Here is a 69,146-nt window from a genome sequence, read left to right as displayed (position 1 = left end):
AATCCCCTCCGCCATTTCCGAAATCAACCCAGTCAACATGAGGTGTACGGCCTCCGCAGCACTCGCTCTGTGGCCGTACATGACTTGTAAGTTACCATCCTGCTGCTACGTCTCTACTTCTATTTACGATGCAGTCCTCCGTCCATCCGAACATACTACCCTTGAACACATGGGCTCTTTTCTTTTGAGACACCTTACGAGCTGTAGCTTATCAAATGCTTTGTTGAAATCTCAATGTACTACATCAACTGGTGGTCCTTCATCAGTAATGTTTGTTTCCTTCTCAAAGCACTGTAGCAAGTTTGTCAAGTATTATTTCCCCGTTATGAAAGGATGTTAACTCTGTAGGATGTTATAGCACACTCAGTACCCTGTTATTTCATCTTTCATTGCCGGCATGAACATCTACCCAGGTTGACCTAAATTGGCAATACTTGCTTACTATTTTGTCCAAGTATCTTTGTAATAATGGTGTTATGTTCACAATCTTTCAATCCTCTGAGAATTTTCCACAATCTAAGGATTCTTGGAAGATTATCATCAGTGCCTCCATTGTATCTGTAGCTGCATTGTTCAACATGAGAGGATACAACTCATCACACCCCCTGGATATTTTCTCTACTGATTGGAGTCATGTTTGGAATTCTGTGCAGTGACATTCACTTTTAATAGTTTGCTAAATACTACCAGGAACAGAAATTGTGATCCAGCTGCAACTAAGCTAAAGCTTTCAGCACAGAAGAAAGTCTTTGAATTCATTATGACCCAAATAACTCCTGAAAAGGGCAATACAATTTGCCTCAGTCAATAAATGTTCTTTCTCCAACATCCTGAGATGCATTATCTGTATTTCTTCAAATTTACCACAGAATCTGTTTCAATCACCCTTTCAGCAAATAGCATGACAACAATTCGGCATTCTTCGTCCCCCTGTAGCCTCTGTTGCACATGTGCATTGTTAGCTGATTATTTGTTTGTGTGCCTGCTTTTTTGCTCAAATGGATAAAGGTAAGTTTGTGTTCTTTTGTCATCAGAACTCTTGCCTCCTCACTCTCATCTTCCTTGTTTTATCCCTCTGCTGGAATATTTAATTTGTCGACATATCTGAAATATGCTGTCGAATGGATTGGGTTTTGTCACATTGCATTCCCCATAGACCATCTACCGATACTGTTGCTTGTTCTAACAGTTATTATCTCGCAGAGAGGAAAATGCAGTTTGAAAGCAATGGAACATTATTGATGAACAAGTTGATGCATAAATTGCTGCGATCTTCCAAACTACAAACTCACCTTCAATTCTTTCTCGGTCAGAGCATTATGCCGGCGCACATGAATCGTGTTCTCAATGGGACTTCCAAAACCATGGAATTGAATTTGCATGTTGATTTCTTCTTCCCTCTTCAGAAATGCAATGTCGTATCATGATGAAGCTTCCAAGGCAATGATTGTGTCCTTCAATGAAGGGAAAAGTGACTTTTAGATTCATGGAAATATTTCAGTACTTCCACATACATGAAATGCAAACATTCTCCCTGCATGCTGACCCAAGTCCGCAAGACTAGGGCATGGCCCAGTCTCATTTTATCATATCTTTCTGATTTTACATGCCACGGGATAATCATTGCAGCGTAATAGAAATGTTGATCATGGAAATTTATCAGTGTTTTAATAAATAATGGCAAATTTTCAACATCTTGCAAGTGTATGAAGGCTCAATCTCATGACAACTTGCCTGCTGCACAAAGACATTCTTACACTGCTTTGAGTGTTAGGGCTCAAACAAAACACAATCATTACACAAATGCATCAACACACTACTTTCAATAGGATCTGGCGCAGGCTTGGGGGGCCGAAGCGACTGTTCCTGTGCTGTAATTTTCTTTGTTCTTTGACCAGATAAAAAGGAAAAGGGAGGTGTATAACAGTCATCAAGGGAACAAGAGTCCCTGGAGACGCACTAACGTCAACCAGGCCTACATCCTCAGCACTGAGGCACTGACCATCCTCGATCAGCTACAATGGGCTGGACACTTCATCTGTATGACTGACACGAGACTCTCCACATGTTCTCATCCCAGCTTCAAAAAAGCAGGCGAGACCCAGATGTGCAGAGGAAGCACTCGGTGATAAACTCAAGTCCTCAATGGTGAAGTGCGACATTCCTGCAGACACCTGGGAATCGCCGGTCTCAGACGGCCTAAAGCCTGAAGAGCACCTGGGAAGGCATCAAACACTTTGCGGCTTGCCTTTGGAAGCAGCGGAAGCCATGCAGCCACACCAACACCTCCCTCACCCCTTCCCACGACTGCCTTCTGCCCCGAGTGCAACAGTTTCGACGGTAGCTGCATCGGTCTGTACAGCCGGCGATCAATTCAGCCTGAGAGTGGGAGAGTGTCATCCATATCTGCGAGAAACCACCATGATGATGATGTATAGTGTGCAGGGGCATCTCGTCATAGCAATTCAGAGAACAAATACAGGGCAACAGAACGCTGGTGACCAAGATTAGGATGAGGGAGAATCTCAAAATCTTCTACAAGTGTCTCAGAGGGAAAGAGAAAACCCAGGGAAAACCAGGTCTCATTAGGGATGAAGAGGCAAATGAATGGTTTGAACTGGAGGGCAATGTCAGGTGTTAAACGAGAATTTCACATCAGCTTTTACATGTGAGAAGGAGCACACAATTCTTGGACAGAATTAACAGAGAGTGGGGAGATGTTAGGTGTTTTCGTGAATTTAAAAATGGACAAATCCCAGGTTTGGATGAGGTGTATGCCACGATGCCCAGGGAGATGAGAGAAAACATTCCACTCGCCCTCATACAGAGATTTCAAAAGTACCAAAGGACTGGAGAACAGGTAACATAGTTCCACTTATCAAAATGCGTGACAAACATAAAGCAGAGTATTTCAGACCGGTGAGTATCACATCAGTAGATAGGAAAATATTGGAGAAAATTCTGAACGGCAGACTTAATTTCCATTTCAAGAAGTGGGGTCTGATCAGCGACCGTCAGCATAGCTTTGTCAGAGGGAGGTCACGCCTCACAAACTTAGATGATTCTTTCAAAGAGGTGACGGAGTGTGCAGATGGGAGTTGATGTAATGAAAATAGATTTCAGCAAAGACTTGGACAAGGTCCCAAATGGGAGCGTGGCAAAGAAGGTAAAGCTTGGGGGGTCCAGGAAAATACAGCAAGTTGAATCCAAAGTTACAGATTGGTCAGAGATAATGGGAACTGCAGATGCTGGAGATTCCAAGATAATAAAATGTGAGGCTGGATGAACACAGCAGGCCAAGCAGCATCTCAGGAGCACAAAAGCTGACGTTTCGGGCCTAGACCCTTCATCAGCTCTGATGAAGGGTCTAGGCCCGAAACGTCAGCTTTTGTGCTCCTGAGATGCTGCTTGGCCTGCTGTGTTCATCCAGCCTCACATTTTATTATTATTACAGATTGGTCAAATGGGCAGGTCAAAGGTAGATGGAATGTTAACCCTGATCAATGAGGCAATTTGGACAAACTAACAAGGCAAGGAATCATTCAAAGAAATGCCAGGACACTAGGAAGATCAGAGGAATGGTGTGATCTTGGGGTGCTTGTCCACAGATTCCTGAACATGGAATGGCAGCTTAAAAGGACAGTTCAGAAAGCACATGGCTCAAGAGCTGTACAGGACTTTGGTTAGGCCCCAGCTGAAGTGCTCAGTGCAGTTCTGGTCACTCCATTATAGAAAGGAGGTGTTTGCATTTGAGCATGTGTGGAGGACATTCATCAGGATGTTCTGAGGGGGTGAAGCATTTTAACTCTTGGGAGAGTCTGGATACGTTTGCGTTAGCAATAACTGCTAATGCTGGAGTCTGAGATCACACAGTGTGGAGCTGGAGGAACACTGCAGGCCAGGCAGCATCACTGTTGCCGATCTCTGATTAAAGGTCGAGGCCTGAAACATCAGCTTTTGTGCTCCCGAGATGCTGCTTGGCCTGTTGTGTTCAGCCAGCTCCACACTTTGTTCTCTTGGATTCTCCAGCATCTGCAGTTCCCATTGTATCTAGCATCACTGTTTTATCTGGATAAGGTTGGATTGTTTTCTTTCGAGTAGAGAAGGTTGAAGGAGGTCCTGAAAAAATTGTTTAGATTAATATGGGTAGGGGCGAGGTAAAAAGAAGGTCCATAATGGGGTCGGTCGGGGGGCGGTGGTGGTAGAGGAAGAGGTACATACATTTAAGCTAAAAGCTCAGAAGGAATTTCAGGAAAGAAAAGACACCCAGAAGGTGCTGGGGGGTTGGAATTCATTGTCTGGGACTTCAGTTGAGGTGGATAATCTTTTCACATTAAAGAAAAAGGGTTGGTACAGCACTTAAAATGAAATAACATTCAAGGCAATTGGCCTATTGCTAGAACATGAGCCAAATGTCAACTTAGTGTGGCTTCAGTGGTTACAGACACAATGGAATGAAGTGCCTGTTCAATTCTGTAGAATTCTCCGATTCTATGATTCTGGAGCAGGGGACAGTGAGTGGACAGCACGGGACAGTTCACCTATATTCTCTTTTATCCATCTTCTGTCTGCCTCCGCACTTCTCCCTATTTTTTACAGATTCCCCTTCTCCACTCCGGGTTTTGAAGAAGGATCTCGATCTGAAACGTCAGCTTTCTTGCTTCTCTGATGCTGCTCGGCCCGCTGTGTTCATCCAGTTCTACACCTTGTTCTCTCAGATTCTCCAGCATTGGCAAGTTCCTACTATCTCTTGAGGAAACTTACTTGTTTTTGCACCCAACCTGTGGTGAGAATGTGGAACGCACCGACTGTGTGGGTGGTAGAGGCAGAAACCATGATAACATTTAACAAGTCTTTGATTGGGCATTTGCGATGCCAAGGCATACAAGGCTCTGGGTCGAGAGCTGGGAAATGTGATGAGAATAGTTCGGGACTTGCATCTTGTGAGGGCACATACAATTTGCTGAAGGGTCTGTTCCATTGCCATAGCACTCTATTATGCTGTCCCTCAATGATCCTGTGACAAGTAAGTGAAGGTTTACAGAAACAGGCACTTTTCAAGGACAATGCCAAAAGGAAAAGTGATGCACAGGCAAAGTGCATGTAAGAATTGAATAAAGGATTAACACCATTGAAGAACTGGAATTTGTGCCAATGCACCAAACCTGCAGATGAAAATGCAGTGTCCAGTTTGATTGCAAACTGCAACAACCACCAGTTAGTAACATGATCAATGGAAATATCTGAATGCCTGTTGTTGTGATCTCAAGCATTTACCTGCGTCGAGTGAAATCCACCACCATAGTTCTGTTGCATCGTTAGCCACCTCGCAATCGGTGTTGCATAGTCAATATCATTCCTTGACAATGCTTGAAGCAAGGCATAAGCAGTGGTTTCCACAGTCATCGCAGAAGCCTGTGCTGCTTCAATTGGATACGGCTTCTCGTCCTCCAACAATGGAGGCTTTCCAGTTACCAACATCACAATCTGTCATTTGACAAAGGCATTAGCTGAGAATAAAGTTTACATCATATAGATTTTTGTTTGCATTTCACCAACACAACAATGGTTTTCTGGTCAAGATCCAGCATTATCTCACCACTGATGTCTATAACATGCTCCATACTTCCCGCTCAGTGATGGGTCCTTTTGTTTCGGAAAAATAGGCACCTTCGAATGCAAATGAATCAAGATGAGCTTTAGTTTCTCATAGGCTACATGGCAGTTATTACAAGATGTTACGAACAAAAGGTGAAGAGGCAGATGAAACCATTCAGAGCATCAGTCTGGATGATCTTCTTGCCCTCATCCTAAGGAGGCATCACAGATCTTAACTTACACGCAATTCAAATTATTTCATGCAATGACAAGACTGAATGTTCTGGATACTGCAAATGCCATGGCACCTGGCAGCATCCAACAAACTGTATTGGAACAATGTGCCCCAAGGTCAGCACACCAACAGTAAATGTTTTCCAGTCCATTTTTAAACACTTGTGACACTCACATTTCAGAGAAAGATGACCTATCATGTAATAGTCAGACAAACTGTGCTGACCAATTATGGCCTCAATGTATTCTCAATCATCAGCAAAGTAATGCAACATCTGGATGACAGTGCTGTCAAACAGCTGCACACTAAGGTTCAGTTTCCTTTTCGTCATGCCACACTTCTCGTAACCTCATTCAGGATTTACCACAAATATGATCAGAGATCCTGAGCTTGAAAAGGAAGGAAAGTGCAATCTGTCATTTCCACCAAGGCAACTTCTGATTGAATGAGGTGTTAAGCAGAGGAATTGAAAATTGAGTCAGTGGCATTCACTGGATACCTGCACTGGTTGAAGTCATGTCTTCATTTGAACCAAAGTGGAGACATGAACGTTCATTGAATATTGTCCAGGTGTCCAGCAGAATTCATGACTTTTCCAACAGTGAAGTCAACGATGAGAAAATACAGTGAGACTTGGACAACGATCAGGCTTGGCCTGATAAATGATAAGTAACATTTGCACCATACAAGTGCTAAGCAGCAATCAGCTCCAACAAGAGAGAATATGACCATATCACAAAATTCCACGTCCTTACCTGAACATCATCCTTACATTTATTTTTAAATGTACAAGTGCTATCCAAGCCATGCAGGGCTATGGGCCAGGTGTTGGAAATGAGGTCAGAAAAATTCACTGCTTCTCTTTGACTGTCACAGAATCCGTGAGCTTAAGAATTTAATTCTCCTGTATTGTAGACTACTGAGGTGCTGGCTATCCACTTCATCAAGGTTAACACTGATCTAAAACTAAACCGGGTCAGTTATCTAATCAGCAGTAGCCAGGTCCGTGGTACAAACCGCCCTGCTGTGGAACAGGGTCAGGCAAATCCAAGTGAGTGATTGTGGTTGGAGGCTCATTCGTTGGGGGCATAGTGTCTGTAGCCACATTTGAGACACCAGGGCTGTGTGTTGCTTCCCTGGTGCAAAGGTCAAGGACATCTCTGAGTGGTTGCAACAAATTCTGAAGGGGGAGGGTGAGCAGCCAGAGGCCATTGTCCACATTGGTACCAATGACGTAGGAAGAAAGAGGGATGTGATCCTGTGGACTGTGTACAAGGAGTTAGCAAAGAGGCTGGAAGGCAGGACCTAGAGGGTAATAGTTACTGGGTTACTACCAGAGCCACATGTTCGTGAGCTAAATTATAGAAAGATAGGTGAGATGAATGCATGGTTAAGGAGCTGGTACAGGGGCCAGGGTTTCAAGTTCATGGATAACTGGGTCCACTTCTTCGGCAAGGGGTGACCTGTGTAAGAGGGATGGGTTGCACCTGAACTGAACGGGAACAAATATCTTCACACGGAGGTGTGTGTGAGACAAAGAGAGAGTGTGTGTGTGTGTGTGTGTGTGTGTGTGTGTGTGTGTGTGTGTGTGTGTGTGTGTGTTTGTGTGTGTGTGTGAGAGAGAAAGAGAGAGTGTGTGTGTGTTTGTGTGTGTGAGAAAGAGCGAGACTGTGTGTGTGTGTGTGTCTGTGTGTGTGCGTGTGTGTGTGTGAGAGAGAGAGAGTGTGTGTGTGTGAGAAAGAGAGAGAGTGTGTGTGTGTGAAAGAGAGAGTGTGTGTGTGTGTGTGTGAGAAAGAGTGTGTGTGTGTGTGAGAAAGAGAGAGAGTGTGTGTATGTGTGTGTGTGTGAGAAAGAGAGAGTGTGTGTGTGTGTGTGCGCGTTTGTGAGAAAGAGAGAGTGTGTGTGTGTGTGTGTGTGTGTGTGTGTGTGTGTGTGTGTGAGAAAGAGAGAGTGTGTGTGTGAGAAAGAGAGAGAGTGTGTGTGTGTGTGTGAAAAAGAGAGAGAGTGTGCGAAAGCGCGTGTGTGCATGTGTGTGAGAAAGAGAGAGAAGGTGAGTGTGTGAGAGAAAGAGGGAGTGTGTATGTGTGTGTGTGAGAAAGAGAGAGAGTGTGTGTGTGAGTGTGTGTGAGAAAGAGAGAGAGTGTGTGTGTATGTGTGTGTGAGAAAGAGAGAGAGAGTGTGTGTGTGTGTGTGTGTGTGTGTGTGTGTGTGTGTGTGTGTGTGTGTGTGTGTGTGTGTGTCTGTGCGTGTCTGGACAGTATGTTTGTGCATGAGGGACAGGATATGCATGTGCAACATAGTGTGACTGTCAACTTCTGTTTGTGCCTGTAAGTGAAGTGATGGGGGAGAACAGGGAGAGGAGAGATAAAGACTGAGAGAGAGAGGGAGCATGAGAGAGAGATGAGATGAGGAATTAGAAATGATGAGTGGTCAATACCTGGAGAAAAAAAGAACAGCGTCTGAGCGTTCAGAGAAGCTGCTGGATGTAATATGGAGGTGATTGTTTTATTGATTGGACTAAATGAAAAGCAAGTGTCACCTCTCAGTGTCAGGGGACAGGAGATGTGCATGAGAGAAGGAGATATAGTCAGCTTTGTTATGGACAGCAGACACGTTGCAAATGCATAGAAACTGACATTAAAGCTTTCTTGTCAATGTGTAAAGAGGTGAGACAAATATGACAAGTTAATATTGTACCTTTGCGCTCAGTAAAATCATAGAATCATGAATCAGAGAACCCTTACTGTGTGGAAACACGTCCGTCAGCCCAACATATCCAGACTGCCCCTCAAAGCATCCCACCCAGACCCATCCACCTATAACTCACCTAACCTACACATCACTGAACACCTTGGGAAATTTAGCATGGCCAATCCACCAACCTTGCACATCTTTTGACTGCGGGAGGAAACTCGAGCACCCGGAGAAAACGCATGCGGGCACATGGAGAATGTGCAAACTCCACACAGAAAGTCACCAAAGGGTGGAATTGAGACAGCGGTGTTAACCAGAGCCACTGTGCTCTATATTATGCTCATTAAGCTGCAAGCATTTTTTTAAAGAAAGGAAACTTACCATCGTCACAGGATGCGAGTGCTTTCAATTTTCTATCAGCTTTGAAAACTTTATCCATATCTGCCTTCACAAGGGCAAGGTGATGGCAATGGTGTGAGACTGGTTCGTATTCAGCAGCTTGCCATGCAAAATATGGCACTTTCAATGCTTTTTTCCCTAGGGGCATAACAGAAAGACAGGAACATGAAAAAATCCTGAAATTTTTCTCCAATTTCAATCTCAGGGGGACCATCCATTCATCAAAATCCATAACCAAAGTGAAAAGTAATTTGATTCACTTTAAATCAACTATCACACTAATTTCCAAAACTTTGAAAATTCAATGTCCTGTTTTTCGAAGATGTCTGCATGTTCCATGTAAAATCATGAATTTTCCACTGCCTACCAGGCTAATCATTGGCTCACTATGATCTCTGACTCACTCTCTCGCCCTCTTTGATTTCTGTAATACCCGCCATCCCTACCCTCAGCTACCTGTGCTCATATGCTCGAGGCTTCTCCAATTTTCTGACGTTCATGCTAATGCTTTAAGATCCTTGCACTGAATGTCAGCAATTTTTTCCAGAAGCCTCAATGACTACTGCCCAGCGGCTCTTCCATCCATATTTATGACTATGAAGTGTTTTGAGAGGTTGGTCATGGGTCACATCAACTCCAGTCTCCCACATTCCCTTGATCCACTGCAATTCACCTGCTGATGCAGCAGATCCATGGTAGATGCCCTCTCCTTGGCTTTACACACATCTCTGGAATGTCCAGATAACAAGGGCATCTACGTCAAGCTCCTACTTATTGACCACATCTCCACCTTCAACACCCTAATTCCAAACAAAAATATCTCCAAGATTGAGAGTAGGATTAATTTCTTATATTTTTATGCCAATTATATGGCTGAATTAATTAATACAAGTTAATTTTCAAACAAGTCTAGGTTCCTTTTTATTTTATCAGAGTCCAAATGTAAATTTATTCACATTAAAATTATTTGTATGTTGAAGCCATTCATCTAAGTTCTTATGACACTTACAAAACATGATGTAGCAAAGACACCCAACGTGCTGTCTCTATGATAACACGGGGTCGAGCTGATTGAGCACAGCAGGCCGAGCAGCATCAGAGGAGTCGGAAAGCTGACGTTTTTGGTCTAGATCTTTCGTCAGAAAATGGACGCTAAAGAATCTGAGATAACAGGTGTCGAGCTGGATGATGCTGCTTGGCTTGTTTTGTTCATCCAGCTCTACATTTCGTTATCTCAGATTCCCCAGCATCGGCAGTTCCCGCTATCTATGTGGGCCTCCTCCTATGTGGGCGCTCCAGTTTCCTCCCACAGACCAAAGATGTGCAGGCTAGGTGGATTGGCCATGCTAAATTGCCCGTAGTGTTCAGGGGTGTGTGGGTTCGAGGGGGATGGGTTTGGCTGGGATGCTTCAATGGGCGGTGTGGACTTACTGGGCTGAAGGGCCTGTTTCCACACTGTAGGTAATCTCATCTCTGATCATGCGCCTCTGTCTCAGTTCTGTCACAATTGCATTGAGACTTACCCTTCGTATTGGCCCTCTAATAATGCGGCACTTCCTCAAGACTGACCATACAGAATTCAGTCGCTGCCTCAGCATTGACCGCTTGACAACGAGCCACTGGTTCTGAATAGAGCTGCAATACCTCAGTCCTGACCCTCCATTCATGGGGCATGCCTTGAATTCTGACACCTGCATAATGAGGCACTGCCTCTGACAGCAATGCACTCCCAAAGTTCTGACCCACTCAGCACTGAAGATCTAACAGTGCTTCAATATATCAGTGTTGATCCTATGAGAATGAAGCAGGCAGTCAGTGCTGAGTCTCTGATAGAGCTGCATAAAGCTCATTCGCAACAAACAACTGCACCTCCCAGTCGCAAACCATTTCCACTCCCCCTCCCATTCTCTAGATGACATGTCCATCATGGGCCTCCTGCACTGCCACAATGATGCCACACGAAGGTTGCAGGAACAGCAACTCATATTCCTCCTGGGAACCCTGCAGCCATATGGTATCAATGTGGACTTCACAAGTTTCAAAATCTCCCCTTCCCCTACTGCATCCCTAAACCAGCCTAGTTCGTCCCCTCCCCCCACTGCACCACACAACCAGCCCAGCTCTTCCCCCCGACCCACTGCATCCCAAAACCAGTCCAACCTGTCTCTGCCTCCCTAACCGGTTCTTCCTCTCACCCATCCCTTCCTCCCACACCAAGCCGCACCCCCAGCTACCTACTAACCTCATCCCACCTCCTTGACCTGTCCGTCTTCCCTGGACTGACCTATCCCCTCCCTACCTCCCCACCTATACTCTCTCCACCGATCTTCTTTACACTCCATCTTCGGTCCGCCTCCCCCTCTCTCCCTATTTATTCCAGCTCCCTCTCCCCATCCCCCTCTCTGATGAAGGGTCTAGGCCCGAAACGTCAGCTTTTGTGCTCCTGAGATGCTGCTTGGCCTGCTGTGTTCATCCAGCCTCACATTTTATTATCTTGGAATTCTGCAGCATCTGCAGTTCCCATTATCTCTGATGAGTTAAACATGTGCATACCCTCAATTCTGACACTGAGGCACTGCCTCAGAATGGACCATCTGACAATGATGCAATACCTCAGTTCTGACCCTCTGACAGTTCTGCAACACCTCAATCCGCACCCTTCAATCAGTAGGCACTCCCTCAATTATGAGCCCTTTGTGGGTTCGTTCTGTAGCAATACCTCATTGCTGCAGTGTCAGTGCTGAGAGCGGGCCTTTTTATTCACTCATCAGTACCTAAGGCACTGGCTAATTGTCAGCAGCTCAGTTCTGAGGCAACGTCTCTTTGACAGAGTGTCAGCACCAAGGCAGACCCTCACTGTAATGGTGTCAGAATTAAAAGATTGTCATTTAGAGGGTCCAAGAAGTGGTGTTTCAGATCAGTCAGAGGGTCTGTACTGAGGCATTTCAGATCAGTCAGAGGGTGCCTCATTTTAATGCACTAAGACTTGACAGAATGCCTCATTGTCAGAGGGTCAGAACCAAGTCAGTGCCTCATTATCAGACACAGTCCAAAGAGAGGGCCTTGATGTCAGTAGCTCTGTTATAAGGTGATACCTCATTGAAGGATCATTCTTGAGTGTGTGCCGCATTGTTCGTGGGTCAGTACGGAAGGAGTGCCTCAAAACTGGGGAGAGCCGCGTAATTAGAGATTTGGTGCTGAGGTCAGTGCCTCATTGTTACAGGGTTAGTTCTGAGGCAGGCTCACATTGCTAGAGGGTTAGTTCTGAGTGAGTATATTAGTTGCACACAGTAAATACTGAGTCAGTACCTCAATGCATTGGGTTCAGAGTTGATGGAGTACAGCATGATCAGAAGTTCAGTCCTGAACGATTGCAGCTCTGTCAGAGGGTCAGAACTGAGGGGGCAGTGCTTTCCTGTCAGCGGATCAGTTCTGACACAGTACCTCATTGCTGCAGGGTCAGATCTGAATGAGTACCACATTGTCAGAAGGTCAGTACTCAGTCAGTGTCTCAAACAGAGAGTACCCATGCAAATAAACAGTAAATTAAATCTTAAAACACAGAGGATCCTGCAAACAAACCCTAAAACAGAGAGCCTCCTGGAAATAAACTCAAAAACACAGAATGCTCTGCAAATAAACTCAAAAACGCAGATGGCACTGTAAATAAGACACAGAGCTCATTGTTTAAAAAAACCCCTGAAACAAAGATCCAACTGAAACAAAACCATGAAAGGAAGATTTTTCTGTCAATAAATGCTAAAACCCAGAGCTCACTGGAAATAAATCCGAAACTACACTGCTCACTGTAAATAAACCCTAAAGCAGACAGCCTTCTGTCAATATAGTTAGAATACAGCCTTTCTACGTAAACCTTAAATCACAGAGCTCTTTGTAAATAACCCTAAAACACAGGCCTCATTGTAAATAAACTCGAAAACAGAGACCCCCCACCCCGCCAGTGTAGAAGCACTGCAACACAGAGCCCCCTGTAAATAAGCCATAAAGCACAGATCTACCCTGTAAATTAAGTCAAAAACATACAGGACACTGAAAAACACAGAGCCCCCTACAATTGTACACTCAAATACTCAGACCCCTTTAAAATGAACTCTAACACACATCCTCCAGGAAGTAGAGAGTCAAAGACAGGGCTGAATAAAGCCGAAAACACAGCGCACCTCTTCATGCACCCGAATACTGAGCCGACCTGTAAACTATCTGTAAGACAGGGCCCTTCACAAATAAACCCTAAAAGACAGAGCTCGCGATAAATAAAGAGCGCCCTGTAAACAAACCCTAAAACACTGAGTAAAAACCCAAAAAAACTGCGGATGTTGCAAATCAGAAAACAAATACAAAGTTGCTGCAAAAGCTCAGCAAGTCTGGCAGCATTTGTCAGCTGTAAAACAGAGCTAACCGGTTCCGGTTCGGTGACCCTTCCACAGAACCTCCCTCAGTTCTGCTGGGCTTTTCCAGAAACTTTGTTTTTGTTCCTGATTTGCAGCATCCGCAGTTATTTCAGTTTTCAATTCACCAGGCAATCAGTAACATCAAATGGTTGTGTATCACATATTTACCAGTCAGACTCAAACACGCCAAACTCGTTCGCTCACGTGGTCTGAGAGAACAAGGTGTCGAGCTGGATGAACACAGCAGGCCAAGCAGCAGGAAGGCTGACGGTTCGGGCCTCGACCCTTCTTCCGAAAACTGGTCACTTGTTAATCTTGTAACCTTTGCCCCTGAATATCCTGTGGTCTGCCCTGTTTACTCATATCGGTTAGCACTTAACAAGGCTTCCGGAGGCTGGCTGGTGTGTCTTTCGTGATACAGGGCCAATCGCCTTCAAATATCCTTTTGTGTGGTTTTTGTGTGACATTATATCATAAGCCTCTTTCCTGTTGCACGAAAGGTCCTCTTTCCCGATGCACCCACAGCGCTCCATGTGACCACTATCGCGCTCTCATTCATTCATAACTTTACTGACCACTCACTAGGGTCCTCTGTTTACTGTTACGCATTTCATTCATTCATTCATAAAATTGCGATCTTGCCATACTTTTCACTAATCAAGGGAGACTATAAATTAAAATGTCCTACCACGCATTACTGCCTTTTCACAGTTTGAACTCGTGTTGCTGACAGTGTCCAAACCTGTGTCTACATCAGAGTCAATCCCTGACTATGTGTTAATTTTCTAATCTATTCAGAACAATATCTTCCCATCCATCGTGTCACCCGAAACTATGAATAATTATAATATTCATCAGCCCTCAACAAACGTCTCCCAGGACTTGAATAGCTGGCGCGACATCAAACAAGTTTCTGTTTTACCTGTTTCTCTGTTAGATACATATTGACTAGGGCCCTCGATCACTTTCAGAAAGTTCCTACTCTCTCTCAAAACAGCTCTTCCGTGAAATTGAGCGAGAAGAATGAGAAGGTCGGCAATAGTGAAATCTCAAGTCCCGGCCGCGGTAATCAGGCCACTGACCTTTCTGCTGTCATCAACTGATTGTCAACCCAATCACATCACATCGGGTTGATAATCTTTCTGGTGTCGTCTAATTTTAAAAAAATAAAAAGGATCCACACCAGTCATTGCCCTATTTCAAATACCTCAGTCCTGTCCCTGTAATAGCCCTCAATCCTGACCCGATTGGCCGTCAGACAACACTGCACGTCTACGGTACTGACCCTCCGACCATGAGGTACTCTCACAATGAGATGTTATTGTATAACATCCCATTGATTTCGATACTTGTACAAATTGAAGTCTTTCATCTGCCTACGCACAGGGATGCAGGCACTGCCCTGAAGCTTCCTGCCCAGCTAGGAATTCAGTGTAAAACTTTTGTAACTCTTTGTCTTCCCACACATCGGTATGCAGACACTGTCTTAAGCTTCCTGACTGAATACAATTAGAATTAAACTGTGCCAAATAGGGTTCGGAGGGGAACATTTGTAAAGGTGTGAAACTTCTAAAGCATGCAATTTCTGTCGCTGACAAAGGGGCCAGGGAACTGAATTTGTGATTTCAAGTTGCCAGTGTGTCTGGCTAGAACAATCTGTCCGGATAACAACTTGAAATCGCCTCATGCCATCAGCAGCCACTTCACGAGCAATCGATACTATATCCTGTGAAAATGGGAACTGCAGATGCTGGAGAATCCAAGAAAATAAAATGCGAGGCTGGACGAACACAGCAAGTCCAGCAGCATCCTGAGATGTGCTGTGTTCATCCAGCCTCACATTTTATTATCTTCGGGACGAAATCCTGGTCTTTTATGTTCTTGATATAATAATTGTTCGGTATCCTGTCTTTGTCTGTTGTAGTAATTGTTTTATGTATCATGTCATTGTAAAATGTGTAATTATTTTATGTATCATGTATTTTGTAAAGTATGAAGAGCGGGGACTGTCCGCTGCTCGGGGAGAATTACCTGCGAGACTCTGCGCTCTGTGCCGGGTTAAGTACTGTGATTCTCCACAGCTTGTACTTGCTTGGTAATAAAAGGATTCGTGTTTTCCTAAACAGGTCAGTGTCTTGATATTGCAACAAATCCGTGAGGGTCTCCGAAAACGAACATGACAACAGTACTGATTCGCTGACAGTGAGGTCCTCCATCAGTACTGACCCTCTGACAATGAAGTGCTCCCTCAGTACTGACCCTCTGACAGTGAGGTTCTCCCTCAGTACTGACCCTCTGACAGTGAGGTTCTCCCTCAGTAGTGACCCTCTGACAGTGAGGTTCTCCCTCAGTAGTGACCCTCTGACAGTGAGGTTCTCCCTCAGTACTGATTCTCTGACAGTTAGGTACTGCCTCGGTACTGACCCTCTGACAGTGAGGTACTCCCACAGTACTGATTCTCTGACAGTGACGTACTCCCTCAGTAGTGACCCTCTGACAGTGAGGTACTCCCTCGGTACTGATTCTCTGACAGTGAGGTTCTCGCTCAGTACTGACCCTCTGACAGTGAGGTACTCCCTCAGTACTGACCCTCTGACAGTGAGGTACTCCCTCGGTACTGATTCTCTGACAGTGAGGTTCTCCCTCAGTACTGACCGTCTGACAGTGACGAACTCCCTCAGTACTGACCCTCTGACAGTGAGGTACTCCCTCAGTAGTGACCCTCTGACAGTGAGGTTCTCCCTCAGTAGTGACCCTCTGACAGTGAGGTTCTCCCTCAGTAGTGACCCTCTGACAGTGAGGTACTGCCTCGGTACTGACCCTCTGACAGTGAGGTACTCCCTCAGTACTGATTGTCTGACAGTGAGGAACTCCCTCAATGCTGACCCTCTGACAGTGAGGTACTCCCACAGTACTGATTCTCTGACAGTGACGTACTCCCTCAGTAGTGACCCTCTGACAGTGAGGTACTCCCTCGGTACTGATTCTCTGACAGTGAGGTTCTCGCTCAGTACTGACCCTCTGACAGTGAGGTACTCCCTCAGTACTGATTCTCTGACAGTGAGGTACTCCCTCAGTACTGACCCTCTGACAGTGACGAACTCCCTCAGTACTGATTCGCTGACAGTGAGGTACCCCCTCAGTACTGACCCTCTGACAGTGAGGTGCTCTCTCACTCCAGTACTCTCACAGTGCTGCAATAACCATCATCCAATGGTACTCCCTCAAATCTGACTCTTTGACAAAGAGGCCCTGCCTCAGAACTGACTTGCTGACTGAGGTACTAACTCAATCCGACTAATTCGCAGTGCTGCAGTGGGAGCTGTGTTTTTTCATGTTGATTTACAATGGGCCTTCTGTTTTAGGCTTTATTAACTGGAGGTCCTGTGTTTTGGGGTTTGTTTGCAGTCGCCTCTGCGAGTTTATTTGCATGAGGCTTAGTTTAAGGGAGGATTTGCAGGGGGCACTGTGTTTCAGGATTTATTTACTTGGAGCTCTATGTTTTACACTTTATTTACAGGGACTCTGGCTTTTATGGTTTCTTTTACATTTTATTTCCTGAATGACCCTTCTTAGGATTTATTTAAAAGGGTGTCTGTGCTTGAGAGCATATTTACAGGGTTAACAAGGTGTAGAGCTGGATAAACACAGCAGGCCAAGCAGCAGCAAAGGAGCAGGAAGGCTGGCGTTTTGGGCGAGACCCTTCTTCAGAAATGGTAGGGGGAGGGGGATCTGAAATAAATAGGGAGGGGGGGTGCAGACAGAAAATGGATAGAGGAGAAGATCGGTGGAGAGGAGACAGACAAGCCAAAGAGGCAGGGATGGAGCCAGTAAAGGTGAATGTAGGTGGGAGTTAGGGAGGAGATAGGTCAGTCCAGGGAGGATGGACAGGCCAAGGGGGCAGGATGAGGTTAGTAGGTAGGAGATGGGGCTGGGTTTTGAGGTGGGAGGAATGACAGGTTAGGGACCCTGTACCCCAATGGTGTCAATGTGGACTTGACAAACTTCAAAATCTCCCCTCCCCTGACCGCATTCCAAAACCAGCCCAGCTGGTCCCTGCCTCCCTAACCTGTCCTTCCTCCCACCTATCCCGTCCTCCCACTTAATTTCTCCTCTATCCGTCTTCTATCGGCCTCTCCTCTCTCCCTATTTATTTCACAACCCCCTTCCCCTCCCCCATTTCTGAAGAAGGGTCTCGGCCCGAAACGTCAGCTTTTCTGCTCCTCTGGTGCTGCTTTTCCTGTTGCGTTCATCCAGCTCTTCACCTTGTGACCACAGTCACAATGATCTTTAATTGTAAACTAATCTGTCATATTATTTGATCTGTTAAGGTTACAATTGTTCCCGTGCCTCCTATGGAATACACAGATGCTCTCCCTCAGCTCTGTCTCTGGGAATGCAAAGCTGCTTTCTTCCACGCTACCCTCAGAGATAACACCAGCTTTAAACCTAAGCCTAGCCTCAGCCCTAATGTTCACACTTGCATAAACATGAAACCTAGCCTCAGCCCTAAATCTTATTTACTGGGGGCTGTGCGTTTATGGTTCTGTACTTTATGTACTTGAGCTCTGTGCTTTAGGTTTTATCTAATGTGGGTTCTGTGTTTAATAAGAACCAAAAGAACTGTGGATGCTGTAATTCAGGAACAAAAACAAAGTTGCTGGAAAAGCTCAGCAGGTCTGCCAGCATCTGTGGAGGAGAAAAACGAGTTAACTTTTCAGGTCCAGCAACCCTTCCTCAGAATGGAAGGGTACCCAGGCTCGAAAAGTTAACTCATTTTTCTCCTCCACAGATGCTGCCAGACCTGCTGAGCTTTTCCAGCAACTTTGTTTCTGTGTTTAATACAGAAGGTTCTGTGTTCTAGGTTTTATTTACAGGAGGTTCTGTGTTTTCGGGCTTTTTACAAGGAACTCTGTGTTTTAGGAAAATTTACGAGCGGCTCTTTGTTCTGAGTTTCTTTTTTGCAGTGATCTCCGTGTTTTAGGGAATATTTACGGTGAGCTCTGATTTAGAGCTTGTTTATAGAGGGCACTGTGTTTTAGGGTTTATTTACAGTGAACTCAGCGTTACAGGGTTTATCTTCAGGGCCCTGTCTTTTTTGGGCTGATTAACACGGTACTCTGTGATTGAGGGCATATTTACTGGAAACTCTTGTGTTTTAGGGTGTACATAGATATTAGAGGGTCAGTATGGAGGGAGTGCCAGGCATCAGCCCTCACCCTAACCTTAGCCCAAACCCTAACCTTCGCCATCGGCCGAACCCGAACCAGAACAGGAAAGAGCCTAAGGGGCCAAATTGTGGGTACGCACCCTTCAATGGAAGGAGAGGGGCACCTTCTTCCCCCTCTCCCCCAACCCGACCTACACCCCCACCCCCACACCCTATCCCATCCCCCATCCCAAAACCCTATTCACACTCCCGCTCTACTTTTTATTCTAAAGAGGATTCCAAAATTAGCGGTGTGCATCCATAATCCCTATTTCTGGGGGCGCGCGGGTGCTAGATAACCCCCAGATAAGGGTTGCGCCTCTGGCATAAATGCTCTGGCACCCTCTCGCCCTGCCCCCCCACCCCGCAACCTGACCTTTATGATAAGGGGGTGGGTGCCTTCCGCCTTTAAAGGGTTGGTTTGTCGGGAGGGCGGAGATTGGGAACCGATGCTGCCTTTCGGGGACCGAGCCGGCAGATCGCAGCAAAGATGAGCACCACCACGGGCGGGCCGCCAGGGGGCTGCAGTCACAAGAAACATCGCATGGGCTGTGCCTGCCTTTTTGTGGGTTGCATGGAACAGTCCCTCTTCCGTAGCGACACTGGCCCGAAACCCACCTCTTCCTCAATAACTTAACGACTGTATCGGCGTCGCCTCGTGCTCCCACCAGGAGCTTGAACAGTTCATCCACTTCACCAACACCTTCCACTCCAACCAGAAGTTCACCTGGACTATTTCTAATACCTGTTCACCTGGACTATTTCTAATACCTGTTCACCTGGACTGTTTCTAATACCTGTCTCACCTTCCTGGACCTCTCTGTTTCCAACTCCGGCAACCACCTCGAAACTGATATCTATTTCACCGACTCCCACAGCTACCTAGAATACATCTCCTCCCACCCACCTTCCTGCAAAAATAACACCCCCTGTTCTCAATTCCTTCACCTCCGCCACACCTGCTCCCAGGATGAGGGCATTCCACTCCAATACATCTCAGGTTTCCTCATATTTCAAGGACCGCAAATCCTCCCCCCGACCCCCACAGTGGTCGAGAACGCCCTTGACCGCGTCTCCCACATTTCCCGTAATTCGTGCCCCCTCTCCGCAATAACAACCAAAACACAATCCCCCTCATCCTCACGTACCACGCCACCAACCTCTGGATCTAACGTATCATCCTCCAACCATCATCTGCAATCCGACTCCACCAAAGACATTTCTCCCTCCCCACCCTTATCTGCTTTCTGGAGGGACCACTGTCTCTGTGACTGCCTTGTCTGCTCCGCACTCCCCTCCAGCCCCAATACACCTGGCACATTTTTCCCTGCAACTGCAAGAAGTGCTACACCTGCTCCTACAGCACTCCCCTCACTCCCCATCCCAGGCCCTAAGAACACTTTGCACCTCAAGCAGATGTTCACCTGCACATCTGCCAATGTGGTATACTGCATCCACCGCTCGCGTTGTGGCATCCTCTACATTGGGGAAACCAAGTGGAGGCTTGGGTACCGCTTTGCAGAATACCTACACTTAGTTTGCACTGAAAACTGCGCCTCCCAGTCGCTAACTGTTTCAACACCCCCTCCCATTCCTCAGATGACATGTCCATCTTGAGCCTCCTGCAGTGCCACAACGATGTCACCCGAAGGTTGCAGGAACAGCATCTCATGTTCCGCTTAGGAACCCTGCGGCCCAATGGTGTCAATGTGAGATTCATAAGCTTCAAAATCTCTCCTCCCCCTATCGCATCCCAAAACCAGCCCAGCTCGCCCTTGCCTCCCTACCCTTGTCCTTCCTCCTACCTCAAGCCCCAACCTCCGCCTCCTACCTACTAACCTCATCCCGCTCCCTTGACCTGTCCATCCTCCCTGGACTGACCCAGCTCCTTCCTACATCCCCATCTACACTCACCTTTACTGGCTCCATCCCCACCTCTTTGACCTGTCTGTCTCCTCTCCACCTACCTTCTCCCCTATGCGTCTTCTATCCGTCTCCCCCTCTCTCCCTCGTTATCTCAGAACCTCCTTCCCCTTCCCAATTTCTGAAGAAGCATCTAGGCCTGAAACATCAATCTTCCTGCTCCTCTGATGCTTGCCCTGCTGTGTTCATCCACCTCTACACCTTGTTATCTCAGATTCTCCAGCATCTGCTGTTCCTACTATCTCTGCTAATGCAGAAAACTTGTTTGATATCCTGCAAGCTATTCAAGCCCTGGGAGACGGTTGCTGAGGGCTGATTAATATTATGCTTCTTCAAACGATGACACGATGGTATTGTTCTGAACAGGTTAGAAAATTAACATGTACTCAGGGATAGACACTGATGTAGAGCCACGTTTTGCAGCTGTCAGCAAAATAAAGCCGTGAGGATTAAAACTGTGAAAGGGCTGTAAATGGGGTGGAAGGAGCATTTTAATTCAGTCTCCCTTTCATAGTGAAAGGTATGACAAGATGGCAATTTTATGAATGAAATGCGGTAATATTAAACAAGGTACGCCAGTCAGAGGTCAGTAAAGTTATAGATGAATGAGAGCGTGAGAGCGCTAATATGTAGTGCTTGTGGGTACATTGGTAAAGAGGACCTTTAGTACAAAAGTATAGTAAAGAGGCTTGCACCAGTAATTATTTACCAAAATTCACTGGAATCTGGGCTGGTTCCCGCAGATTGTAAACTTCCTCTTTAAACAGTGGTGTCACATTAGCTGTTTTCCAAAAAGCATGTAACTATAGGTCAGTTAGCTTAATTTCGGTTGTTGGGAGAATGCGTGAATCCATCATTAAGGAAGATAATAGCAAGACAACTGGATATCAATTGTCTCATTGGGAACAGCCAGCATGGGTTGATGAAGGGGAGGTCATGATTAACTAATTTGGTGGAATTCTTTGCGGACATACTTGCATGGTGGACAATGGAGAACCTGTGGATATCATGTATCTGGATTTCAAGAAGGCATTTGACTAGATGCCAAGGCTGCAACATGAGATAAAGTTGCATGACATTACAGATAATGTATTGGCATGGGCAGAGGATTGATTGACTAGCAGAAAACAAAGAGTAGGGGTAAATGGGTGTTTATCTGGTTGGCGGTCAGTGGCTAGTAGTGTGTCTCAGGGATCAGTGTTGGGACTGCAATTGTTTACAATTGATACAGATGATTTATAGTCGGGGATGAAGTGTGGTGTGTCAACATTTGCAGATGACACTAAGATGAGCGGTAGAGCAAAGTGTGCAGAAGAACTGAAGGCCTGCAGATGGTTATACAGTCTAAGTGAGTGGGCAATGGTCTGGCAGATGGAGTTCAATGTCAATAAATGTGAGGTCATCCATTTTGATAGGAATAACAACAAAGTAGGCTATGGTTCAAATGGTAAAAACATTGCAGCATGTTACTGTGCAAAGTGACTTGGGTGTCGTTGTGCAGGAATCGCTCAAAGTAATATTGTAGCAGGTAATTATAAAGGCAAATAGAATTTTGTCTGTCATTGCGAGAAGGATGGAGTTTAAAAACAGGGAGGCTATGCTGCAGCTGTATGGGGTCCTGATGAAGCTCCACCTGGACTACTGTGTGCAGTTTTGGTCTCCTGACTTGAGAAGGGATATACTCTCACTGGAGGGGGCACAGAGGAGACTGACTTGGTTGATTCTAGACTTGAGAGGGTTGGAATATGAGGAGAGACTGAGTTGGCTGGGATGATACTCATTGGAATTCAGAAGAATGAGGGGAGAGCTTATAGAAACATACAAGATTATGAAGGGAATAGATAAGGTGGAGACAGGGAGGTTGTTTCCACTGGCAGGTGAAACGAGGAGGAGGCGGGTATAGCTCAAAATAAAAGGAAGCAGATGTCAGACTGAGGACAGGAGGAACTTCTTCACCCAAAGGATTGTCAATCTGTGGAATACCCTGCCCAGTGAAGCAGTTGAAACTCCCTCGCCGAATGTGTTTAAGGCAAGACCAGATCACGTTATGAACATGAAAGGAATTTAGGTTTATGGTGAGCGAGTGGGTGAGTGGAGCTGAGTATCAAAAAGATCAGCCAGGATCTTATTGAACAGCGGGGCAGTCTCGAGGGGCCGGATGGCCTACTCCTGCTTAGTTCTGATGTTTTTCTATTATAATGTTATAGAGCCTCACAGAAAAAGGATATTTTAAAGCAACTGACCCTGCATTACTGAAGACGCGCCAGCCAGAGATTCTGAGGAAGGATCACCTGACCCAAAACGTAAACTCTTTCTTTTCCCTCACAGATGCTGTCAGACTTGCTGAGCTTTTCCAGCAACTTTGGATATTTTCCCTGATTTGCAGCATCCGCAGTTCTTCCGGTTTTTACTGTGTGTTTTGGTATTTATTTACAAGGGGCTCTTTACTTACAGCCAGCTCTGTCTTTTAGGGTTTATTTGTAAGGGGCCCTGTTTTACGGATAATATCCAGGTCGGCTCGATGTTGGGGTGTATTGACAGGTGCTCTGTGCCTTCAGCTTTGTTAAGAAGGAGCCCGGTATTTCACCTTTTACTTCCTGGGGGATATGTGTTCGTGTTCTTTTAAAGGGGTCTCTGTATTTGAGCGTATAATTACAGGGGGTGAAGTTGACATTGTAGAAGTTTGTTAAAACAGGACTCTGTGTTTTAGGGGTTATTTACAGTGAAGCCCGCTTTTTACGGATTATAGAAAGGTGTTTGAGGGCCTCTGTGCAGGCGGCTCCGTGTGTGAGGGCGAGGAGTGCGGCTGAAGCTTGGTTTAGTTTGGGCCTGAGGCTCTGGTGAGTGCCGGATTGGGCGAGCGTGAGGTCTGAGCTTTTCCAGCAATTTTGTTTTTGTTCCTGATTTTACTGTATCCACAGTTCCTTTTAGTTTTTACTTTTTTTTAGTGTTTATCTACAGGGGGCTCTGAATGTCAGGGTTTATACACTGGGGTTCCTGTGTTTTAGGCTTTATTTCACGGGTGCTGTTTGTTTTCGGAGGCTCTATTCTTTAGTGTTCATTTACAGGGCCATCTGTGTTTGGGGTTTATTCACAGTGAGCTTAGTGTTTTAGGGGTAATTTAGTGGGTTCTGTGTGTTCGGACTTAAATACGGGGGCTCTGTTTTCGGGTTTAGTTGAAGGGGCCTTTTTTTTCAGGAGTTATTTACAGGGCGCTCTATGTTTTAGGGTTGGACATCAGCGACCATCTCACAATGATCACTCCCACAGATCTGACCCGCCGACAGTCCTGCAATCTGTTAGTCCTGAGCATCTAATCATGTAGCACTCCCATCAATTCTGACCCTCTGATAAAGAGGCACTTTGTCAGACCAACACAGTGACAATGCCACAATTCCTCACTACTGACAAAGTACTAACTTCTGACAGAGGTAATTCCTCAGTATTGAGCCTCCAATAGAAATGCAATACTTCCGTACTGACCTTCTGAATTTGTTGCTCACCATTAATTCTGAACCCGTTCCAATGATGCTCCTCCTCTGTGTTCAGTCTGTCATAATAATGAACTCTGGCTGTTCTGATCCTCTGACAATGCTGCAATTATGTATGAAGTATTATCTTGTATTATCAGTACAGGATTCCCTCAATGCTTCCTCCATGACACTGAGGTCTATCGTTTATATCGGCTCCAACAAACCTGCTCTTATTTAACGGGCCAGGCATTGCTTCACTTGTACAGATTTTGTCAAGTCCTGCTGATGTTTCTGGGAGGACTTTTTCTGACACCTCAGAATTGGCCCCTGACAATGTTGCACTCCCCCCCGACTTATGACTGCACCTGAGCTGCAATACCTCGGGGCTAACCTCCTAATTATGCAGCACCCATGAATTCTAAGTCCCTAAAATGAGATACTGCCTCAGTATTGACCCGCTGTTACTAATGCACTAAGTCAGAACAACCCTCCAGCAATGTGACCCTGCCTCAGAACTGACACTGAGAATGAGGCACTCCTTCAGCACTGCATCTCTAATCATACATTACATTGAGACATTCCTTGTGTACTGACCTTTGAACAATCAGGCATTCCCTCAGTACTGACAGTCTGACGATTGTGCACTCCCTCAGTACTGGACCTCTGATAATGAGGCACTCCCGTAGTACTGACCTCTCATAGACCTGTAACACCTCAGCCCTTATGCTCTGACAGTGTTTCAATCCCTCAGTGCTGATCTCCTGACAATGAGGAGCTCCATCAGATTTGACCACCTGACAGAACTGCAATACCTCAGTCTTGCCCCTGTAATCAAGTGGCACTCCCTCAATTCTGACCCGATCACAATGAGGCTCTGCCTCTACGGAGTGCCTGAAAATGATGAAATCGCTCAGTGCAGGCCCTCTCTCATTCTGACCATCTCACAATGCTGCAATACATCATTGCTGATTGTGTAATGTGTGGGTCTCTCGCAATTCTAACCCATTTTTCATGAGGCACTGCGTCAGTTTTGACGCTGTGACAATAAAACAGCCCCACACTTCTGATACGCTGACAGTGATTCAATACCTCCGTACTGACCCTCTGACAACGAGTCAGTGCCTCAGAACTGCCCCCCTGACAATAAGGGAAACCGTCAAACTGACCCACTGCTTCTGAGGCCCTCCCTCCACACTGACCTCCCAGTGCAAAACTATTTCAGTACTGGCCCTTGAAATGTGAGCAACTTCCTTAATTCTGTCCCCCTTAAATGGCAGCACTCCCTCAGCATTGACCCTTTGACAATAACGCACTCCCACATTTCTGACCCTGTGACAATGAGGCACTCCCTAACCCCTGATGCTCAGACAGCGCTTCAATACCTCAGTACTGATACTCTGGCAATGAGGCACTCTGTCAGGACTGACCCCAGGATAGAACTGTAATATGTCACAACTGACTTGATAATTGTTTAGCAGCCTCTCAGTCTGACCCCACCACAATGAGGCACTGGATCGGTATGGACCGCCTCTGTCAAATGCGCTCCATCAGAACGGATCGGTATGGACCGCCTCTGTCAAATGCGCTCCATCAGAACGAAACCTCTCACAAAGAGGGACTGCCTCAAGACAATGCTGTGATTGAGTCAATCCCTTAGCCCTGAATCTCTGATCATGTGGCTCTGTCTCAGCTCTGTCACCATTACCTTGAGACTTACCCTCCGTAATGTTCCTCTGACAATGAGGCACTTCCTCGACACTGACCATCCAGCATGGAGTCACTGCCTCAGCACTGACCACTTGACAACGAGACACTGGTGAAGAACTGACCTGCTCACAGAGCTGCAATACCTCAGTACTGACCCTCTCATCAAGGGACACTATCTGAATTCTGACACCTGCATAATGAGGCACTGCCTCAGCGTTCACCCTCTGACAAACTCCTGAAGACCCCCTGTAAAGACTGACAGTCTCCCTGGACGTCCTATAAATACTGACAGTCTCTCCTGGAGCCACAATGAACACTGACACACTCCCCAGGGACTCTTTGTAAATACACACACACACACACACACACACACACACACACACACACAGGGACACCCTGTAAATATTGACACACACACACACAACCTGTGACACCCTGTAAATATTGACACACAACCTGGTAATCCCCTGTCAAGACCAACAGAGTCCCCGGGGACACACTGTAAATATTGACACATCTGTGTGACCCCCTGGAAATACTGACAAAGCCCCTGAAACCACCTGTAAAACTGACCCACAGGTCCCATGGAGGGTCAGTATTTACAGGGCATCTCAGGGATTGTGTCAGGATTGACAGGGAGACTTGGGGGACAGTAGTTACAGGGGGGCCCGTGGACTTTGTTTTTTCAGCGGGTGTTAGGGAGAGCTGCAGTATTTCAAGGTGGTCCCAGGGAGTGTGCCAGTGTTTACAGGGATTCCAGGGGAGTGTGTCAGTATGCACCGAGCCCCTATAAATTCTGACACGCTCCGCAGGACTCCCTGTAAATACTGACATAGTACCTGAGAATCCCTGAAAATGCCACCACACTCCCAGGGACCCTCTGTAAACGCTGACACATTTCCCGCTTTATACACTGAAAAATTCCCTCGGCCTCCTCTGTATACTGACACACATCCCCGGACCCTTGTACGTATAGACACACTCTACGCAACTAACCACAAATACTGGGATATCCCGTAAATACCGACACACACCTCACGACACACTGTAACTACTGTCACATTCCCTGTAATCCGCTGTAAATACTGAGAAACTCCCTGGGGCTGCATGTAAATACGGACACATTTCCCAGGGACCCCTCTAAACACGAACACATTCCCCGAGACTTCACCTAAACACTGACACATTCCACGGAACCCCCGTAAACACTGACACACTCCACCCCCTGTAACTACCGATACTCTCCCTGGGACACCCTGCAAATACTGATGCAATCACCGGGACCCCTGTAAATTCTGTCACACTCCTCGGGAAGCCCTCTAAATACTGACACATTCCCTAGACACCCTTTAAATACTGGCAACGTCCCAGAGAACCCCTGAAAATACTGCCACACTCCCCAGGACCCTTTGTAAATACTGATATATTCCCCGGGACCAGCTGCAAATATTGACACATTCCCTGTCCCCGCTTTTAGTACTGAGAAACTCCCTGGGACTCCCTGTATATAATGACACATTTCCCAGGGTCTCCCTGTATATAATGACACATTTCCCAGGGTCCCCTCTAAACACTGACACATTTCCCAGGAGCTCCTCCAAATACGGACACATAGCCCCACACCCCTGTACAGACAAACTCCCTGCGACCCACTGTAAATCTTGACATACTCCCTGAGATCCCCTGGAAATACCGACACACCACCCCTCCCGGGACCCCCTGGAAATACCAAAACACAGTCGGGATTCTCTGATTCTATTCTATGATGCCCTTGTCCTGTGAATGAATAAATAAAGAAACCTGGTGAAGCCGCCAAACAGCATAGCCAACAAGTGATAGACACAGCAAAGTGATCCCACCATCAATGGATCAAATCTGAGCTCTGCAGTCCTGCCACATCTCGTCATTTACTGTGGTGCACAATTAAACAACTGATTGGACGTGAAGACTCCACACATATCCCCATCCTCAATGATGGAAGAGCCCAGCACATCAGTGCAAAAGATAAGGCTGAAGTATTCATAGCAATCTTCAGCCAGAAAGGCCAAGTGGATGATTCATCTCGGACTCCGCCAGCATCACAGATATCGGTCTTCAGTAAATTCAATTCACCCCACGTGATGTCAGGAAACACTTGGAGACACTGGATACTGCAAAGGTCACAGGCCCTGACAATATTCTGGCAATAATACTGAAGACTTGAGCTCCAGAACGTGCCGCTCCCCGTGCCAAGCTGTTGCAGTGCAGTTTCAACACTGGTATCTACCCGACACAGTGGAAAATTGCCCACGTATGTGCTGGATTGCAAACATAGGACAAATCCAACCTGGCCATATACTGTCCCATCAGGCTGTACTCAATCATCAGGAAAGTGATAGAAGGTGTCAGTAACATTGTTATCAAGCAGCACCTGCTCAGCGACGGCCAGTTTGGGTTGTCAGGGCAGCTCAGCTCCTGACCTCATTACAGCCTTGGTTCAAACATGGACAACACAGCTGCATTCCAGAGGGGAAGTGAGAGCTCCAGCCCTTTACAACAAGACTACATTTGACCAAGTGTGGCATCAAGAAGCCCGAGCAAAACTGGACTCAATGGGTATAAGGGGACAAATTCTCCACTTGCTGGAGTCATACCTGGCACGCAGGAAAATGAATGATCTTATTGGAGGTCAGATATCTTAGCTCCAGGGGATCCCTGCAGGAGTTTCTCGTGGCAGTGTCCGAGATATAACCATCTTCAGCTGCTTCATCAATGAACTTGCATTCTTCATAAGGCCAGAAGTTGGGATGTTCCTGATGATTGCACAATGTTCAGCATCATTCATGATTCCTCAGATCCTAAAGCAGTCCTTGTCCAAATGCAACTAGATCTGGGCAATACCCAGGCTTGGTCAGACAAGTGGAAGTTACATTCACACCACAGAAATACCAGGCAATGACCGTCACCAACAAGAGACAACCCCGCCCCCCCGACAAACAATTTGTTACATTCACTGCATCCCACACTGTCACCGTCGTGGGGGTGAGCTTTGAACAAAAACTGAACCAGACTCACCAGATAAACACAGTGACTATAAGAGCAGGTCAGAGGTGAGGAATGCTGCGGCGACTAACCCACCTCCTGATTCCCCAGAACGTGTCCACTGTCTACAAGGCATAAGTCAGGACTGTGATGGAATGCTCCCCATTTACCAGGATGGCCGCAGCTGTAACAACATGCAAGAAGCTTGACTCCATCCAGGACAAAGCAGCCCAGTTGACTGACACGATATCGACAATCATCCACTCCCTCCACCACCAATGATGAGCGGCCTCAGCAGCACTGTGTACGATCTACAAGATGCATGGCAGAAATTCGCCAAAGCTCCTCATGCAGTACCTTCCAAACCCATGACAGCTTCCATCTCGAACGACAAGGGCATCAAGTACATGGGAACACCTCCTTCAATCCCACTCCAAGCCACTCGTGATTCTGATTTAGAAATATATCCGGAATCCTTCACTGCGACTGTTCAAAAGATGGGAATTCCCTCCCTCATGGCACTGTGGGGGCAACCCACAGCAGGCGAACTGCAGCGGTTCGAGAAGGCAGCTCACCACCAACATCTCCAGGGCAATCAGGGATGGGCAATAAATGCTGGACCAGTCAGTGACACACACATCCAACAAATAATTGAAGAAACAAACTCTTATTAATTAGTGATTTTTCACAGTCTCACAGCCAGCCATGCCTCATATACACACATCTTAGAGACAATGTGGTGACCGTAACCAGACCCACAGTGAGCCTGGGCTCATCCACACTCCTCCCAGTCACATTTCTGATTTGAAAAATACACCTTTTTCACAAGAAATCTCTTTGTATATGTACAATGTCACAACTGCAGTTGCGTTCTGTCCAGCTGCATATCAAATAAACAAATAAAGCATTGGACTTTGGCTCCACCCAATGAACCAAAGACCTCTCTTAGACATACAACAAAAATATTTACATACATGTGAGACACGGGGAGGGTCCGAGAACTGAATGGACCCTCATTTACCTTCAGCAGGAAAACCTCAGACAGTGGTCCTTCCCGACTGTGCCTCGGCAGCAGCAGCCCCATCGTCCCAGTTATGCCCCAAGCTTTTAGTGCATCCCAGTTATGCCTCGTGGACACACCACCTGGCTACTGACAGGGAGCCTGGCAGCATCTACACGCTTCCGCGTCATGATGCGGTGACTGTAAATGGTCTCACAGTGGCCCTGGCCTCATTCGCACAACTCACAGGAAGTCCTACTTGACTGTAAACGGTCTGACAATTGCCCTCACCTCATTGACACACCTCCAGTAATTATACAGGGACACAAAACAGTCTCACACTGAGCATGGCCTTATTTACACTCCTCCCAGAAACTAAACAGTGATTGTAAACAGTATCACAGTGGGCCTGGCCTCATCTCCATGCTTCCGACTTACTGTACGGTGACTGTGAACAGTCTCACAGCAAGTCTGTCCTCATCCGTGCACCTCCCAATAACTATATGCTGAAGGTAAACATTGAGCCTGGCCTCATCCACACACTCCCTGTAGCTATACGGTAACTGTAAAAGGTCTCACACTGAGCCGAGAGAGAGTAGGAACTGCTAATGCTGGAGTCTGCGATAACTAGGTGTGGGCTGGATGAACACAGCACGACAGGCAGCATCAGAGCAGCAGAAAAGCTGATGTTTCGGTTTCACCCACAGCCACTTCCAGGGCAGTGTACTGTGGCACAGGCCAACAAGGTGTACATAAACAATCTGACAGGATTCTCACCACCCGCCAATCTATGTTTTGTTGTTTGTTGGAAAGTTCTGATGATGACACATTGTACCAAATGACTTTGTCAGTCTGCTCTGGGAACTACACGACAGGATCCAGCCTCTCCTTTTCCCACAGGGTCTCGAGCACGCTGCGTGCTGACCACTACCTGATGGACTGGCGGTCAGACGTTTGTTTCTTTGCAAATTTCACAACAAAGGACATATGTTATAGAACGGTCCAACTACTTGGAGCTTTCCGTGGCAGAGAGGCCAGTCCCTTCGTTCGCAACACTGGGATCAGGTCGTACCTCAGTACAAAGTGACACTTGGTCTTTGCGTACTGAGAGTCTACACACAGCTTAATGCACAACAAGGTGGACATCAGGATGAGGGTGACATTGGGTACGTTCTTCCCCCACTTAGTCAGAGCTTAGTACATGGAGTTGTTGCAGACACAGTCTATCTTAGGCTTCCAGTAGGAATGGAAGATGGCTCGGATGAGGGAAACAGTGCAGTGTGGGTGATGGGCCAGAACTGTGCCATGCACAACAACAGAGAGAGTGCCTCACACCTGATGACCAGGATTTTACCCACAATGTGCACCTCCCAAGGTTTTCTGCACGCCCCAGGCTCTCTGAACTGTGTGCCCAGCACTTTTGGGTGATCTGCCCTGACGGTGAAGGGAATGAAGGATCATTCAGGCCAGATCCCAAAGAACATGGCCTCACTCTTGTCTCGATTTACCGTGGCTCCCGAGGCCAGTTTGAAAGGGTCACAGATGCTCATGAACCTGCGCACTGACACTGGGGCTGAGCAGAGATTGGTGACATCGTTATCGTACAGGGACGCTTTGACCTGCAGGCCCGCTCTACCTGGAATAATCACACTTCTCAGGCTCACATCCTTACTGATGGACTCAGCAAAGGGCTCGATAGAGCACACAAAAAGGCACGAGAGAGTGGGCAGCCCTCCCAGACCCTGGATCTGATGGGTAAGCTCTGTGATTCCCATACGCAGATTGAGACTGCGCTCATGATGTCGGTGTAGATCTGTCGGGCCCAATTGCAGATTCTCTCCCCAAAGCCCATTTTATAAAGCACATCCCACATGTTGGTGTGCAATATCCTGCCAAAGGCCTTCTCTTGGTCCAGGCTGATGAGGCAGGTATCCACCCCTCTGTTCTGCCTGCCGGTGATCGTATCCCGAGGAGCACGAGGCTCTCAGAAATCGTCCTGTCCGCTGCAGCACAGGTTTGGTCAGGGTCAGTCACCAATCGCAGAGCAGACCTGACCCAGTTACAAATGACTGAGACAGGATTTTGGAGGCTTCATTCCCCAATTATATTGGTCGCTGATTTCGAACTTCCTCCCTCAATCCCTTCCACTTGCAGGTCAGGGTGATGATACCATTCCTCATGGATTCGCACATAGTACCTGACAGAAGCATACTGTCGTACAGCTCCAGCAGGCCCTGGCCAATCAACTCCCAAAGTTGGAATACAACTCGGCTGGAAAGGCATCACTTCCCAGAGTTTTATTCTTTTCTAAGGACTCGAAGGCCTTCTCCAGCTCATCCAGAGATAATGGTCGGTCCAGGCTCTCCTGCTTGGTATCAGAGATAATAGGAACTGCAGATGCTGGAGAATTCCAAGATAATAAAATGTGAGGGTGGATGAACACAGCAGGCCAAGCAGCATCTCAGGAGCACAAAAGCTGATGTTTCGGGCCTAGACCCTTCATCAGAGAGCTTTTTTTTACTGTGGGAGTCGGTGGGCTTGAAATGGACATCAGTTACAAGCTGGTTGCCTGAGATGGAGACTGAGAGGTCCAGGAAGGTGAGGGATGTGCTGGAGATGGCCCAGGTGAACTGAAGGTTGGGGTGGAAGGTGTTGGTGAAGTGAATGAACTGTTCGAGCTCCTCTGGGGAGCAAGAGGCGGCGCCGATACAGTCATCAATGTACCGTAGGAAGAGGAGGGGTTTGGGGCCTGTGTAGGTGCGGAAGAGGGACTGTTCCACGTTACTCCAAAGAGGCAGGCATAGCTGGGGCCCATGCGGGTGCCCATGGCCACCCCCTTAGTCTGCAGGAAGTGGGAGGAGTCAAAAGAGAAGTTGTTGAGTGTGAGGACGAGTTCAGCTAGGCGGATGAGAGTGTCGGTGGAGGGGGACTGGTCGGGCCTGCGGGACAGGAAGAAGCGGAGGGCCTTGAGGCCATCTCCATGTGGAATGCAGGTGTACAGGGACTGGACGTCCATGGTGAATATGAGGTGTTGGGGGCCAGGGAATTGGAAGTCCTGGAGGAGGTGGAGGGCGTGGGTGGTGTCACGGACGTAGGTGGGGAGTTCCTGGACCAAAGGGGAGAAAATGGAGTCCAGATAGGTGGAGATGAGTTCGGTGGGGCAGGAGCAGGCTGAGACGATGTGTCGACCAGGGCAGGCAGGTTTGTGGATTTTGGGAAGGAGATAGAAACGGGCCGTGCGGGGTTGGGGAACAATGAGGTTGGAGGCTGTGGGTGGGAGGTCTCTCTGATGAAGGGTCTAGGCCCGAAGCGTCAGCTTTTGTGCTCCTGAGATGCTGCTTGGCCTGCTGTGTTCATCCAGCCTCACATTTTATTATCTCCTGCTTGGTGTTGTCTAAGACCCCCAGGATCGAGGACAGGAATGACTGGGAGTCATTGCGCTGGCTGTGGTCAGAGCGTCATACGGACTGGCTTAAAAGGATTTGCTGAGCTTCCGGATGTCAGATTGAGACAAACTTATCGAGCTATGTTCATCCTTGAGGCTGCTGAGCACAGAGCTCTCCTTCAGCATCTTCAAGAAGAAGGAATGTGAACACATCTCATTAGGTCACATGCAGCTTGAAAGGACACTGATTAGGCCTCCATTGGAATACTGTATCTAATTTCAGTCTCCCTGCTGTCGGAAGGATGTTGTGAAACCGGAAAGGGTTCAGAAAAGATTTACAAGGATGGTGACTGGGTTGGAGGGTTAAAGCTAAAGGACGAGGCTGAATAGACTGGGTCTATTTTCCCTGGAGCATCAAAGGCTGAGGGATGACCTGATAGAGATTAGTAACAGCATGAGAGGCATGGATAGGGTTTACAGACATTGTCTGTTCCCTGGGGTGGGAGAGTCCATAACTGGAGGGCATAGGTTTAAAGTAACAGGGGAAAGATCGAAAAAGGGATTTAAGGTACATTATTTTCATGCAGAGGGTGGTGTATGTATGAAATGAGCTGCTAGAGAGAGGACTGGAAGCTGGTACAATTTCAACATTTAAAAGCCATCTGGATGGGAAAATGAATAGGAAGAGTTTAGAGGGATATGGGCCAAATGCTGGCAAATGGGACTACATTTATTTAGGATATCGAGTCAGCATGAACAAGTTGGAGCAAACGGTCTGCTTCAGTGCTGTCTGTCTCTGACTGTTATTCTCTCTTGCTCCACAGTGCAGACCCTGAACCACAAGATTATCTTGGAGGCCTCCAAGGCAGAGAGTGGGGCTTGCTGCCTCGACGCCTCCTGGGGCTCCTCGGCGACATTGACCCGATTGTCTGTAGTAAGAGTAGGTTTTGCACGGGTTTCTGGAGTTTGAACAGTTTTTCCCAACTCTCTCTCACCTTCTGAACACTTTTCAGGACAAAGAACTTCTTGGTGTTCCCTTTGACTGCCTCCCACGAAGTGCAAAAAGGGTCTTCATCGTTCTCCAACCTGTGTGCTCTCTTTTGAGCTTCTTCATGATTTTTCTGGGGTCAACAGTTTCACATTCAACTTCCGTGTTCCCTTGCCAGCCCGCTGGTCATCCTGTAGGTGACAGTCAGCCAGCAGTAGTCAGAGAAGAACACCGGCTTGACTTCAATGGATATGATCGAGGACGTGTGGGCGCAAACAGGAAATCTATCCAATGGGTGGATAGACCCGTCTGGCTATGACCAGGCGTTTCTACTCTATGCTCAGTCTGCAGGGGTGCTGAAGATGTTATGCAGCTTGGCAACTTTAACCGTTTCCATCAGAAATCTGGACGTCGAGTCTAGTTCACTGTCATACCCTCCATATTGTTCATTCGTGCCGATGATGCAGCTGAAGTCTCTGGCCAGAATGACTGGCCTGGACATCACCAGCAGCAGTGGAAGCAGGACGGCCAACCCCTCACTCTTTCCCAGTGGGGTCTCCATGTTAATTACTCCGGGAAGCGTTTCTCTATGAGCCTGGCCTGATCTACACATCTCCCACAAACTATATGGTGACTGTAAACAGTCTTAAAGTGAGCCCGATTGATTCACCCTCCGATCAGTAACTTGCCAATGATTACTGCCTGTTTCACAGTTAGTCTCGTCTGATCTTCTCTTCCTCTGAGTGAATCCTTTCTGTCCTCTTCCATTCAGCCCGTGACTTTGAGACGACAGCCAGATTCCCCTTCAGGCTGCATTTCATTCTCCTCACTGTCTCGGTGCTGCCACATACATCACCTGTCTCTCCATTTCCCTCTGTAATAGTTCTTGTGAAACCCATCCCCCTCCCTGCCCCACCTTCCAGCTGCAATGTTGGAAGATCACCACATTGGGCATTGCCATTAGTGCTCCAGCTCATTCATATTTCTTCACAAAACAGAAACACAACTCATCAACAAGAGTAAGTGGCAGGCAAATGAGATACATCAGACATCTAAAAGCAGTTTGTTGTTCAAAAGTGGAACTAACTTTAATTTGTATGTGTATAATAGAATCAGGAAGAATAATAAATATATAGCATGCAACTCATTTCACTGAACACATTTGTGCAAATAAATAATCTCTGCAGTTCAACCAATTCCAACAGCATAACATTAGAGACAGAACATTTGGAAATGATACAGAAATTTCAGATACTAATGATTTAAAGAGGAGCACAGATCGGGGAAACTGAACATGGTGTACACACAAAAATCCATTTCGCAATTGGAATGCCTCATTCAGGCAATTACATCTCTCTCCCTCAGTCTCAAATGGTCTTCTTCCCATTCGATTTTCTTCTACTCTCTGGGCCACCGCCAATAAGCAGTTCCCTTCCCTCCCCAGTTTCGCCTCATGCCTTCCTTTGCACTGGTATGGAATGGTATCTTTCTGGTACGTTTGATTTTCGATGAACACACTGCACTGGTTTGTGACCAGGTCGGCCAGTTGAACCTCACAGAATATGAGTTGCCTGATTGTTCCATATTAACAGCCCAAATCAGGGAGCCCTGGCTGACAGATAAGAAGTGTGAGGGTCAGAGATGCTGACACCCTGGCAACTATCTCTGAATGAGGCAGTGCTAAAGTTGAAGACAGTTCATTTGTAAATAAAAGTTTAATTGGAGATCGACACTGGCCTCAGTGTATTTAAAATACATCTCCAGCACTGGGTTTGAATATTATTGTTATCCTTTTGTTATCAAACATCTCTGTGTGCAGTGATCAGCAGGGTTATATCATGGAGATGTGGGAACAGGATTGTTTAGATTCCCTACAGTGTGGATACAGGCCCTTTGGCCCAACAAGTGCACACCAAACCTTGGAGCATCCCACCCAGACCCACGCCCCTGAACACGATGGGCAATTTAGAATGGCCAATCCACCTAGCGTGCACATCTTTGGACTGTGGGAGGAGACCGGAGCACCTGGTGGAAACCCATGCAGACACAGGGACAAGGTGCAAATTCCACACAGACTGAGGCTGGAATTGAACCTGGGTCCCCAGTGCTGTGAGGCTGCAGTGCGAACCGCTGAGCCACCGTGCCGCCCCATATCGTGTTGCTTTTGCACAAACTTTGATGAAGAGGAAAATGCCACTGATAATGGGAGCTGGAGAATCCAAGATAACAAAGTGTGGAGCTGGATGAACACAGCAGGCCAAGCAGCATCTCAGGAGCACAAAAGCTGACATTTCGGGCCTAGACCCTTCATCAGAGAGGGGGATGGGAGAGGGAACTGGAATAAATAGGGAGGGGGGGCGGGATGCGGACCGAAGATGGAGAGAAAACAAGATAGGTAGAGAGGAGAGTACAGGTGAGGAGGTAGGGAGGGCATAGGTCAGTCCAGGGAAGACAGACAGGTCAAGGAGGCAGGATGAGGTGTGGCTTGAGGTGGGAGGAAGGGATGGGTGAGAGGAACAACATGTTAGGGAGGCGGAGACAGGCTGGGCTGGTTTTGGGATGCAGTTGGGGGAAGGGAACAGCTGGGCTGGTTTTGTGATGCAGTAGGGGCAAGGGAAGAACTGAGCTGGTTTTGGGATGCAGTTGGGGAAGGGGAGATTTTGAAGCTGGTGAAGTCCACATTGATACCAGTGGGTTGCAGGGTTCCCAAGCGGATTATGAGTTGCTGTTCTTGCAACCTTCGGGTGGCATTATTGTGGCACTGCAGGAGGCCCATGATGGACATGTCGTCTAAGGAATGGGAGGGGGAGTTAAAATGGTTCGCGACTGGGAAGTGCAGTTGTTTGTTGCGAACCGAGTGGAGGTGTTCTGCAAAGCGGTCCCCAAGCCTCTGCTTGGTTTCCTCAATGCAGACCGGGTCAGGAGTGAGGGGGCAGGTCACTGTGAGGGGGTCAGGACTGCAGGGGCAAGTCACTGTGAGCGGGTCAGGAGTGAGGGGGAAAGTCGCTGTGAGCGGGTCAGGACTGCAGGGGCTCGTCACAGTGAGCGGGTCAGGAGTGAGGGGGAAAGTCGCTGTGAGCGGGTCAGGACTGCAGGGGCTAGTCACTGTGAGCGGATCTGGACTGGAGGGGCAAGTCGGTGTGAGCATTTCACTCAGTCACTGCATCCCATTTCACTCAGTCACTGCATCCCATTTCACTCAGTCACTGCATCCATGCTGCATGGTCCATGCTATGTATAAATGTGGCATAAAATCCTTACTTGAATGTTCATTTCCTCTTGTAATAACATGTGGCATCATTAGCATCCTTAATCACTTGCATTTCATCGGAAAGCCTGGTACAAACACCAGATAACATGACAGTCTGAACAGAACTCTTTTGCCAATGCTTTAAACATATAGTCATGTGTGTCTCAGTGAATAAAAATCCTCCTCATTTTACCGCAATTAAATCTCATAATAAAGGGAGTATGTCTGAAAGTCGTCTCATCCGAAGGAAAACAGACTTGCTCCAGGAAAGCTGCTAAAATATATCAAGAAAAATATATATGAAATGATTCTAGAAATTTCTGCAACACAAAGATCAAAGGAAACAATAGTTTGATGAACACACTGTTAAGCGTTGCACTTACACATCACATTTTGGAAAACAAACCACACTGATTTTCTACTTTATAAAAAAAAAATTGTTCCAAGTCTTCATTATACAGCACAGAACTGAAAAGGTATAGACTTTTAACCTGCATAGAAAGTATGTGCGGAAGTTAAAACAAACAAAAAAAAGCCACTTCTGTCCTAAAAAGACAATATTATATTACAAAAAGGCAGGGAAGTTGGAGAATGCAGCATCATGCTTCCTGCAGAGATCAAGTTTTGTCTGTGTTGTAAAAAAAAGAACAGTGGGCACTGTAAATCAGCAACAAAAGCAGAAGTTGCTGGAAAAGCTCAGCAGGTCTGGCAGCATCAGTGAAGAGTGAGATCTGAGGAAGGGTCACAGGACGCGAAACATTAACTCTGACATTGTCTACGTCATATTGAGTTATGTCTATTGCTTCAGCAAAATCCAACCAACTCTGAATGAAAATCAATGCTTAAGAAATATCCAAAACATCCGCTGTCCCCGTTGTGGCTTCCTCGACATTGGGGAAACGATGCAGAGGCTTGGGGACCGCTTTTCAGAACAGCTACGCTCAGTTTGCAATAAACAACTGCACCTCCCAGTCACTAACCATTTCAACTCCCCCTCCCATTCCCGAGAGGACATGTCCAACCTGGGCCTCCTGCAGTGCCATTATGACGCCACCCGAAGGTTGCAGGAACAGCAACTCATATTCTGCTTGGGAACCCTGCAGCCCAATGGTATCAATGTGGATTTCACAAGCTTCCAACTCTCCTGTCCTGCCACTGCATCCCAAAACCAGCCCAGCTCGTCCCCGCCTCCCTAACCTATTCTTCCTCTCACCCATCCCCCCTCCCACCTCATACCGCACCCCTATTTCCCCTCATCCCGCTCCCTTGACCTGTCCGGCCTCCCCAGACTGACCTATCCCCTCCCTGCCTCCCTACCCATACTCTCCTCTCCTCCATCCATCTTCCATCCGCCTCCCCCTCTCTCCCCATTTATTTCAGAACCCGCACCCCCTCCCCATTTTCTGAACAAGGTTCTCGGCCCGAAATGTCAGCTTTTGTGCTCCGAATATGCTGCTTGGCCTGCTGTCTTCATCCAGCTCCACACGTTGTTATCTCGCATTCTCCAGTATCTGCAGTTCCCATTATCTCTCCAAAACAAAGGCTGCTGTCTTTCAAAACCCAATCACAGATTTTGCAGATAGTCCTTACCCTGAAAAAATACCAAATATGTATAAAGAGGAAAACTGGAGGTGAAACCATTCAAAAAATTTTCATTGGCACAACACATGTTCCAACTGTAAAAGCAGGTTAAGCACCTGTATATAAGGAAACTGTACTCAAACTTTAACCAGACACTTACAGCCAACAAATGTGAGAAATATCCATTTCTTGCTGGATTACCAATTTTGCTGTTGGGAAAATAGGCCTAGGCTTAGCAATGCACATTCAAACAAGATAGCACCCTCTCAGATCTCAACACTCTCAGTCGTAGAGTTCTGTTTTCACAGGTTGGAGTATAATAGCATCAAGCACAATACACCAAATCTTCTTTGGTACCTTTTCCTTCCATAAAACTGCTTTTAGTAGATGCGCACAGAATTCATTTTATACACGTTGAACAGTTGCTAAGTTCAAGATGCCAGTTCCAGCACTTTGACTTGCATCTGCTTCATCATCAAAACAGAACAAAATAAAGACCCACTCTTTCGAAGTCACGTTTTCCATTTTTAGTGACAAGGTGAAGTGCGAGAACTGCTCACTTGATGTTAAAATCTCTTAAGTATGTACATATATATTTCAATTCTGTGAAATATGTGGAATGAGTTCGAGAGAAGGATTAATTTTGTTGCGCTGGGAGAGAGCTGGGACAGTTAAAATAGGTTGAATGGCCTCCTCTCATGCTAAAAATGTCCATAACTGTTCTTGGCCCTGCTAAATTCAAGTGGCCATCCTTTCATTGTGACTGTGAGACGCAGCATGTTACGATAGATGGCATAATGAAGAAATCCTTTGTTATTAATGAACTTTTCAGCACTCGGCATTCTTCCGAAGTCAAATGTTCGACATGTACCTGTTGCACTGACTTGGTTCCAAAAAGTTATAATGTGGAGGTGCTGGTGTGGGACTAGGATGGACAAAGTCAGAAGTCACATGGCATTAGGTTATAATCTGACACGTTTATTTGAAATCACACAAGCTTTAGGAGTGCAGTCCCTTCATCAGGTGCGGTCAGGGAGGAAAACACACACGCACACAATTGATAAGCAGACAGATCAAAACATCATACAACTGGTGTGAGTGGAGTGTCAGATAATAAGTCCTCATCCAGGATGTTTGTTTGTTTGCAGATATTTTGTTGAAGAAACACACAACTTGCAGTTACAGTCAGTGTGGTATCTTATAAATTCTTGCTTTTGAAATAAAGGTTAAAACTCTCAGACAGATTCTGAACACAAGCCTCTAAACTACAAGTCAGAGTCTGACCTGAGATGTCACCTTTTGTACATTCCTGTTGCGCTGCCTGATTATCATGACAACACAGCACTGACATTGACTTTATAAACGCTTTACTTGCCTCTAACACTCTTGGTCACCTGTATAGAGTTATTATCTGACACTCCACTCACGCCAATTCTATGATCTTTTGATCTCTCTGCTGATAAGCTGTGTCTCTCTGTGGTCACCTCACGAACTGCACCTGATGAAGGGGCTGCACTCCAAAAGCTTGTGTGATTTCAAATGAACCTGTTGGACGACAAGCTGGTGTCATGTGACTTCTGACTTCAAACACTTATAGAATGTGTTTTCAATCCTACCGTGACTTGACAATAAGTCAACTTCTTAAAATTTATAAAATGAGAATGTCAAGTATGTCTAACCTTGAGCATTTAAAAAAGGAAATATTACAACCATCGTATAGCCAGACAGCAAAGACAGAAGGAATGATTGAATTGACTGTGTCTGACACCACACAATTAATCCCCCTTATGGAAGAAAGGTTGGCTGTGTTCTCTTTCTTCAGGAACATCCAGCTAATACCACTTTACTACTGCTTGTTCTATTCATCTGGTGTTCCATCTAATTCCTTGCAGTCTTGGTCAAACCTTCATGTAATTTATTTAAATTTTCAATGAAATAAATTTAACTTTATATTCCACAATTTTAACATTTCCTTTTAAGGTTTGAACGGTTCAGTTCGTACAGTGCACATGTTGTGTTAATAATTGGAGAACATGGTGGAAAAATCAAGATATATTGACAAGTAAACAAATGGCTAACTTCTGTTTCCTTGTCAGTAATGCCTTTTGAACAGAACATAAAGTTGCGCAACTATGTAGAGATAACAATTTAAAACTGGGAAGACCACTTTGTGGTCCCCACACCAATCTCTATTCACTACCTACTGATTGCATTACTCCGCCTTGGCAACAATGTAATATTACGCTTGTCTCAGCACAACCTTGGCATCTTGTTTATCCCATGATGAACGTCCGACCACACATTCATGCAATCCCTAAAGCTGTCTCTTTACATCTTTTCAATCCTGCCTACCTGTCTTTTGTCTCGGCTCATTAGCAGTGAAACCTTGACCTGGAACTACTTCACTTCTGGACCTGACAATTCTAATGCATTCCCTGATGGAGACCCACATTTGTCCATTGAACACTTGAGATCGTCTAAAACTCCACTGCCTGAGTCTCAACTTGAACCAATTCCTATTCTCTGTACTTTCTACCTGACTGATACTATTAACAGTAATTTTATTAAATTCTCATTTTTGTTTACAAATCGTTACTTGGCTAAGCCTATCGCTATTTTGGTAATCTCCACCAGTCCAACCATACTTCAGGATATCTGCACTCGTCTAATTATGTCCTCTTGCCCACTCTTGATTTTAAAGGGCCCACTACTAGTTGCCAAACATTTAATTGTGTCGGCTTCAAACCCAAGAAGAGACTTCCAACACCTTCAGTGAGCAAACTCACATCCAGAACCTCAAGCCAAGCAACAAATCCTCTCAAAACTCGCTAACTTCCTACACCTCTTAGCCTCTGTACATTTCCTCTTTTAAGGCACTTTTTCAAACAATCCTCTTTCATCAAGCTCTTGATCATCAGAACTTACAACTTAATAAGGCTCAGTTGTATTCTGGGATCGTTAACACTCCAATCACACGCCTTCAAAGTTTCCCTCCATTAAAGAAATTTTATAAGTGGTTGAAGTCATTGCCAAGCAGAGGGGGACGAATTGGGGAGTTATTTCAAAGAGCTACGATATGCCAAACGACCTCCTTCCACACTGGCCAACTCTGATTGTACAAAAACAAAAATGATTTTCAGACTTGGGAAGATCCCTCAAAAATGTCACAAGTAACCAGCTTTTGGGCAGAGTCGAGCTGCTGAGATGATGGACCAGGATTTAGGGGTACCAGGAGTGATAATGTGCTGAACACAATCAAATTTTGAGGTTGTAGAATGATGTGGTCTTCGGCATTTTTGACACTTGGACCATTTTCCTTCCTTTCCACAGAACAAGTCAAATAGCGGCAGCACAACGTTGCATGGCCGCTCAAGCTTGCTCCACCATCGATGATGATTGTGGCTGGTCTTCCACATCAATTAAACTTTTGCTCATATCTCATCCTCTTTTCAAAACATCGATCTATTCACGTGTAGTATCCTTCTCGCTAACTGAATGAGAATTCATTCCAATCAATGAACTCCTAACGCTGACCCACCCCAGGTCAAAAAATTCAGCTGAGATCAGGAACTGATCTCGCCTGTATGGCTGAGCTGGCTTTTAAAAAGTTTACCAGTGAGAGAGTCCCAGTGAGAAACATTGATTAAAAAAAAAATTGCATGGATTGCTCTCCAATCCTAAACTCTATTCAAATTCAGTTGGTTTGTGATGCAGACTGATGCCCTGCAGAGAGGGCTCAATTGCCACACCAGTGAGCTTACCACAAAGGGTCTTCGCCTCAACCCCTCTACTTCCCTGAGGCATGGTGATCTTCAGGTTAAATCATAACCAGTTGTCTCTCTCTAACGAGTCGCCAAATGGCGTGCTAAGACTTTACCTTTAACCCTGATAACATGGCAACAAGCAGATAACTCAGCTGATGTCACTGACTAATAGAATCCTCAACTATACTAATATTAACCATGTGATATCATCAGAAGGCATGCTCAACTAAGTTTTAATTTGCAAATTAAGTTAACAACCATTCAATCAATATTACTTCAGTACTCATGTTACTGATCGTCTCCATACAACATTGTGGTTACATCTGTTCATAAGTGAAGTGTAATGTAATTGCACTTACTGTGGTTTTATCAATGTGATCCTGCAATGAGTCAAGAAGCAGGTCACTCACAGGTTGCCAATCAGTGTGGACCCCCTCAGCTGTTATCACATGAGCCTCAAGATCATCCAGAACTTTCTGCAGTTCTTGAAGTTTCTCCAACGCCTTTTCCACCTGTTTCTGCCAGTTGCTCGCACGGATTTTCAGTTGTTCCCAATTTTCCTTCACTTCTATTGACTGTTTGCGGACAGCTTTGGCAATTCTCTGGGCTCTCTCTTCCGGGGCAGGTTCTGGAAATATGGAATGCAAATAATTTATCAACTATTCATGATTTTGATCGATAGATTTTCTTTCTAATCCCCTTTCCTTTAAAAGGTCTCTCTGGACTTTCTCCTGAAATTGGGAGAAATAGTATAAGACGAAAGATTTTGGTACAGGCACATCAATGATAAATTCTGTAATTAGCTGGCAGGTCGCGGAGCCATTAACAGAGAATCACAGAGAACCAATACAAAGCCAAATAAAATTCCGCAGATATTTGAAATTTGTCACTACCAAGGACACTTTAAAGAAGGAAAAGGATTAGTGACTAAATGGGTACAATTCTCAACAAAAGATTTGAAAAATCCTTTCAGGATATCTTTCATAGCTATGAAACAAACATCCAACACAAACCAACTTTCATCTTTCAGGACTGGCAAGTTAGAATGATAAACCCAAAGTCTACCCTGCATAGTTCGCTCTAGAACTCACTTAATGAGGTTGTTAAGAGATGTAGAGATAACAAAGCGTGCAGCTGGATGGACACAGCAGGCCAAGCAGCATCTGAGGAGCACAAAAGCTGACACGTTGGGCCGAGACCTTTCATCAGAAAAGGGGGAGGGGGAGAGAGTTCTGAAATAAATAGCGAGAGAGGGGGAGGCGGATCAAAGATGGTTAGAGGAGAAGATAGGTGGAGAGGAGACAGACAAGTTAAAGAGGTGGGGATGGAACCAGCAGAGGTGAGTGTAGGTGGGGAGGTAGGGAGGGGATAGGTCAGTCCGGGGAGGACGAACAGGTCTCCGGGGCGGGAAGAGGTTAGGAGGTAGGAAATGGGGGTGGGGTTTGAGGTGGCAGGATGGGATAGGTGGGCTGGTTTTGGGATGCGGGAGGGGGAGGGGTGATTTTGAAGCTTGTCAAGTCCACATTGATACCATGGAGCGCAGGGTTCCCAAGCGCAATATGAGGTGCTGCTCCTGCAACCTTCAGGTGGCATCGTTGTGGCACTGCAGGAGGCCCAGGATGGACATGTTACCTGTGGATTGGTAGGGAGAGTCGAAACAGTTCGCGACTGGGAGGTGCAGTTCTTTAGTACAAACTGAGCACAGGTGAAGCGGTCCCCATACCTCTGTTTGGTTTCCCCGATGTAGAGGGGGCCACAATGGCAACAGTGGATATAGTCTACCACATGAGCAGATGTGCAGGTAAACATCTGTTTGATGAGGAAATTCTTCCTGGGGCCTGGGATGGGGGTGAGGTATCGGGACCAGTCAATTTTAAACTTTGTGATGACAACATTTATGGATATGCAGGGAAAAGTGCTGGGTGTAGGGAGTGCTAGAGGGGAGTGTGGAGCGGATAAGGGGGTCACCTAAGGGTGGTGGGAAAAATGTCTTTGGTGGCGGGGTCGGATTGCGGATGGCAGAAGGGTCGGAGGACGACGCATTGAATCCGGATGTTGGTGGGGCGGTACGTGAGGGCGACGAGGACACTGTTTTGGTAGTTATTATGGGGTGCGGGTGTGAGGGATGAGTTGTGGGAAACGCGGGTGACACGGTCGAGGGTGTTTTTGACCACTGAGGAGGGGCAAGTTCCGGTCCTTGAACAACCCTCAACAGTTTCTCTTTCAATTCCTCCCATTTCCTACAGACAAAGAGGGTGGCCAGGGTAGCCAAATGGGCCCAAGCTATGCCTGCCTCTTTGGAGGTTACATGGAACGCTCCCTCTTCCGTACCTCCACTGGCCCTCAACCCCACCTCTTCCTCCGTTACATTGATGACTGTATCGGCACCGCCTCGTGTTCCCACAAGGGGCTCCAACAGTTCATCCACTTCCCCAACACCTTCCTCCCCAACTTGAAGTTAACCTGGACAATCTCTGATACCTCTCTCTCCTACCTGGACCACTCTATTTCCAACCACTGAGAAACAAATATCCATTTCAACTCCACCAATTCCCACAGCTACCAAGATTACACCTCCTCCCACCATATTCCCGCAACACTTCATCCCCTATTCCCCATTCCTTTGCCTCTGCATCTGCACTCACAGGATGAGGTATTCTATTCCCGTATATCTCAGATGTCCTCATTTTTCAAGGAGCACAACTTGCCCCGCTCTGTGGTTGATAACGCCCTCGACCGTGTCTCCAGCATTTCCTGCAACAAATCCCTCTCACCCCACCCCGCGACAACAACCAAAACAAAGTCTCCCTCGTCCTAACGTACCACCCCACCAACCTCCGGATACAACGCAGCATCCTTCAAAACTTTCAGATTCTCTGGGAGGCTACGGAACAGGCGGCGGAGCCTTTGGCCTTGATCTTTGAATCCTCATTGTCTACAGGTTTAGTACCAGAAGGCTGGAGGGTTGCAAATGTTGTGCCCTTGTTCAAAGAGGGCAGTAGAGATGACCCAGCTAATTATAAACCCAGTGAGCCTTCCGTCTGTTGCAGGAAAAGTTTTGGAAAGGATTATACGAGATAGGATTTATAATCATCGAGCAAGCACCAATTTGATGAAAGTCAACATGGATTTGTCAAGGGCAGGTCGTGTCTCACAAGCCTCTGAGTAATTTTGGAAGGTGACCAAGCACGTGGATGAGGGTCGGGCAGTTGACGTGGTGGACATGGACTTCAGTAAAGCCTTCGATAAGGTTCCACATGGTAGGCTATTGGAGAAAACATGGAGACATGGGATTGAGGGAGATTTAGCAGGTTGGATTCGAAACTGGCTTTGGCTAAGGAGGCAACCAGTGGTGGTTGATAGAAAATATTCAGCCTGGAGTCTGGTTACTACTGATTTGTCTCAAGGATCTGTTTTGGGACCACTGCTGTTTGTCATTTTTATAAATGACTCGGACGGAGGCATTGGTAGATCGGTTGGTAAGTTTGCAGATAACACTCAAGTCGGTGCAGTGGTGGACAATGTGGAAGAATGTTGCAGGTGACAGGTAGACTTGGATGAACTGCAGAATTGGGCGGAAAGGTGGCAGATGGAGTTCAATGCGGATAAATGTGAGGTGACTCACTTTGGGATGAATAATAGGAAGGCAGAATATTGGGTCAATGGAAAGATTCTTGGTAGTGTTGCTGTGCAGAGGGTGTCCATCTGTGTCGATCCCTGAAAATTGCCATCCAGGTTGATAGTGCTGTGAAGAAGGCTTGCGGTGTTTTAGGTTTTATTGGCAGTGGGATTGAGATCCAGAGCAACTGTCCAAAAAGCTGGTGTGGTCTCATTTGGAATATTGCGTACAGTTCTGGTCGCCCCATCACAGGAAGGACGTGGAAGCATTGGAAAAGGTGCAGAGGAGATGTTGCCTGGTCCGGAGCGAAGGTCTTCTGAAGAAAGGCTGAGGGACTTGGGTCTGTACTCATTGGAGAAAAGGTGGTTCAGAGGGGATTTAATAGAGACATACAAGATGATCAGTGGATGAGACAGGGTGGACAGTGTGGGTCTTTTTCCGAGGATGATGACGTCAGCTTGTATGAGGGGGCACAGCGAAACAGGGAGGGATGATAGATTTGAGATAGATATCAGAGGCCGGTTCTTTACTCAGAGAGTGGTAAGGATGTGGAACCCTCTGCCTGCCAATGCAGTTAGCTCAGCCACATTAGGGGCATTTCAACAGTCCTTGGATAAGCATATGGATGATAATGGGATCGTGTAGAGGGATGGGCTTAGATTAGTTCACTGGTCATTCCACATCATCGCAATGGGCAAAAAGGAACACCGTTGTCTCTACTTCCCAGGAGGCTAAGGCAATTCCGTGTGCCCACAAGGGCAACTTTCATTGATGTACCACAGAAAGCATCCTATCTGGATGCATATCACAGCACGGTTCCTCTAGCAAAACAATCCCTAATTATTATGGCTCCTGCCTTTCTTCTTCCAGGCAGAATTGGTTCTGCTTTGTCATAACTAATTTGGGAGAAAATCCACGCTCAGTCTAAGTTAATTCTTCCAACAATTCAGATACCATGGAATACTGAGCAATGAGTTGGTGTGTGAGAAAAAGAGAGAGAGAGAGAGAGACAAAGCCAGAGAGGTTGGGGGGGGTGGGGGAGGGAGACAGAGACAGAGAGAGAGAGCGTGAGAGAGAGAGAGAGAGCGCGCGAGAGAGAGAGAGAGAGAGAGAGCGCGAGAGAGAGAGAGAGAGAGCGCGAGAGAGAGAGAGCGCGAGAGAGAGAGAGCGCGAGAGAGAGAGAGCGCGAGAGAGAGAGCGCGAGAGAGAGAGCGCGAGAGAGAGAGCGCGAGAGAGAGAGCGCGAGAGAGAGAGAGAGCGCGAGAGAGAGAGAGAGCGCGAGAGAGAGCGCGCGAGAGAGAGAGAGCGCGAGAGAGAGAGCGCGCGAGAGAGAGAGCGCGAGAGAGAGAGAGCGCGCGAGAGAGAGAGCGCGCGAGAGAGTACGAGAGAGAGAGCGCGCGACAGAGAGACAGCGCGAGAGAGAGAGAGCGCGAGAGAGAGAGAGAGCGCGAGAGAGAGAGAGCGCGAGAGAGAGAGCGCGCGAGAGAGAGAGCGCGCGAGAGAGAGAGCGCGCGAGAGAGAGAGCGCGCGAGAGAGAGAGCGCGCGAGAGAGAGAGCGCGCGAGAGAGAGAGCGCGCGAGAGAGAGAGAGCGCGAGAGAGAGAGAGCGCGAGAGAGAGAGAGAGACAGCGAGAGAGAGAGAGAGACAGCGAGAGAGAGAGAGAGCTGGGCGATGAGGGAGAGAGGGAGAGACAGACAGACAGAATAGGTGACAGAATGTGAGTGTGTGAGCGCCTGCATCAGACAGTGAGAGAGATGTTGCTGAGGTGGAGATAGTTGAGAGTGTCGATCACCAACAATCTCTCCTGGTCCACCCAGATCATCGCAATGGGCAAAAAAGCACACCAAATTTCCCCAGCAGGCTAAGGTAATTTGGAGTGTCCGCAAGGTCAACTTTCATTCATGTACCAGAGAAAGCATCCTATCTGGATGCATGTCACAGCATGGTTTGGCAACAGCTCTTCCTCAGACCACAAGAAACTGCAGAGTCATGAACACAGCATAGTCCATCATGCAAACCAGCCTTCCATTCGTTGATTCCACCTCTACTTCCCGCTGCCTCGGGAAAGAAACTGACATAATCAAAGGCCCTTCTCACCCCACAATTACACTCTCTTCTCCCTTTTTCGGAAGGGAAGATGTAAAAAAAGTTTGTATACATGCGTGAAAAGATTCAAGAACAGCTTCTTCACCGCTGTTCTTGGACATCTGAATAGGACACTGAAAAGCTTAAATCTAATTTTGATCTTGCTCTCTGTGCATCTTCTCTGTAGCTGTCACTATGTTCCGTTTCACTAATGCGCCTTGTATGATATCACCTGTCTATACTGCATGCAGAAGAAAACTTTTCACTGTACCTGGGCACATGTGACAATGATGACTCAAATCAAGATAATAAAATGTGAGGCTGGATGAACACAGCAGGCCAAGCAGCATCTCAGGAGCACAAAAGCTGACGTTTCGGGCCAAGACCCTTCATCAGAGATGCTGCTTGGCCTGCTGTGTTCATCCAGCCTCACATTTTCTTATCTTGGATTCTCCAGCATCTGCAGCTCCCATTATCTCTGACTCAAATCAAATTGACTGTGTGCAAGAGAGAGGTGAGCATATGATTGTGCTCAAGAGTGCAAAGACAGTGCATGAAAGTGTGTGTGCGCGCATGACAGAATGTGTGTGCCAGTGACTGTGCTTGAGAGTGTGTGAAAGGGAGTTCGCACAAGAAGGGAGTGTTACAGCATGCATGAGGGAGTGAGTGTGTCTTTAAGTGTGAGTGAGCTTGACAGCAAGTGAATTTGCAAACCTAAGTGTGTGAGGGAGAGATTTGTGGTAGTGTGTGTGTACTTGAGAGTAAGAGCATTGGCAAAAGATCCTGCGACAGTGCATGCAAGTGTGCCACAGAATGTGTGCAAGACCGTGTACGACTGTGTGACGGTATGGAGTATGAATGAGTGAGAATGTGACAGAGTGTGTTCGTGAGAGACTGTGTTCCTGACTTTTTTTTTGTGTGTGTGCACACGAGGGACAGAATATGCATGTGCAACATAGTGTGACTGTGAACCTCTGTTGGTGCCTGTGAGTGAAGTGATGGGGGAGAACAGGGAGAGGAGAGATAAAGACTGAGAGAGAGACAGAGAGAGAGAGACAGAGAGAGAGAGACAGAGAGAGAGAGACAGAGAGAGAGAGACAGAGAGAGAGAGACAGACAGAGAGAGACAGACAGAGAGAGACAGACAGAGAGAGACAGACAGAGAGAGACAGACAGAGAGAGAGAGACAGAGAGAGAGAGACAGAGAGAGAGAGACACAGAGAGAGAGAGAGACACAGAGAGAGACAGACACAGAGAGAGAGAGAGAGAGACAGAGACAGAGAGACAGAGACAGAGAGAGAGACAGAGAGAGCGCATGAGAGAGAGATGAGATGAGGAATTAGAAATGATGAGTGGTCAATACCTGGAGGAAAAAAAGAACAGTGTGTGAGTGTTAAGAGAAGCCGCTGGATGGAATATGGAGGCTGTTGTTTTATTGATTGTACTGAATGAAAAGCAAGTGTCACCTCTCAGTGTTAGGGGACAGGAGATGTGCATTCGAGAAGGAGATATAGTCAGCCTTGTCAGAGACAGCAGACAAGTTGCAAATGCATAGAAACTGACATTAAAGCTTTCTTGTCAATGTGTAAAGAGGTGAGACAAATATGACGAGTCAATATTGTACCTTTGCACTCAGTAAAATCATAGAATCATGAATCAGAGAACCCTTACAGTGTGGAAACAGGTCCGTCAGCCCAACACGTCCACGCTGCCCCTCACAGCATCCCACCCAGACCCATCCACCTATAACTCACCTAACCTACACATCACTGAACACCTTGGGAAATTTAGCATGGCCAATCCACCGACCTTGCACATCTTTTGACTGTGGGAGCAAACTCGAGCACCCGGACAAAACCCATGCAGGCACATGGAGAATGTGCAAACTCCACACAGAAAGTCACCAAAGGGTGGAATTGAGACAGTGGTGTTAACCAGAGCCACTGTGCTCTATATTATGCGAATTCAGCTGCAAGCATTTTTTTTAAAGAAGGGAAACTTACCATCGTCACAGGATTAGAGTGGTTTCAATCTTCTGTCAGCTTTGAGAACCTTATCCATATCTGCCTTCACAAGGGCAAGGTGATGGTAATGGTGTGAGACCGGTTAGTATGCAGCAGCTCGCCATGCAAAAAATTAACGGCACTTGCATTGCTTTTTTCCTAGGGGCATAACAGAAAGACAAGAACATAAAAAAATCCTGAAATCTTTCTCCAATTTCAATCTCAAAGGGACCATCCGTTCCTCAAAAGTCATAACCAAACTGAACATGGGCCTCCTGCAGTGCCACAAATGATGCCACCCCAAAGTTGCAGGAACAGCAACTCATATTCCGCTTGGGAACCCTGCAGCACAATGGACATGGCTGACAGCTCTGTCAACCACGAATGCAAGGAATGCTCAGTTGAGGAAGAATGCAGACATTTCGGAATCCCTCCAGTGGAAGATGATATCATTAGAACAAATGGATCTGTCTGGACAGTCCTGTTTGTAGATTTTGGGAAGTTAGACTCTATTGTTTGTCATCAAGGATATGGTTGAGTGATCATATTCAGACTGAAGAGACCAAGAATGTGAGGCTGGAGAATGGGTGCAGAACCATGCCTCTCGGAATTCCTGTGCGTAGAGGCGTGATTCTCCACCCATAATGCAACCAACAAACAGATACAATTGGACCCCCACACACAAACCCATACAGATCAAAACCGGAAATGACAGTACTCATGGTAACAGACTGGACAGTGTCAATTCCAGACAGAGTAGAATAACATCGTTTCATTGGAGGCTGTACTGATGATGTCACCGATCATGGTGACGAAACGTCTGAATGAGAAGAAGCCAGCTCGGCGAGCAAGTTCACAACCTCAATCAGAGAACTGGCTGTTTTGAACTACCTTGTTCAAGAGTTTCAGTTTTGATTTTGAATGTTAAATCTCGCTCCCACATCGGGATGGAGGATTACTGTTAACAGCTGCATTCTAACTAATTCATATCGAATCATTATTGTTTTGACCAGTCTTCGGGTCAGGCTCCCTCGGTGACTGAGTCTCCCAAATTGTTAAGTTCCCTCGTGAAAGACTCCCCTTCTTTACACACACAACTAGATCCACCTCAGTTGGTACGAATTAAGCTGATTAAAAAGGATCTTTGTCTTGTGGATACCTTCCTATGTTTCAGAAGGAGTCAAGATAACTCAGGGTGACACGGTGACTCAGTAGTTAGTAACGCTACCTCACAGCACCAGGGACCCGAGTTCCATTCCGGCCTCGGATGACTGTCTGTGTGGAGTTTGCACATTCTCCCCTTGTCTGTGTGGGTTTCTGCTGGGTGCTCTGGTTTCCTCCCACAGTCCAGAGATGTGCAGGTTAGGTGGATTGGCAATGCTGAATTACCCACAGTGCCCACGGATGTGTAGGTTAGGTACATTAGCCATGGGAAATGCAGGCTGACAGGGATAGAGTAGGGGAATGGGGATGGGTCTAGGTGGAATGCTCTTTGGAGGGTTGCTGTGGGCTTGTTGAACTGAGTGGCCTGTTTCCACACTGGGGATTCTATAAAACTAGCTTCTCCTGAACTCGTGAGAGAGTGAGTTTATCAATTGCTAAATGCAACAAGTCATAAGGCACCACAAATATGCACAAGTTAAAAAAAAGAAATTAGCTCAAAAACCATAAAAGTTAAGAGGGATACGGATACTTCAGCCTTTGGATTGTTTGTGAAGAATAGAAAGTGGGATGTTGTGGCCACTAAGTTGGGCGATCCCCGTAATGTTGATATGAATTCAGCAGTTAATTTTGAGATTCTTGTTGAAATTCTTTTGACCTTGTTTCCCTTTTGACATTGCCCTGGTTTGCAGAGCTCAGAGCAAGAAATTTTCTTTTCTTCTTACCTGCAGCACAGGGCGATGAAACGGCTGTCCCAGAGCCGTGACCTCCGCAACTCCTGAGACCACACGAGCACATTCGCCCAGGAATACACACGGACTGAGACGAAAGAACTATCGGGATAACAATACTCAGCGTGGTACTGGAAAATACAGCATGTACAAACAGAAAACAGCTGTAAATAGTGTCAAGAGGTGAAATCAAGTGATAAAGCTAAATTCATGGCTCTTTGCTTGCGTGCTCATTGTATTCAGAACAAAATCAACAAATTAATAGCACATTTCTAGGTTGACGGGCATGATTTTATAGCTATTACAAAGACATGGTTACAAGGAGATCAACACTGGAGCTAAGTGCGCAGGGCTATACGACATTCCAAAAAGACAGGCAGGAGGGAAAGTGACTGTTCGCAAAGAAGTTAGTATGAGAGCAAGAAACGATCTTGGATCGGAAGATGTAGAATCCAATTTTATTTATTTGTTCATGGGAGGAGGACATCCCGAGCTACGCAGTGTTTATTGTCCATCCCTAATTGCCCAGGGGACAGTTCAAAGTCAATCATATTGCTGTGGGTCTGCAGTCACATGTGGGTCATATCATGGAAGGGTGGCAGTTTCCTTCCCTAAAGCACATCAGTGAACCAGGTGAGTTTTTCTGACATTTGGCAATGAATTCATGGTCATCATTATATTCTTAATTCATGATTTTCTTTTATATTGAATTCAAATTCCACCATCTGCTGTGCTGGGATTTGAACACAGGTCCCCAGAATGTTATCTCAGTCTCTTAATTAACAGTCCAGCAATAATACCACTAGGCCATTTCCTCCCCCATCGTGGAACAAGAAAGCCTGTAGCTGATTCCCACTTGGGAAAAACAGTGAACCAGGAGCTTCTTAAATGGGCGATCGCATCTCCTTACATTTTAAGACAGCCATGGATAATCAGGGCCTTGTGGGAAGGGACGAAATTGGGGGAGGGAAAATTACATCAGTGTTAGGTAGGAGCTGAGCAGTATTAATTGGGAGGAGCTTTTATTGAACAAGTCAACATTTGATACGTGGGAGTTATTGAAAGACCTACTCTTCAGTTCAGAACTGGCCTATTCCAGGGAAGGAGGAATGACAAGGATGGCAATCTAAGGATGTACGGACATAAGAAATAAAACAGGAGTAGGCCATCTGTCTCTTCCAGCTCGTTCCGCTGATCTTTTTTGCGGACTCAGCTCCACTTACCCTCCCATTCACCATAACCCTCAATTCCTTTCCTGTTCAAAGATCTATCTGTTTTGGCTTTCAAAACATTCAACAAGGGAACCTCAACTGTTTCAGTGGGCAGAGAATTCCACAGATTCACAACCCTTTGGATGAAGAAGCTCATCCTCAACTCAGTTTTAAATCTGTTCACACTTATTTTGAGGCTGTGCCCCCGAGTTGGAATTTCGCCCATCAGTGGAAACAATTTCCGATCCATTTGTTTCATAATTTTAAAAGTTTCTATTAGATCACCCCTCATTCTTCTAAATTCCAGTGACTGCAATCCTAGTCTACCGCATCTCTCCCCATACAGCAACATTTTTAATTCTGGAATCAACCTCGTGAACCTCCTTTGCACCCCCTCCAGTGCCAGTTCATCCTTTCTCAAGTGAGGAGACTAAAACTGTACAAACTACCCCACACCAAACCTCACCAGCACCCAAAACAACTGTAGCATACCCTCCCGATTTTTAAACTGCATCACTCTCGCAATGAAGGACACTATTCCATTTGCTGTCTCAATTACCAGCCGCATCTGCAAACTACCTGATTCAGACACAAGGCTGCCCAGCTCCCTCTAGGAGCAGCATGCTACAATTTTTCACCATTTTAGCAAGACTCCATTTTTCCATAATTGCTACCAAAATGGATACCCTCACATCTACCATCATTGGACTCCATCTGCTAGGCCCTTGTCCATTCACTTAAACTTTCTTCATCCTTCCACAGATTTTCATTGTCCTCTTCAGACTTTATTCTCTCACTCATTTTAGTGTAATCTGCGAACATAGAAAAATACAGTGCAGAACAGGTCCTTCGGCCCTCCATGTTGCGCCAACCTGCGAACTAATCTAAGCCCGTTCCCTCACACTATCCCATCATCATCTATATGCTTATCCAAGGACTGTTCAAATGCCCTGAATGTGGCTGAGTTAACTGCATTGGCAGGCAGGGCATTCCACGCCCTTACCACTCTCTGGGTAAAGAACCTGCCTCTGACATCTGTTTTCAATCCATCACCCCTCAATTTGTAGCTGAGCCCCCTCGTACAAGCCAACATCATCATCCTAGGAAAAAGACTCTCACCGTCCACCCTGACTCATCTTTCTCTGATCGTCTTGTATGTTTCTATTAAAGGCCCTCTTAGCCTTCTTCTCTCCAATGAGGACAGACTCGAGTCGCTCAGCCTTCTCTCATAAGACCTTCACTCCAGACCAGGCAACATCCTGGTAAATCTCCTCTGCTCCTTTTCCAATGCTTCCGAATTCGTCCCGCAATGGAGCGACCAGAACAGGTCGCACGAGCATTTTGTGCAGTTGCAGCATGACGTCACGGCTCTGGAACTCAATCCCTCTACCAATGAAGTCTAACACACCGTATGCCTTCTTCACAGCACTATCAACATGGGTGGCAACTTTCAGAGATCTATGCACATGGACGCCAAGGTCCCTCTGCACATCCGCACTACCAAGAATCTTTCCATTGGCCCAGTATTGTACCTTCCTATTATTCCTCCCAAAGCGAATCACCTCACATTGAACTCCATTTGCCACCTTTCCGCCCAATTTTGCACTTTATCCAAGTCTCCCTGCAACATGCGACATTCTTCCACATGGTCCACCACTCCACCGACTTTAGTGTCATTTGCAAACTTACTAACCCATCCACCTATGCCTGCGTCCAAGTCATTTATAAAAATGACAAACAGCAGTGGGCCAAAAACAGATCCTTGAGGCACACCACGAGTAACCGGACTCCAGGCTGAATATTTTCCATCAAACACCACTGGTTGCCGTTTTACCGAAAGCCAGTTTCTAATCCAAACTGCTAAATCTCCCTCAATCACATGGCTCCGTATTTTCTCCAATAGCCTACCATGTGGAACCTTATCAAAGGCTTTACTGAAGTCCATGTACACTACGTCAACTGGCCTTCTCTCATCCACATGCTTGGTCACCTCCTCAAAATCTCCATGAGGTTTGTGAGACACGACCTGCCCTTGACAAATCCATGTTGACTATCTCCAATCAAATTGTTGCTTCCGAGATGATTATAAACCCGATCTCTGAAAACCCTTTCCAAAACTTTTCCTGCAACAGACGTAAGGCTCACTGGCTGTAATTGCCTGGCTCATCTCTACTGCCCTTCTTGAACAAGGGCACAACATTTGCAATCCTCCAGTCCTCTGGTGTTAAACCTGCAGACAATGAGGACTCAAAGATCAAAGCCAAGGGCTCCGCCACCTCCTCCCGAGCTTTCCAGAGAATTCTCGGAAAAATCCTCTCAGGCCCAGGGGATTTATCTAGCTTCACACCTTCTAGAATTGATAAAATCTCCTCCTTACTAACCTGAATCCTTTCAAGTCTAATAGCACCTATCTCAGTCATCTCCTCGATGATATTCTCCTCTTCCTCAGTGAAAACAGATGAGAAATATTCATTTAGCACCTCTCCGATCTCTACCCGGTCCACACACAACTTCCCACTTCTGTCTTTGATTGGCCCTATTCCTACCCCAGTCATCCTTATATTCCTCACATACCTTGAGAAAACTTTACGGTTCTCCTCTATTCTACCTGCGAATGACTGCTCAGGACCCCTCCGTGCTCTTCTTAACTCTCTCTTTAAATCCTTTCTTGCTCATCTGTAATTCTCCATCGCATCAACTGATCCATCTCATCTCAACATCACATAAACCTCGCTCTTCTGCTTAACACGAGATACAATTTCTTTAGTAAACCACGGTTCCCCTACCTTATCACTGACCCCTGCCTGACAGGGACGTACCTATCAAGGACACGCAATATCTGTTACTTCAACCAGCTCCCCATTTCGATTGTCCCCATCCCCTGCATTTTGCTACCCCATTCTTTGCCTCCTAAGTCTTGCCCAATTATAATTGCCTTCCCCCATCTGTAAGTCTTGCCCTGTGGCATGTTCCTCTCCCACTCCATCGCGAAACTAAACGTAACCGAATTATGGTCACTCTCTCCAAAGTGCTCATCTACCACTAAATCAAACACCTGGCCTGGTTCACTGTCAAGTACCGGATCCAGTGTGGCCTCCCCTCTTGTCGGCCCTTCGACGTACCGTGTCGGGAAACGCTCCTGCGTGCATTGGACGAAAACTCATCCATCCGACGTACGAGGGTTACAGCATTTCCAGTCAATGTTTAGGAAGTTAAAGTCTCCCATAATGACCACCCTGTTCCTTTCACTCCTGCCCAGAATCGTTTTGCCAATCCTCTCCTTCAGATCCCTGGAACTTTGCAGAGGCCTATTAAAAAACTCCCAGCAGCGTGGCCTCTCCTCTCCTGTTTCTGACATCAGCCCATACCACCTCAGTAGACCAGTCCTCCTCAAAAGTTTTTTCAGCCTCCGTTATACTGTCCTCGACAAACAAAGCCACACCTCCCCCTTTTTTCCCACCTTACCTGATCTTACTCAAAGATCTGAACCCTGGAACCTGCAACATCCATTCCTGACCCTGCTCTATCCATGTCTCCGTAATGGCCACAACATCAAAGCCACAGGTACCTATCCATGCTGCAAGCTCACCTCGCTTATTCCGGATACTCCTGGCAGTCAAGTAGACACACTTCAATTCAGCTTGCTGTTTGCCAGCACACTCCTGTGACACTGAGATCCTATCCATGTCCTCTCTATTCTCTTTCTCCTGTGTACTGAAACTACACCACAGTTTCCCATCCCCTTGCTAAGCTAGTTTAAATCCACCCGAATAGCACTAGCAAATTTCCCGCCCAGGATATTAGTGCCCCTCTGGTTCAAGTGGAGACCGTCCTGTTTGTACAGGTCCCACCTTCCCCAGAATGAGCCCCAATTGTCCATGTACCTGAAGCCCTCCCACCTGCAGCATCCCTGCAGCCACGTGTTCAGCTGAAATCTCTCCCTGTTCTTTGCCTCGCTATCACTTGGCACGGGTAACAAACCAGAGATAACCACTCCGTTTGTTTGAGCTCTCAGCTTCCAGCGGAGCTCCCTGAAATCTTGCCTGACATCCCTATCCCTCTTTCTACCTATATCGTTGGTACCTATGTCGTTGGTACCTATGTGGACCATGGCTTGGGGCTGGTCACCCTCTCCCTTCAGGACCCCAAAGACACTATCCGAGATAACACGGACCCTAGCACCTGGAGGCAACGCACCAATCGTGAGTCTCTTCGGTTCCAAACAAGCCTTCTATCTGTCCCTCTAACTATTCAGTCCCCAATGACTAACACTCTCCTCCTATACCCCCTTCCCTTCGTTGCAAGAGCGACAGACTCTGTGCCAGAGACCTGCACCCCAGTCAGTATTGAGGTAATGCCTCATCGTAAGGAGGTCAGAATTGACGGAGTGGCAGATATTTAGAGGGTCAGTACTGAGGCAGTGCACAACCGTCAGAGGGTCAGTACTTCAGGAGAACCCCATTATCAGAAGGTCAACACGAATGGAGAGTCACATCGTCAATGGTTCAATCCTGAGGAACACTTCATTATCATAGGGTCAGTCCTGAGGCAGTGCTTCATTGTCAGAGGGTCAGTATTAAGGTTTAGAATTGAGGGAGTGCTATCTGATTATGTCACTCTGACAATGAGGCACTGCCTCAGGAATGAGCCTCTGACAATGAGGCACTTTCTCACTTCTGAATCTCTGACAAGGAAGCATTCCCTCAGTGCAAACCCTCTGTATGGACCCGATGTCAATGAGGCACTCGCTGAGTACTGACCCTCTGACAAAGTTCCAATAGCTTGCTACTGACCTTCTAATCATGTGCCCCCTACCCCATTTCTAAATCTGTTACATTGAGGGCACTGCCTCAGAACTGACACACTGGCTATAAGGCAGTCCGTAAAGACTGACCCGCTGATCATGAGGCTGTCCCTCAGTTAATGACCCTCTAAATATGAGGCACTCCCGTAATTCTGACCGTCAGGAGCTACCTCAATGTTGACTCACTGATATAGAGGCACTGCCTCAGAATTGACATGCTGACTATGGGTCACTTGCTCAGGACAGACCCTCTAAGAGAGCTGCAGGTTTGATATTAGAGCAGTGATGCACCGCGAGCAGGTCAGTATTAAGGGAGTGCCACACAGTCAGTGGACCAATATTAGGGGAGTGCCACACTGTCAGAGGATCACTCTTAATGGAGTGCTGCACTTGTGGTGAGTGAGTACTGAGGCAGTGCGGCACTGCAAAGGGTCAGTAATGAGAGGAAGCTCCATTTTCAGAGGGTTAGCACAGAGGAAGTGCTTAATCAGAGAGTTATTTCAGAGAGAGTGCTGTATTGTCAGAGTTTCGCACTGAGGGAGTATCACACAATCAGAGGTCCAATATTAAGGAAACACTGCACTGTTGGAGGGTTGATATAAAGGGAGGGCTGCACTGTCAGACGGTTAATGATGTGGGAGTGCTGAAATATCACAGAATCAGTCCTGAGAAGTGCTGCACATTCAGAGAGTTAGTGCTGAGGGAGTGGTCTCATGTGAAAAGATTGATATCAAGGGGCACTGCCGAAGGATCAGTAGTGCAATACTGTCAGAAAAACAATATTGAGGGAGTTCTGCTGTGTCAGTGGGTCAATATTACAGGATTGCTACACGATCCACGTATCAATGTCAGATGGTCAGTCCTGAGGGAGTGCTGCACTGTTGGAGGGCCAATATTGAGTGTGTGCGACACTCAAGAGGATCATTTTGTTGGACTTGTGCACTGTCAGAAGTTCAATTGTAAGCAAGTGCCACACTGGTAGCGGGTTAATATTATGGGAGTGCTGCACTGTCAGACGGTTAAAGATGAGGGAAAGCTCATCATCTGACAGGGCATCACTCCCTTCAGACGAACCCTCAGGCGGTGCAGCACTCCAACAAGTTAGTTTCAGAGGCATGTTGTCCCATCAAATTGACCCTCTGAGACAGGAGCATGCACTAAATATCGACCCTCTCACAATGCTGCACTGCCTTAATATAGGCCCTCTGGCAGGGCGGCTCCCTTTCAGTACACACCTTCCAACAGCACAGCACTCTCCCATCATTGACCCTCTGACAGTGCAGTACTCTCTTAATACTGAATGTGTCACACTGCTCGACACTGTTGGAAGGTCAATACTAAGAGTGTGCTGCACTGTTAGACAGTCAATGATGAGCGAGTGATGCATGTGCGACATTCCCTCAACTCTTATCCCATTACAATGAGGCACTGCATTAGTATGGCCCTCTGACAAAGTAGCACAGCTTTAGAACTGACCCACTGATCATGAAGCTTTCCCTCAGTACTGGACCTCAGAGTGCTCCTCAGCCACAACACTGACTCTCTAATCCTGCAGTACTGTCTCAATTCTGACCTCAGTCCCGACCCTGTTACATTGACATTGCAGTTCTTCCTTACCATGGACACTCTGGCCATGGGACAACACTCTTGGCCCTGTTGCAGTGCAGAATTCACTGACACTCACCCTCTCCCATACCTTCAATACTGAATGTCTGATAGGACTGCGGGCAGCTGACTCTGACAGTGCAGCATTCTCTCAGTATCGACCCTCTGACAGTAATTAGGGGACTGCTGCATTGTCAGAGAGTCAGGACTGAGGAAGAGCTGCACTATCAGAGGGCAAATATTAATGGAGTTGTGCACTGTCACAAATTCAATATTAACAGAGGGCTGCACTGTCAGAGAATCAATGATGACGGGGCAGTGCGTTGTGAAAAGACCTGTAATAAAAGGCATGCGGCCTGTCAGAGGGACTAAACGGAGAGCTTCACTGTGAGAGGGCCAACATTAGTAAATCCTCCAGTCTCAGAGGGTCAATGTGATGGGAGAACATCTCTCTGACGTTATCTTGTTGGCGGGTCAGCGCTGACGTAGTGCTGCACCGTCCGAGGGGTCGGAGAAAGAGAGTGAGGCACGACCAGGTGATCAGGGAGTGCTGAAGTGAGGGGGTCGTCAGGGATAAGTGGGTGAGCTCTGAGGGAGTGCAGCACAGTGTGGGGTCAGCACTGCGGGAGTGCTGTTCTGAGGGGGATCAGGACTGAAGGGGGTCAGCACTGAAGCAGGTCAGCGTTGAGGGAGTGCTGCACTGAGGGGTTCAGAATAAAGGGTATGCTACACTGAATGGGTCAGAAATGAGAGGGGGGTCAGCACTGAGGGAGAGCGGCACTTTAAGATGTTCAATATTAGTGTGTCCTGCACTGTGAAAGGGTCAGTATGAAGGCAGCACTGCAATATCAGAGAGGCAATGATGAGTGTGTGCTGCACTGCTGAAGGGTTAAATTTGAAGTGGTGTCCCACGGCCAGAGTGTCAATGGTAAGGGAGCATGGCATTCTCAGAGTGTTATTGCTGAGAGAATACCAGTATGACGGAGGGTTAATACTGTGGCAGAGATGCACCGTCAGAGAATCAGTCATCAGAGAGTACGCAGTGTTGGAGGGTCAGTACTGAGGGAGTGTTTCACAATCAGAGCGTCAGTTGTCTGGCAGTGCTGGAAAAGCTCAGCAGGTCTGGCAGCATCTGTGGAGGCAAAAACAGAGCTAACATTTCGGGTCCAGTGACCCTTCCTCTGAACTGTTCTGAGGAAGATCCCCAGTTCTGAGGAAGGGTCAATGGACTCGAAACGTTGAATCTGTTTTCTCCTGCACAGATGCTGCCAGGCCTGCTGAGATTTTCCGGCAACTTTCTTTTTGTTCCCGACTTTCAGCATCCGCAGTTCTTTTGTTTTTTATGTCTGGCAGTGCTTGTTTGCTTGTGACCTTCTGAAAGCACAGCACACCCATAATCTTGGCCCTGTGACAGGCCAGCACTCCCTCAGTCCTGATCCTCCAACAATGGAGCATTCCTTCAATACTAACCACCAGCGCAGCACTTTATTTCTGAGAGTAGTCTGAAAGAAACTACCTTTGCTTACCGAGAGACACAGGGAGAGCAAGTGCGTATTCTGTAGGTGACTCAGGATGTATTGTAACCTTAACAAGTCAAACAGTATTTCAGATTAGTTTATAATTAAAGATTATTCTAACTGTCTTCCTGGAAAAGTACAGTCCCTACAACATGGGGCTGATACTAATACACTCACTCAGAAGTGACCCTCCAGCAAAGCAGCCCTGCCTCAAAACTGACCCTGTGACAATGAGCTACTCCATCAGCAGTGAATCTGTAATCACGTGGCACTCCCTCAATTCTGAAAACATTACACTGAGGCACTCCTACAAAGGCCTCTGCGTTTTAGGGGTTATTTACAGTGATCCCTGTGTTTTACAGGTTATTGAAAGGGGTCACTGTTTTCAGGTTTATTTTCACCCTCCAATCTTGCAGCACTCCCTCAATTCAGGCATGTAGCAGTAATGTCTCCAGACTGAATCTCGAAAAGTGTTGCAAACCCTCAATTCTGATCTGCTCAAAATGAGCCACTGACTGAGTATTGGCCTTCTGACAAAAAGTCACTTATTCAGAACTGGCCTTCTGACAATGTGACACTCGTCCACATCTGACCCTCCAGCAATGAGGTACTGCCGCAGAACTGATCCGCTGACAGTAAAGCACTGCCCCCTCAGTTCTGACCCTCTGAGAGCTGCAATACTTCAGGACTGAACTTCTAATCATCTTGTACTCCATCAACTCTGAATCCAATGCACTGAGGTACTGACTCAGTATTTACAGTCTGCTCCTATTACACCCTCAGAATTGACCCGAAGGCAATGTGACCCTGCCTCAGAACTAACTCTGTGACAATGAGGCACTTACTCAGCGCTGAATCTCTAATTGTGTAGCACTCCCTCAGTTTTTAGGCACTCCTTCCAGACTGGCACACTCTCAAGGCTGATCCTGCAGCAATGAGGAATTGCCTTACAACACAGCCACGAACAACAAGGCCCTCTTTAGGACAGTGTCTGATAACGAGGCACTCACTTGGTTCTGAGCCTCTGACAATGAAGCACTTGCTCAAGTCTGACCACATTAAAATGAGGCACCCTCAAACTGATCTGAAACACCTCAGTTTCGACCTTCTGATGGCTCTGAAATGCCTCAGTTTCTCTCCTCTGACCGGTCTTTTAATTCTGACACAATTACAGTGAAGGTCAGCCTCCGTGCTGACACTCAGAGTACATCACTCCCTCTGACAGTGTTGCACACCCTGAGCATCACTGACAGTTTCAGCGTTCCCTTAATATGGACCAACTCACAATGCAGCACTCCCCTAACATTATTATTTATATTGACGATCTGACAGTACAGCCCACCCCAGTGCTGACCCTCCGACAGCGCAGCATTCCCTCATTACTCACCCTTTGATACTGTAGCCCACCTTTGGTAATGACACTCTGACAGTGTCACACTCCCTTACTATCGGCCCTTCAACAGTGCAGCACTCCCTCAACAATGACACCGTAACGATGCAGGATTCCCTCAGTCCTGGCTCTGCAACAGTCAAGCATTCAATCAACACTGACCCTCTGTTAGTGCAGCACACCCCTAATATTGATCCTGTGACAGTGCAGCACTCCCTTAATATTGGCCTTCCGACAGAGTGGCACTTTCTTGACGAAGACACTCTGACAATACAGTTTTCCCTCATTGCTGATCCTCTGGCAGTGCAGCATTCTGTCATCATTGGCACCTTGCCAGTGGAGCTACATGCTTCTTATTGACCCTCCACAGTGCAGCACTGCCTCTCCACTGACTCCACAACATTAATATTGATCCCCGAACGGGAGGTTCTCTTTCATACCCACCCCAACAAAGAGAAGCCCTCCCTCATCTTTAACCCTCTGACAGTGCAGCACTCCCTTAATATTAACCCACTGCCAGTGTGGCACTCCGTTACAGTGCAGAACTCCAACAAAGTGATCATCTGAGTGTCGCGCACACACTCAATATTGACCCTCCAACAGCGTAGCCCTCCCTCAGAACTGACCGTCTGACATTGATACAGTGATAGTGTCGCAATTCTGTAATATTGACCCCCACTGACGCAGCAGAACTCTCTCAATGTTGGCCTTCAGACAGTACTGCGCTACTGATCCTTCGGCGGTGCCCCTTGATATCAATCCTCTGACATTATAGCACTCCCTCAGTACTAACTCTCTGAACGTGCAGCACTCTCTCAGGTCTGATTCTGCGCTATTTCAGCACTCCCACGTCATTAACCCTCTGACAGTGCAGCACTCCCTTTATATTATATTATATTTATCAACTCTCCAACAGTGCACTATTTCCTTAATATTGGACCTCTGATTGGACAAGCTGACAGCATCTCATGTTCTTTATCGACAGAGAGAATTCTGTGGTCGTACCTCATTGTAATGGGTCAGAGTGGGTCTAATCAGTCCAACCCCAAACCTAACCGCGGCTTCAGGCCTAAGCCTAGCCTCAGGTCAAACACTCACCCTCAACCTAAGCAGAAGCCTCAGCCCCAAACCTAAATGTGGTCTGAGCTCTCACCCTAACCATAGACTCAGCCCTAAGCCTAACCTCAGCCTTAACCCAAAACCTCTCCCGAGCCCTACCCCGAACTCCAAACTTAACCTCATTAGTAACCCTAACACAAGTCTCATCCCTCACCCTAACTCTACCCTCATCCAAAACCTAGTCCAATCCTCACACCTAACCCCTAGCCTTGGTCCTAACCCAAACCCTAGCCACCCTCTCGTGCTAACCCTCATTGAATTAGTGAGTACTGAGGTATAGCAGCACTGTCAGAGCATCAGAATAGTGGGAGTGAACTGTTGTCAGACTGTCGATACTGAGGTAGTGTCTCATTATAGAAGGGTCAGAATTGAAGCAGTGCCACACTAACAGAGACTCAGTACTGAGGTACTGCAACAGCGTCATAGAATCTGAACTGTGGGCGTGCATTATTGTCAGAGGGTCATGATCTGAGGCAGTCTCCTTGTGAGAGGGTCAATACTGACAGAGAGCCTTCCTTGCCTGATGGTCAGTACTGAGGCACTGCTTCTTTGTCAGGGGGTCTGGAGGGACAGTGTCTCATTGTTGGTCAGTCCAGTGTGAGGCAGTAGCTCATTGGTGGAGGGTCAGTCCTCAGGGTGGGCGGATGATGTGGAGGTGCTGGTGTTGGACTTGGGCGGACAAGGCTGAGTATTGACACTCTGCTACAAATGCACTCTCTAATTCTGACCCTCTGATAAAGGCAAACTCCCTAATTGCTGACACTCTGCCAAGTAGGCACTGGCTCAAACAGACCCTCTGACAATAGGCCACTGACCCTCTGATAGAGCTGCAGTACCTCAGTGAGGCAGTGGCACTCCTTGAATTCTGATCCCATTACAATCAGGCACTGCGTCAGTACTGACTCTCTGCCGAAGAGGTACTGCCTGAAAACTGATCCAATGACAATGAGGCACTCCATCAGGACTTACCTCTGACAGTGCTACATTACCTCTGTACTGACCTTCTAAAATGGGTGGCACTCCTTCAATTCTGACCCCCTTACAACATAGCCCTGCTGCAGTGCCGACCCTCTGACAACAAGGCATTCTCTGAAGCCTGATCCCCTCAAGATGAGGTCATACTTCAGTATTAACACTGACAGAGTCACTTCCTCCATATTGACCCTCTCATCGTGCGGCACACCCTCAGTTCTGATCTTACGACAATGGGGCACTTTTGACCAGCTGACAATGGTGCTCTCTCTCAGTTCTGACACCTCCACAGTTCTGCACTACCTCTGTACTGACTCTCAGTACTGACCCTATTCTGATCCATTACAATGAGGCGCTGCCTCACTTGTGGCTGGATAACAATGATGCACTCCATCGATTCTGCGCCGCACACAGTGCTGTAATACTTCCGGACTGCCCTGTAATTGTGTGGCACTCCCTTAATTTTGACCCCCTTACACTGAGGCTGTGCCTCAGTATTCACCTCTGAAAATAATGCGCTCCTACAGATCTGACCCTCTGATGCTACTGCAATAACAGTTTTTATCGGCTCGTCACGTGGTTAGCTTCAATGCTGATGCCATTACACGCAGGCAGTTTCTCAGAACTGACCTTCTAACAATGGCACTCCCTTCGGACTGTCAGATACAGCCACACTACCTCCGTTTTGACCCTCTCATCACGTGGCAGTCCCTCAATTCTGAACTCCTCACAATGAGTCGCTAACTCAGTATTGACCCTCTGACAAAGAAGCACTCCCTTAGGGCTGACCTTACACCAATCAGATACTGCCTCACACCAAACCCTCTCGAATAATGAGGCACTGCTCCAGTGCAGACCCTCTGACAAAAATGCACTGCCTCAGAACTGACTCTCCAGCTATGGCGACTGGCCACAAAACGGACCTGCTGACAATGAGGTACTTCCTACCATCTCGAATCATGTGGCATATCTCTAATCCTGTGGCCCTCTCTCAGTTCTGTCGCCATTGCATTGAGGCATGCCCTCTTCGTTGATCCTCTGAACTCCCTCAAGACTGACCATCCACCGTTGATGCACTACCTCAGATCTGACCCACTGACAGTCCTACAATCTGTCACCATTCCATGTAGCATTCCAGCAATTCTGACCCCATTTCAATGAGACGCTGTTTCAGATGGTCACTCTGAAAACGAAGCGCATTCTCAGGACTAAATCTCTGAAACTAAAGCACTTCCTCAGTACTAACTCTCTGGCAAGGAAGTATTGGGGGTTAGGTTAGGGCTGAGGTTAGACTTGGAGCTTAGGCGGGGGTTGGGGTTGAGGCTAAGCGTTAATTGGGGCTGTGTGTTACGGTTCATTTTAGGGCTGAGGCCCCAGCTAGTGGTAGGGCTGAGGCTCACTTTCGGGCTGAGACTAGATGTTTGGTCTGAGGATCAGCATTCGGGCTGAGGGTAGGGAGGGTTTACGCTGAGGATAGGGTTAGGGTTAGGGTTAATGCTGAGGTGAGGGTTAGCCTGAGGCGAGCGTTTGTATGGGTTTAGGGCTGAGGCTGGGTTTAGAGTCAGGGTTCGGGCAAAGAGACGCTGCCTCAGAACTGACCTGCTGACAATTAGCCAGTACCTTAGGTACTGATGAGCTAATAAAAAGGCCGCTCTCAGCACTGACACTGCAGCAATGAAGTCTTGCCTCACAACTAACTCACAAAGGGCTCATAATTGAGGAAGTGCCGAATGATGAAAGGGTGCGGACTGAGGTGTTGCACAACTGTCAGAGGGTCAGAACTGAGGTATTGCATCATTATCAGATGGTCAATACTGCAGCAGTGGCCCACTGTAATAGGGTCAGAAAGGTCATACTGAGGTCTTGCAAGATAGGGTCAGAACTGTTGGAGTGATTCATTATCAGAGGGTAGGCACTGAGGCATTGAAGCATTGACAGAGGGTCAACACACTGTCTGTATTGAACATGTGGCAATAATGTTCTGACTCCATAACATCAAGGCACTGCCTCAAAACTGACCCTTAATCCTGACCCTCGCACAGTGCTGCATTGCCTCAGTCGTGATGCTGCATTCGTGTGGTACTAGCAGTTCCAACCCCATGAATAGGATGGGCTGAAGGGTAACATTTCTTGATATTTGAGAAATGGTTGACTTTGAATGAGTCCTGTCAGCATTCCTGTTTTACAGTTAATTTTATTTCTGTAACTGGTTTTTTTCTTTGCCAAGTCGTTTGTTACACTGGAGCAGAGGGAGCATTTTGTTCCTCGGCACTGGACGTCATCTCAGAATGAGACCGCGAACGGTGCCAGGAATAACCTCAGCCTCCAGGCCAGCCATTGATCGAGGGGTCCCTCACGGCCACAAGAACATGAGGCTTATTCTATTTTACTCTCTACTTGTTATTCTTTTTAATTACTCTTTCTCCATCTTTTATTTCCTCAATAAATGTTCATCTTTCAGAAAATTGGCAAGCATTCCTTTAACTGCACTTGATAGAATCACAAAAGAACCACTTCGATGCACGCTGTCATCAAAAACACACCATTATTATGAGGCACTGCCTCAGCATTGATCCTCTAACAATATCGCACTCCCACAGATTTGACCCTTTGACAACGAAGCAAGGCCTCGGTATTGAAGCTCTGACAATGCTTCAATCCCTCAGTTCTGACCATCTGACAAGGAGGCACCTTGATTTCTGACCCTCTCACAGTAGCAATATCTCAGGACTGACCTTCTATTTGTATGGCATTGCCTCACCTTAGAATGAGGTGCTGCCTCAGTCTTGACCTTCTGACAATAATGCACTCCCACAGTTCGGACCCTCTCATATTGCTGCATTTCCTCAATACTGACACTAAAAATGTGTGGCAGATCTTTAGTGCTGATCCTTTTACAAGGAAGCATTGTCTCAGTATTGACCATCTGACAATGATGAACTCTCACAGGGGTCAGGGCTGAACCCCTGTCAATGAGGCACTTCTTCAGTGCCCGCACTCATTATTCGCCTTCTGACAAAGCTTCAACCCCTCAGTACTGACCCTCTCACAGGGCCGATCTTCTGTCAAATCTAGAGAATTAATACAGAGGAGGTGTCTCTTATTAGAGGGTCTGCCTGAACTCTTGGTTGAAGTGTTCAATAAATTGCTACAACCTGAAAGAAGTAATTCTTCCCTGAATTAATAGGCAACCAATTTGAAAATGTGGCCTCTGGTCGTAAAATCTTTCACAAATGGGAGTAATCTCTGCGGATATACACTATCAAGCCTCTTAAGAATCTTATATGTCGAAAAAATAAGTTTTTTTTCAATCTTATAAACTCCAATGAATGTCGCCCAACTTTCCTAAGCATAGCAATCCCCTCCGCCATTTCCGAAATCAACCCAGTCAACATGAGGTGTTCGGCCTCCGCAGCACTCGCTCTGTGGCCGTACATGACTTGTAAGTTACCATCCTGCTGCTACGACTCTCCTTCTATTTACGATGCAGTCCTCCGTCCATCCGAACATACTCCCCTTGAACACACGGGCTCTTTTCTTTTGAGACACCTTATGAGCTGTACTTTATCAAATGCTTTGTTGATATCTCAATGTACTACATCAACTGGTGGTCCTTCATCAGTAATGTTTGTTTCCTTCTCAAAGCACTGTAGCAAGTTTGTCAAGTATTATTTCCCCTTTATGAAACGATGTTAACTCTGTAGGATGTTATAGCACACTCAGTACCCTGTTATTTCATCTTTCATTGCTGGCATGAACATCTACCCAGGTTGACCTAAATTGGCAATACTTGCTTACTATTTTGTCCAAGTATCTTTGCAATAATGGTGTTATGTTCACAATCTTTCAATCCTCTGACAATTTTCCACAATCTAAGGATTCTTGGAAGATTATCATCAGTGCCTCCATTGTATCTGCAGCTGCGGTGTTCAACATGAGAGGATACAACTCATCACACCCCTTGGATATTTTCTGTACTGATTGTAGTTATGTTTGGAATTCTGTGCAGTGACATTCACTTTTAACAGTTTGCTAAATACTACCAGGAACAGAAATTGTGATCCAGCTGCAACTAAACTAAAGCTTTCAGCACAGAAGGAAGTGTTTCAATTCATTATGAACCTATTAACTCCTGAAAAGGGCAATACGATTTGCCTCAGTCCGTAAATGTTCTTTCTCCAACATCCTGAGATGCATTGTCCGTATTTCTTCAAATTTACCACAGAATCTGTTTCACTCACCCTTCCAGCAATACGCATGACAACAAATCGGCATTTTTAGTCCCCCTGTA

General features: G+C 46.7%; 1 long non-coding RNA gene across 4 annotated transcripts; it reads right to left on the bottom strand.

Annotated features, from left to right (window-relative positions):
- Positions 1 to 35,144: 35,144 nt before the first annotated feature.
- Positions 35,145 to 63,140, bottom strand: LOC132207765 (uncharacterized). Of its 4 annotated transcripts, none has more exons than XR_009443785.1 (4): positions 52,232 to 52,693; positions 50,346 to 50,504; positions 42,999 to 43,267; positions 35,145 to 38,885 (listed from the first exon to the last, which is right to left on the bottom strand). It is a non-coding gene; the product is annotated as an uncharacterized LOC132207765 (long non-coding RNA). The 4 variants fall into 4 exon arrangements; XR_009443787.1 differs by lacking the exon at positions 35,145 to 38,885 and adding an exon at positions 62,782 to 63,140 and having other exon boundaries at positions 42,640 to 43,267; positions 52,232 to 52,368; XR_009443786.1 differs by lacking the exon at positions 35,145 to 38,885 and adding an exon at positions 62,762 to 62,858 and having other exon boundaries at positions 42,640 to 43,267; positions 52,232 to 52,368.
- Between the last annotated feature and the right edge of the window lie 6,006 nt (positions 63,141 to 69,146).

This window comes from Stegostoma tigrinum, unplaced genomic scaffold (genome assembly GCF_030684315.1).
Source record: "Stegostoma tigrinum isolate sSteTig4 unplaced genomic scaffold, sSteTig4.hap1 scaffold_151, whole genome shotgun sequence".
Classification (NCBI taxonomy): domain Eukaryota; kingdom Metazoa; phylum Chordata; class Chondrichthyes; order Orectolobiformes; family Stegostomatidae; genus Stegostoma; species Stegostoma tigrinum.
Note: the sequence above shows the minus strand (reverse complement) of the source record. Positions and strands in the feature narration are given on the sequence as shown.